Raw genomic sequence first — 72,089 nt, forward strand, 5'->3', positions numbered from 1 at the left:
CTAACAGAATGAAATTTAACAGAGAATGAAATTTAACATGCACTGGGTTTTTTTTTTTTACCTGGAGAAAAAAGAATAAAAGGAATAGGATGGGAATTAGTTGACTTGGTAATATTATGTAAGCGGAAAAGATTTGGGAATTGTAACTGATCACACAGGGAGTTTAATCTGAGTTCACTATATATCATGGTGGCTAAAAAAAAAAGCAAATTAAATTTTAGATTGGATCAGCAGTTGTTGTTGTTTTTCCAAATCACAGGAAATGGTAGATCCATTTTATTTTGCATCATTCCAAGTCTAGCTACTACATTTTTTTTATTAGAAAATTTTACTAGTTTATAATGTACAATGCAATGGAAATACAATAACCAACTAGTGGAAAAGATGGAGAAGGGAAAGTGGATATAAGGGAGAGATATAAGGGATATAACGGAGAGAGAAAAAAGGGGGGAGGCATTGATTCCGACTTCCTTTGGTGCAATACAGAGTATCAACTTCAAACCTCAACTTTTTACTTTTACAAAATAATATAAACTAGCCATTTCAGTAACATCAAATCTATCTAATTGGTAGTCAAAATTTCATTTTTTTCCATCTCAAGCCACTTCACTTAAAAAAAAAAAGGATTTCAAGAAACCAAGTCACATTCAAAGAATTCCAAAAAGCATGATTAGAGGAACAAAGACTAAGTTCCATGGAAAAGGGATGGGAGGAAATGGGAATATTTAAGTTTCAGATAAGGAGAATAGGGGGAGATAGGATGATGATGATGATGATGATGATGATGATGATGATGATGATGATGATGATGATGACAATAATAATAATAATAATGATGATGATGATGATGATGATGATGATGATGATGATGATGATGATGATGATGATGATAGGTACCTTGGAGGTCATCTAGTCCAACCCCACTGGTCAGGCAGGAAACCCGATACCATTTCAGACAAATGGCTGTCCAGTCTCTTTGGGCGAAAGGGCTTTTAAGGCTATTAAGAGGATTCTCAGATCCTGAATAAATGTAAGTAAATCATGGCATCTGAGACAAAGTGGTTCAGGTACCTGATTTGGAATAGAATAGAATAGAATAGAATAGAATAGAATAGAATAGAATAGAATAGAATAGAATAGAATAGAATAGAATAGAATAGAATAGAATAGAATAGAATAGAATAGAATAGAATAGAATAGAATAGAATAGAATAGAATAGAATAGGAAGGGACCATGGAGATCTTCTAGTCCAGCCCCCTGCTCAGGCAGGAGACCCTGTACCATTTCAGACAAGTGGCTGTCCAGTCTCTTCTTAACAACCTTCTTAAAAGAGCCTTGGTGGAGCAGTGGGCTGATGCCTCCTTAAGTAACACCAGCTGCCTGCAATTATTGCAGGTTCGCATCCCACCAGGCTCAAGGTTGACTCAGCCTTCCATCCTTCCGAGGTAGGTAAAATGAGGACCCAGATTGTTGGGGGCAATAAGCTGACTTTGTAATAATGCCGCTTGGCGGGGGGGCGAAAGCCCTAATAAGCAAGCATATACATAGAATGAAGGCTATTGCTAAGCACATTTGATTTGTGCTTAGATTGTAAGCCGCCCTGAGTCTTTGGAGAAGGGCGGGACATAAATGGGATTAAAAAATAAATTTAAAAAAACCTCCAGTGATGGAGCACCCACGATTTCTGGAGGCAAAGCTGTTCCACTGGTTAATTGTCCTCACTGTTAGGAAGTTTCTCCTTAATTCCAGGTTGCTTCTCTCTTTGGTTAGTTTCCAACCATTGCTTCTTGTCCTGCCCTCTGGTGCTTTGGAAAATAATTTGAGCTCCTCTTCTTGGCGGCAGCCCCTCAGATACTGGAATACTGCTATCATGTCCCCCCTATTTGATTTAGGCAAACTGAAGCTCAAGCACAGAAGCTCATTCCATGCCTTTAATTCTCCTATTATTTCAGCTCTCCTACCTTACAAGGTTACCATTACAGCGATTTAATGCATGATAGTTTTTGCCCCTGGAAGATATACAGGATATAAATTAAATGAATGACTATCTGCTTATAATTATTGTATGTAACTGTCAGAGAGTTGCCTTCTAAAATGTTGCATGGTTATGTTTTCTGAATGGCTGGGTGCATTGTTGTCTCATTTTCCCAGGCTCTCTCTTTACTTTCATCTCTATATAATGTTTTCTTTTTGTTTATAAGCCAGCCAGAGTCAATAAAGAGTCAGACAACTTCTGAATCTGGGTTAATAAAACAAATGACTGTAATCTAAACAAAACAAAACAAAAATATATGTGTTCCAGCACTGTTCTGCTACTTACATTAAAGGTAAAGGTAAAGGTTCCCCCGCACATGCGTGCTAGTCGTTTCCAACTCTAGGGGCCGGTGCTCATCTCCATTTCAAAGCCGAAGAGCCAGCGCTTGTCCGAGGACGTATCCGTGGTCATGTGGCCGGCATGACTAGATGCCAAAGGCGCACGGAACGCTGTTACCTTCCCACCGTAGTGGTCCCTATTTTTCTACTTGCATTTTTACGTGCTTTCGAACTGCTAGGTTGGCAGAAGCTGGGACGAGTAACAGGCGCTCACTCCGTTACGTGGCACTCAGGATTTGACCCGCCAAACTGCCGACCTTCTGATCGACAAGCTCAGCATCCTAATCCACTGAGCCACTGCGTCACTGCTACTTACATTACTATGGTGCAAATGCACAACTTTTTTTTTTTTACTTTTCAGTAAAGTGTGCATAACCTAAAGCTTGTGCCTAGTTCCAGTGATTTGCCAGAAAATGAAAGTGTCAGCAAACTGGCACACATATTAAAAAAAAACAAAAAAACCCACAGGTGTTCAAAATGTTATTTCACCAGGCTGTTTTGCCTATTGAATTTGCAAGTGGAATTGACCTAGGAAAATTGGCCTATTCATAAAATGATTGCAACTGCCTTATTCCTGTGGAATAAGAAAATTAAAAACATCAGCTGGATAAAGGCATCATTAGGAACCACCCACTATTATAAAATTGACAAGATGTTTTGGGGACAATTATTTGGGTTCAGTGAAAGCAACAAGCGGCACAAGGAAGTCACAGCCTTTGTGCTGTAGTATACATTTAGGGACGCGGTGGCTCAGTGGTTTAGGATGCTGAGCTTGTCGATCAGAAGGTCAGCAGTTTGGCAGGTTGAATCCCGAGTGCTGTGTAGCAGAGTGAACGCCTGTTACTCGTCCCAGCTTCTGCCAACCTAGCAGTTCGAAAGCACGTAAAAATGCAAGTAGGAAAATAGGGACCACTACAGTGGGAAGGTAACAACGTTCTGTGCACCTTTGGAATCTAGTCATGCCGGCCACATGACCACGGAGACATCCTCGGACAAGCGCTGGCTCTTCAACTTTGAAACGGAGATGAGCACTGGCCCCTAAAGTCGGAAACGACTAGCATGCATGTGTGGGGGAACCTTTACCTTTATACATTTAAAGTGGGGGAAAAATAACTTCAGAATTAGAGCAGGAACTTCCATTTTAAGTTTTAGGCAGCTGAATGTGTAGAAGGTTTATCACAAATGGATACTGGTACAAGTAAGCTAACATGTTGTTCCTTAAGAAACCAAAATAGCAGCTTTCTTTGCAATAAAGTGACCAAAAAAAGTTTGTCTTTCTTTGTGTTATATTGGTTGTAATCGACTCTGATAAACTATTTGGATGGGAAATGCAGGGGGTTAAAAAGTTGCCACCACACAAAGGCTTCAGGAACAAATATTCCAGATACCAGCTCAAATATTCAGCTTTGCAACCTGTAACACGTCTTGCCAGAACTGACAAGTAACAAGAAGGATTTTTTTTCCCCATGTGGAGATAAAATGTTCCTGCTTTAATCAAGATTAAGAGACAAGCAGTTTTACATCTATCCAATTGATAACGGCTTATGGCAGAAAGGATTAAGAATGTATAAGGTTGCAGTAGGTCCAAAGTGAACTTATCTTATCCAGTGACACAGGGGTCCACCTGCTTAAAGGTCGAAATGCAACACATGCCCATCAGATGTCATCCTGCAAATGTTGTAATTGTATAATTGCATCTAATGCTTGACACACACATTCACTGACACTGATTCTGCAGTGAGAGCATGGGACAGTATTTATTCATTATTCAAATTTAAGAGACTGCCCAAAGCACTACAAGCCTATTGTCTATCATTGGAATGAATGCTTGGATGGTCTTGAGCAGGGGTCTTCAAACTTGGCCCTGTTATGATTTGTGGACTTCAACTCCCAGAATTCCTCAGCCAGCCTCCATTTTGTTTGTGAGATTTAAGACAGGGGTCTTCAAACTTGGCCCTGTTATGACTTGTGGACTTCAACTCCCAGAATTCCTCAGCCAGCATGCCTCAAACAGGAACAGGAAACAACTCCAAACAAAAGGCTCCAGAGGGTATAAAAACCCACTCCCTACATGTGCTCTCTCTTTTTTTTTCTTCCAGAACCATCTTCCTGTCTGGCTCTCCTCTTCAATAAACTGCAGTCACCATGTTGTTTATTCCCGGCTTGGGCTGAACCAGGATGAAGACATTTCCTTCAACACTACCAAAATATAATAAAGTAACATTCAAAATTTAGTTCAAAAACTAAATCCTCTTTTTTTTTCTTGATGTCATTAAGCATGGTAAGAAATATAATATCAATTCATGGGAAAGCTTTTTAATATCCTATATGTAGTACTGAGTCTTATTTTTCCCAAAATGTGTTTTAGTTCCTTCTTCCCAGATGACATGGCTTCTGATCCATAGTCTTTGTTCACTAAAGATCCCACAGTAACACAACGGAAACTGTATTTTCTCTGTACATAAAAGCATGTGAAGTGATTAGCTTCATTACTAGTGCTTCATTACCCTCAGCAATTTCCATTATATATTCTTAGTCTATCATTTGTATGGAAGCTGATAGAATTCTTGTTCCTTAATCATAATGTATTTCTTTTCCTTTTTTTTTTACAAACCCTCTTCTCTTTTCCTTTGTTCATTTAGCTGTAAAGCTCCACGCTGCTAGCTATCAAGAAGCGATTATAGAAATTTCAATTAAAAAGCCATTCTGCAGGCCTCCTCAAAAAAAAAAACCCACCACCTTCTACAAGTGCAGATCAATAATTTAATAGTCCTAAACAAGCATCTGTAGTTTGGCTTTATGCAACGAGTGTTTGATTATTTTTACACGATTGTTTCCCGGTTGATTTCGCTGGAGATATCTGTGTTAAAACATGACGTGTTTACCTTCCAAAAAAAAAAAGGAAGCAAAACCGTTGAATTTTTATATCATGGTGCACTAACTGTCCTCCTAACACTTTGTGAGATAGCATGTCTTTCAAAAAAAATAATAACCTCTTTTCTAAAGGATACTGTATATCATACATGTCAAACACAAGGCCCGGGGGCCGGATCCAGCCCGCGAAGTGGTTTCATGTGGCCCATGAAGCCATCCTGGAAACAGTGAGGGAACGGCCCCCACTGCCTTGGCCCTGGCCCAGAGACCCTCCTTCTGCCAGAGACCCTCAGATCTGTCCCACTCCTGCCCAGGCCCCCATAGGCACCCTTCATGCGAACGATGTAGAGCTGGCCATGCTCACCCAGTAGGCCATACGCACTCTAGCCACGCCCACCCAGCAGGCCACGCCCACCCTGGCCATACCCACCCGGCCCCTTGAGGGCAACCGCAATGCTGATGCGGCCCTCAATGAAATTGAGTTTGACACCCCTGCTGTATATCCTGGATTAAACTTACATCGTTTAAACCTTTATAATAACAACACAAAACAATTCAACACTGAGGTCCTTCACACTCAAACCAATCTGTTCCTCCTATAGAGCAAGGATCCAGCAAGGGTTTATTTAAAGTCAGTGAATGCTTGGTCTGATATTTTGTCCTTTCTGTGTGCAGTACAGCCCCTTTCAAAAAGTCTGCAATTTTGATGAATATTTGCTTAATAGATAACAAGCCACACTCGTCATCTACATGTTTCCATGCCTAGATGATGCTCCCCCTGAATGTCCTGTAGAATCCCTTGTATCAACACGTCTCAATTACTACTATTTTCATAAATACCCCTTATACGACAAATAGACTCAGCTTGGCATATTCTGCAAATCCGTTTTCTTTTTCATTAAGCGAACCGAGGCAGCAAACTTTCATCTGCTTCGTTGATTCCCCCAGCTGGAGATAAGAATTAATTTCACTGAAACATTGATAGGAACTTGATGTCAGTCTTCACTGAAATTCATTGTGCCACATGCAAATGAGTGTGATAATGACGCGTCCATCACTAATCTATTTTCAGATTGATAATGTAATTGATTTGTTTGCCAATGGAAAGAATATCCTCTACAAGCATGGAAGCATGTCTAATTCTTTTTAACAATGACCAAAGGCTGGTGATCAAATGCCCGCCCATGTGCATGAAGTCTCTTATGAGTACTTACTAATGCTAAGGCTTACTCACTGTCTTAGATTATTTCCTATTGGAGCATGGCAGCATATCATAGAAACTATTGCCCTGAAGGAATACATGATATGTATCCAACATCTCAGAATTTGTTTATTTGTTTGTGATAATGAGACGCAACTGGAGTTATTTTAAACAGGCTGTTTTTTAAAAAAATAATCATACATCAGTTTCAATTAAGGGTTTTGAAATTGCTGTTTATACTGAATATTTGAACTTGTTCACATTCTCTCTCTTTCCTTCTCTTTATATGTATATAAAAAGGTAAAGGTTCCCCCGCACATGCGTGCTAGTCGTTTCCAACTCTAGGGGCCAGTGCTCATCTCCGTTTCAAAGCCGAAGAGCCAGCGCTTGTCCAAGGACGTCTCCGTGGTCATGTGGCCAGCATGACTAGATGCCAAAGGCGCACGGAACGCTGTTACCTTCCCACCGGAGTGGTCCCTATTTTTCTACTTGCATTTTTACGTGCTTTCGAACTGCTAGGTTGGCAGAAGCTGGGACGAGTAACAGGCACTCACTCTGCTATGCGGCCTCAGGATTCGACCCACCAAACTGCCGACTTTCTGATTGACAAGCTCTTATATGTATATACAGTAACTCAAACTTAGAATGTAGTTTATCATCCTCAAACATTTCTATAGAATTCTTGAAAGCTAAACATATACCATCAACAGTTTTACTATCTGTGGTTCACTCTCCAACCCTTGTTTCAAGAATTTTTCATCATCATCATCATCACCATCATCATCATTATAGAGCTGGAAGGGACCTTGGAGGACATCTAGTCCAACCCCCTGCTCAGGCAGGAAGCCCTATACCATTTCAGACAAATGGCTGTCCAGTCTCTTCTTAAAAATCTCCAGTGATGGAGCACCCACAGCTTCTGGAGGCAGATTGTTCCACTGGTTAATTGTTCTAATTGTCAGAAAATTTCTCCTTAGTTCTAGGCTGGTTTTTCCTACATTTGCATCACTTAATCTAATCCAACACTGGAGAAATTTTTGGAAAACCACATCCAATCAGTCTCATTAATATTGGCTCGACAGGCTTGAGATATAACTTCCCACAAATTTAGAATCAAAATTTATTGTAGTCGAAATTTCATCCATTTCTGAGGAAATTTCAAGGCATCTGGGATGATCTCACCACAACCATACCAGAAGCAGTTAGATGGTTAGCTTCCCTGGGTATTGAATTCTAACATCTGTCCCAATGAAGGAGAATATTTGTAGCTCAGAGTTGACATGAGGGATCTTTGGTGCTGTCTGAATTTGCTTGTTTTCTTGCAGACGTTTCATGACCCAACTAGATAACATCATCAGTGCTAGTTAGGAGTGTGGTTTGCTGTCGCTTTATATCCTGGTGTCTTGCCTGTCTGTGGCTGGGGGGGGTGGTCTTAGGGATTCTTTGGTTGGGCTGTTTACTAATGGCTCTTTGGAAGTTTCTCAATTGGGGTATTGCTTACTTGATTATTAGTCTGATGTTGACCTTGAAGCTAATCTATGCTGATCTGGGTGCCAATTACCGGTGGAGAAATGCTGGAGTCTTTTTTTCTCTTTGGGGCTGGTTGAATGTCTCTTTTGCATAGTCTATAAATGTTGTTAATGTCTACATGTCTATTGGTGGCTGATTTGTCAGAGTGCCAGGCTTCCAGAAATTCCCTGGCATTTTGGATTTGGCCTGATCTAGGATGGTCACAAAAGGGACGCAGTGGCTCAGTGGGTTAAGACGCTGAGCTTGTCGATCAGAAGGTTGGCAGTTTGGCAGATCAAATCCCGAGTGCCGCGTAGCAGAGTGAGCGCCTGTTACTCGTCCCAGCTTCTGCCAACCTAGCAGTTCGAAAGCACGTAAAAATGCAAGTAGAAAAATAGGGACCACTTAGGTGGGAAGGTAACAGCGTTCCGTGCGCCTTTGGCATCTAGTCATGCCAGCCACATGACCACGGAGACGTCCTCGGACAAGCACTGGCTCTTCAGCTTTGAAACGGAGATGAGCACCGGCCCCTAGAGTTGGAAACGACTAGCATGCATGTGCGGGGTGTTAGGCATATGGTGTTAGCCTACAATGTTGGGTTGAAAATATATTAACCATAATGCTATGGCTTTAAGTTGTTAATTGGCCAATGGGTGTGTAAGTGTTCTCATGGCCATAAGAGGAAGCTAGGAACGTAGCTTCTCTCTCTCTCTGAATTCACTGCTCTCTACTATTACTGTTTTTGCTCTGCTGTTGGTTTACTACTGTTGTAAACTTGAACTGTGTATTGACCTCTGGACCGGTAAGAAGACTTTGTAGTTTGGATTGCTACTTGGACTGTTGCTATTGTTTATGACCTGGACCGTTTATTTTTGACTGTGCATTTTTGTTCTTACACCACCTTAAAGTAAAATACTTTTTGCTTTTAGAACTCAGTGTATTTCTGTGTGTGACTTTTACTGCTCTCAGTGCCCTTCCTTGTCTGTGCAACTCTTTGGTAGCACAAGGAGACCTCTGCACAATAAATTCCTTAACACTGGTTATGGGCCCAGGCCTGTACTGAGAGTAAGTACACACAGTATTCCTAGCTGAGTTTGTATTTGGTGTAAAATGGCACAAGAACAGTTGTCAGGCATCTCCTGGATAACCCGGTTGGATGGGACAAACTATGTTTCCTGGTCCACAAAATGCTGCTTGCTTTTGCGCAAGGAAGGACTATGGGCTGTTGTAAATAACCCACCAGATACTACTGCTTGGGATCCAGATGATGAAGAGGATGCAAAGAAGTTAGACGACTTTAAACGAAGCAACGAGAAAGCTCTTTGCATTATTGGACTAACACTGAATGACCAGCAGCTTGTCCATATTCGTGGTGAGGAGTCTGCTGCTAGGTGTTGGGATGTTTTGCGAAGGCTTTATGTTCGTGACAGTGTGGGTGCACATATACACCTTACACGTAAGCTGTTTAGGGCTCGTCTGCAGAAGAATGGAGATATGCTGACCCATTTAAATTACATGAAGGCAACTTTTCAAGAGCTTCATGAAAAGGAGCTGATTTTTTCAGAGTTGCATCAGATCTACATTATTCTGTCATCTTTGGATGAGAGTTATGATGGATATGTTTCTTCTTTGGAAGTCCTGACCAGAGAGGAACTGACATTGACTAACATTACTGGGAGACTGCTGGAAGAGTCCAGAAGAAGGCGTGACAGAGACCAGCTGAGAGAGACACAGCCACGAGAGGAGCAGCCATTTACCACTGCTTACAATGTCAAGAAATGTTATTCTTGTGGGGCTACAGGGCATATAGCCAAATTCTGTAGAAAGGGTAAAAAACAGAATGTGAATAGCAGTGGGAAGGCTAAGAAGGGCATTGGTTTGGCTATTTCTGGTGAACCAACATCCAGAAACAATGAATTGTGGGTTGTTGATAGTGGGGCTTCACAATGCATTACTAAAGTGAAAAAGAGGTTTGTTAATATGAAAAACAGCAACCAATATGTTTCACTGGCCAATGGTTGGAGGATGAAGGCCTCTGGTGAAGGTAATTCCTATTGTCCATGCATTAATGAACAGTTACCTATGTTATATATACCTAAGCTAAGATTCAACCTGTTATCTGTAAGGGAATTGGTTAAAGTTGGGTTTGTGGTAACATTCAGAGGGGAGCAATGCACTATTGAGAGGAATGGAACCTGTGTAACTGCTAATTTGAAAAATGGTTTATTCGTTCTCACAAGTAACCAGGTTAGTACAGTTAAAGCTAACTCAATATGTGAGAACAAGAAGCCACATGATGAATGTATACATTTATTGCATAGGCAGTTAGGGCATGTGAACTTTAACTCACTACGTAAAACAGTGGAATTAGTAGAGGGAGTTAAACTGAAGCCATGTAGTAAGTATTTGAATTGCAATGCCTGTAATCAGGAAAAGAGTAAGGCAACTCCGGCAAACAGGATAAACAGCTTCAAAACAACTGTACCTTTGGAAGTTGTGTTTGCTGATTTAATTGGACCCATGAAACAAAGTTTAGGAGGGTCATGTTATATTTTAAGTATATTGGACCACTACTCTAGATATGGTTTTTGTTATCTGCTTAAGTCAAAGGCAGATACTTTCCAACAATTTGCAAACTGGCTGAAGTTCGTGGAGAGAAAAACAAAGAGAAAGGTTCAGTGCATAATTACTGATAATGGTACTGAATTTACAAATAAGTATTTTGTTGATATGCTACAATCAGCTGGCATTGAGCATAAACGTTCAGCCCCTTATAGGCCACAACATAATGCTTTTGTTGAGAGACGTGGGCAAACGTTACAAGCCATGATTAGAACTATGTTAAGAGATTCTGGCTTAACAGATAGACTGTGGGGGGAGGCAGCAAAATGTGCAAACCATGTTCTGAATTTAGTTGTTAATACTTCTACTGGTAAAATACCATATACAATATGGCATGGTAGAAGGCCAAACCTTGATTACCTGCACACGTTTGGCACCCCAGCTTGGGTCCACATTCCTGCACAACTCAGGAGTAAAGGCCAACATAGGGCTAGGCAATTATACTTCGTAGGTTACGAAGCTAATCACAGATCCTATCGTTTCTGGGAACGAGGCACAACTAATGTATATAACAGTGCTAGTGCAAAATTCCTTGAGCACGTTGGTTGGGATAGGTTAGAGCAAGAAGCTGTTAATACTGATCCTCTAGTGTTTGAGGACTCCTCTGATAACGTAACTAGTAATGATAATTCATCTCCTGTAAATATAAAAGATGAAGAGGAGATAGGGGAGATAATAAATGAATCAGAGGAAGGAAAGGAGACAGAAATTCAAAGCCCTGTAATTCCTTGGCGTTCAACGCGCATCAGACATCCACCTGATCGCTATGAAGCAAGTATAGTATGTCAAGTTAGTGTAGTACCTTCTAACTATGATGAGATCAGGATGTATCCTGAAAAGGAACAGGCATCATGGAAAGCTGCAATGAACAGGGAGTTGAAGTCTTAGACAGAAACACATAAGCTTGTCTACAATGGAGGCTGAATTTTCATGTCTATCAGTGTTATGTACAGAACTGCTAGTGTACAAACAATTATTGTTAGATATGGGTTTAAATGTAAATGATCCATTTATTGTGTATGAGGACAATCAAGCTGCAATAAAGATGGCTAATAATGCTGCAGTAAGAACAAGATCTAAACATACTGATCTTCGTTATTTAAATGTCAGACAATGTGTCAAAGATAAATTAATACAGCTAGAGTATTGTTCATCTGATGTAAATATTGCTGACCATTTTACGAAGGTACAAAGTGCTGTGAAACACAATGCTAATTGTGAAAGAATGTGCATAAGATTGTAAGAGTTATATATTATTCTACCCAAAGGGGAGAATGTTAGGCATATGGTGTTAGCCTACAATGTTGGGTTGAAAATATATTAACCATAATGCTATGGCTTTAAGTTGTTAATTGGCCAATGGGTGTGTAAGTGTTCTCATGGCCATAAGAGGAAGCTAGGAACGTAGCTTCTCTCTCTCTCTGAATTCACTGCTCTCTACTATTACTGTTTTTGCTCTGCTGTTGGTTTACTACTGTTGTAAACTTGAACTGTGTATTGACCTCTGGACCGGTAAGAAGACTTTGTAGTTTGGATTGCTACTTGGACTGTTGCTATTGTTTATGACCTGGACTGTTTATTTTTGACTGTGCATTTTTGTTCTTACACCACCTTAAAGTAAAATACTTTTTGCTTTTAGAACTCAGTGTATTTCTGTGTGTGACTTTTACTGCTCTCAGTGCCCTTCCTTGTCTGTGCAACTCTTTGGTAGCACAAGGAGACCTCTGCACAATAAATTCCTTAACACGGGGGAACCTTTACCTTTACCTAGGATGGTCACATGTTCCCAATTGAAACGATGGTTAAATCTCTCTATATGTTATGAAATGAAAGAACTTTCGTCATGCCTTTTGACTGCCAGTTGGTGCTCATGGATGCCTTCTGCTGGTCTTCTGCCTGTTGCTCCTGGATAAGGGTTGTTGCAGTACTTACATGATATGTTGTAGATGACTCCTGGTTTGTTTTTTCTTCTGGGGTTGCTGGGTCTTTGGGTTTGCTTAGAATGTTTTGAAGGGCTTTAGTTGGCTTGTGTGGTTGTGCTCGTTCCATGTGGTTGTATTGCAATGTTAGGGCTGCATATTGTTTGATTATGGTTTTATCTTAATTTAATATATTGTCTTCTCTATTGTATCGTCCATATATTTACTGATGTTTTATTTAAATTCAATTTGTACACCAGTGATTGTGTAGTCTCTGTAGATGCCATACAATCAATCAATCAATCAATCAATCAATCAATCAATGTACTCTCACTAGTATGGATCGAGAGACCAGGAAAGAAAACAACCATACATGAATCACCCAAATAATATATCTGTCTGTCTGTGCCAGATCTAGAAGATCTCTCCCATATTCTTCATAGTTTGAGAAGAGTCTTATTGGATTAGCTGTATTAATAGATTATGAACTGCAGAGAAATAGCCCAAAGAGAATAAAAGCAAGCTACAAATCAGACACAAACACTTGGTATTTCAGTGAAATAGGTATTTCTCAATCATAGCCATTTTAAGCTGTATGGATTCAACCTACAGAATTCTCCAGTCATCTTGCTGGCTGGGAATTCAATTCTGGGAGTTGAAGTCTACTCATCTTAAAGTTGCTAAATTTAAGAGTCGTGGAACTAAACAATCAAGAAATTATCACTTTCTGTGGGCCAAAGCACCAGAATGCTTAATCTGCTTTTAAAACATTTACTAAGTGTCAGTATATTTAAAGAAAACTGTTCATGACCACGTGGAATCTATCTAGAGGGCTTTCCAGAAAGCACTTCTGTTTTTATTTGGAAGATTAATTGCCCTTTTACCGATACATTGCAACTGATAGTATTTATGATCTGTATTTCACAGTGAGAAACCCCAGGAGTTGCAAGGGGAGAAAAAGAAGATGGATGTTGCACAAGAACAGAAAGCTTGACTGAGGCATTTTTTCTCGCTGTCTTTCAAAATACATGCAGTATTCTTGCATTTGACAATTCTTTTTTTAGCATTTTTTTTCTTGCTGCCTGATCCTCGAAGCACTTGTGGTGGCTCAAAACCTTTTTTTCCAATTTAGGCACCTGTGTCAAGGGAATAGCCTAAATCTTCAGCATATACCCATTCAAATTGAAAGCTGTTCAAATATACATTAGATGACAATCTTGCTGTTAGAGCCAGGTTTTTTTTTATCTTAATGGTTCATAGCTATGATCCCCAAAGAGGAGTACAAATACTCTACAGATGGCTAGATGATATATATCTTATCTATTACCTTGCGACAATCGAATGCACTTCAGTAATTTAAAGGAAGTCTTGTGGAATCACTGAAAGCTAATAGACATTGCTTCCTTCTTGGCGATTTATTTGTTTAGACTATTTTAAATTACTTTGGATCATAAAAGATAACCCTGCACCCTACATACAGTGACCTCCTTGAGTGAGTCTTGAGTGAACCCCCCACTGTAAAATTTAACGTCTTTACTACACCATCTGCCTGTTCCTTCAATAGTTAACTGATTTTCTAATAATCCCTTTTAGCTTTATTTCTTCAGATTCATTTATTCTCTTGTATACAGTATCTACCAATGACATCTGCTCAGAGGGAAAAATGTGATTTTAAAAACTGCTAAAGACTTCAGACAGACAGTAAAGAAAAAATATGATTTCTTTTTTTCAAAAAAAATGACTACACAGTGATAATAACAACAACAACAACAACAAAACTTGGGAGTGAAGCAATGGAAACAACAAACATGAATGCGACAAGAATTGCATTGCTATTTGTGGTAGATTTCTTTTCCCCACTAAGGTCCAAATAATCAAAGTGCATGTAATGCCCACTTCAATTAATTGAGGGATTCCAGAAAGTCATACAAGGTCACATGAAACAGTGAAAGTGCTTTTGCTAAATCACAACCTTTAGCATCTTACCAATGAGCAAAGAATATGTTTCCTGTACATATGTCTTTTGGTGGCCCAGCCACCAAAACAAAAAAACAAAAAACAAGAATTACTGGTTACTAATTGCTCTTCATCCAGTTCTTCAGCTTCTGATATTGTTGAAGAGAACTTACTTGGAAGTTTAGGAACTGGGTTTTGTCACATACTGTATATGATTCTCATCCAGCAAGTTTAGACTTATGACCATGCTACTTTCCTAACTCTGAAGATCAGAACCAGCTTTGCATTCCTGATTTCACCCTCAAATATCTTAACTCTTGTTTCCCAATGGCCTACAACACTTACAAGGTGTATTAAGAGTAGGGCCACCTTGGAAGCAAATGTCTAGGAAGTTTAAACCCATGATCCAGTTACTTTCCTAATTCTGAAGGTTAGAACCAACTTTGCATTCCTGGTCCCACCCTCGCATCTTAACTCTGGTTTCCCAGTGGCCTACAAGACTTGCAAAGTGTATTACGAGTGGGGACACTTAGGAAGCAAAGTGACACTCATAAAATAGCCACTATGGAAGAGGGACTTGTTTATTTGCAAAGCAATTACCACAGCATGCTCAGCTAGCCATTTAAACTTATTTGACAGAAGGATGGTGGGATTCAATGATCTTGTCTGCAAAGAGCCATCTTATTAGAGTATATTACTATACTCTATGCAGGGGAATACACTTACAAAAAAGGCCAAGGAGGAATTATCCACAATTATCCACAATCCTCTCACACTGCATTATGGTGTGGTATGCTGGCTTGACAGCCACGGATAGAAAGACACTACAGAGGGTGGTGAGCACAGCACAAAACATTGTGGGCTGTTCCCTGATACCACTAGAAGACATTGCTAGGGCCTGTTGCCTTAGAAGAGTGAGGAAAATCCTCAGGGATGACTCACACTCTGGTCAGCACCTCTTCATTCTCCTACCATCAGGTAGGAGATATAGAAGCATAGCCAGCCGCACCATCAGGCTGAAGAAGAGTTTCTACCCATCGGCTGTCAGACTCCTGAATGGAAAATAACTCCATATCAACATAGTACGATAGACTTGCAGGGCCGGCACATTGTGCAATAAGTTCACATGGTGCAATAAGATTGTGTGTTTGTTAGTAGGATTCATTGTGTTGTGGGGGTGCACAAAGGGAGTCTCAGCTAATCTCATTGTACACATGTTGTAATCTGGCAATAAAGGTTGATTTGATTATGGGGCCCATTTGGGAGTCAATAATATTCTTGTAAATCATTATCATATCAGAGGAAGGCACATGAATTTACAATGTCCTAATGAACTTTAACTAAAATAACTCCAAAGGACTTGAAGGGAGAACAAGAAGCAATGGAAGGAAACTAATTGGAAATAAGGAGAAATGTCCTGACCATTAAAACAATTAGTCAGTGGAACGGTTTGCCTCCAGAAGTTGTGGGTGCTCCATCACTGGAGATTTTAAGAAGAGATTGGACAGCCATTTGTCCAAAATAGTATAGGGTCTCCTAACTTGAGCATAGGGTTGGACCAGAAGATCCCTTCCAACTCTGTTAGTCTCTTAAAATAGTGTTAACAGGTAAATCGAACATCAAATGAGGTAGGGAGAATTTAAAATAACAATGGTAACAACAACAACAACAAAATCTTGCTTACAAGATTTGTTGTGTTGGTTTGTTGATTTGTTTAATGATCCATTTGTTTCTTTTTCTTCACTGCCCGTGGTGTTCCCAGGAGTCTTCTCCAACACCAAAGTTCAAAAGCCAGTTGGGTAGCAAACCAAATTGAATAAATAATTAAAGAAAGGCATCAATTGTCTTTTCTACCAGCTTCTTCAAATCCAGTTTTCACTTCCATAGAATGCCACAGGAATCTCAGGTTGGAATCGCCTTCTGACTTCAGAGATCCGTGTGTGTGTGTGTGTGTGTGTGTGTGTGTGTGTTATTATTGGTCGACTTCACAATTCTGTAAAACCGTAATACTGCTTCTCAATTATCCTAACAGCTCTTTGAAAATGATTGTTAAGTTCTTTATTTATTTTATTTATTTATTTTATTAGATTTATATACCGCCCCTCTCCAAGGACTCGGGGCGTTGTACAGGGCAATTAAAATGCTAACAACACACAAGGTATAAAAATTAAAATAAGATTAAATCAATAGCCCTAAGTAATAAATACGTTCTAAAATTTAAAATTTTTAAAATTTAAACTCTAAAATCCAATCCCTCAGTCCAGGCCAGCCTGTTCAAACAACCAAGTCTTCAGGTCGCGGTGAAACGAGCGAAGGTCAGGAGCCATCTGGAGCTCAACTGGGAGCCGCCAGTCGACATTCCCTGACCGACGGCACCCTGAGGAGGCCCTCTCTGTGGGAGCGCACAGGGCAATGGGAAGTTAACGCCGGCAAGAGGTGCTCCCGTAAATAACCCGGACCCATGCCATTTAGGGGTTTATAGGTCATCACCAGCACTTTGAATCTCACTCGGAAGACAACTGGAAGCCAACGCAGCTCGCGGAGCAGAGGTGTTACATGGGAGTATCGGGAGACCCCCATCACAACTTGCGCGGCTGCATTCTGCACCAGCTGGAGCCTCCGAGTGGTATTCAAGGGCAGCCCCATGTAGAGAGCGTTGCAGTAGTCTATCCGAGAGGTCACGAGCGCATGAGTGACTGTGCGTAGGGCGTCCCGGTCCAAATAGGGCCACAACTGGCACACCAGGCGAACCTGGGCAAAAGCCCCCCTAGTCACAGCTCCTATATGATCTTCAAAATTGAGCTGTGAATCAAGGAGGACACCCAGGTTGCGAGCCCTATCTACGGGGGGTAACACCTCACCCCCTATAGATAAAGATGCAATAGAATGGACAACCCGAGATGCCGATACGCACAGCCACTCGGTCTTGTAGGGATTTAGATGAAGCCTGTTCTTCCCCATCCAGACCCTCACCGCCTCCAGGCAACGGGACATCACGGAGAGGACATCACTGAGTTGATCTGGGGTGGAAATAAAAAGCTGGGTATCATCAGCGTTTCCTGAGGTGATGGCATGGTTGACTTTGGCTTCTCTTCTAGGTGTCATGAACGTCCTTCATGGGATGAAATCAGGAACCAACAAGCAGGAATGAGTGACAAAGGCTTTATACAGCAGAAAGAAAAAGTCAGCGCTGGGAGTGAACTGCTCCCAGCGCTTTACATAGCCGCCTGGGGACAGGACCCTGCCCCCATCCCACAAACCAGCATCCAGCAATATCTCTTAATAAGCCCTCCCCCTCCCCTGAAGCTCCCCCCCAGCAAGAATAAATGTTTAATCTGAATGAATGTTTTACACTTTGACCGGGGAATTCACTCAATATTTTTCTATATTATTATTCCATAATCAGACACCTTTGAATTGACTTACATCTAAAGACTTGTAGGAGATTGCAAAACAGGAATAAGAGGTCCTTGGTGCTCTCTGAGCTTGATTGTTTTCTTGCAGATGTTTCATTACCCAAATTAGATAACATCATCAGTGTTGCACTGATGTTACCTAGTTTGGGTAATCAAACATCTGCAAGAAATCAGCACCAAGGACCCCTCATTTAAACTCTGAGCTGCAAATATTCTCTTTTATTGGTAAAACAAGAATATTACTTAAAACATAGTTTACTCCTCACTTCCTGGTATTCAGGGTGCTGCTTACAAGCCCTACATGCTTACAGCTCAAAGCATTGTTAGAGATCCCACACACCCACTTTATGGTTTGTTTCTGTTCCTCCCCTCTGGGAGGATGTTTTGAAGTACTTGTAGCAGGACTGCCAGATTCTGTAATAGCTTTGTTCCCTATGCTATCCATCTGGTAAACTTGCAAGATTCATTTTTCTCGCCATGCACATGTATACATAACCCAAACTAGATTGTGTTGTTTCACTTTGTCATATAATATATGTGGGTATATGCATAAATTTGTATTTATTTATTTATGTCATATTTATGTAGTGCATATGGGAGATGGTGACCCTTTGAGATCTGTATGCAATGAAATTTCATTTTAATGTATGCTGATTAGTGTACATTCAAAGTAACAATAAAATTATTATTCTATTCTATTCTATTCTGTTCTGTTCTGTTCTGTTCTGTTATGTTCTATTCTACTCTACTCTACTCTATTCTACTCTACTCTACGCTATTCTATTCTATTCCTCTAAATTTCTTATGCTCAGCTGAAAAAAAGAATATTTTATATAAATTATAAAATGGGCAAACAGGTCATGTCTACAACAACTTGCTACAGCCAACTTGCCACGGGACAACTCACCACGGGACAAGAGATACACTGATATTGAACAAATAGTAGAATAGAATCATTGAAGAAAGGAAGCCAAAGACAAAATGAAATCTGAATGACAAAAACTAAAATAATCTTTTAACTATTTTAAATATTTAAATTGAATTGTTGAATTGTCCTGCACCACATTGCCCTGTGGTAAGTTGCCCATGGTGAATTGGCCATGGCAAGTTGGCCATGGTGAATTGGCAATGGTGAGGTGGTCATGATGAGTTGGCCATGGTGAGCTGGCCATGGTGAGTTGGCCATAGTGAGTTGGCCATGATGAGAAGGCCATGGTGAGTTGCCCATGGTGAACTGGCCATGGCAAGTTGGCCATGGTGAATTGGCAATGGTGAGGTGGTCATGGTGAGTTGGCCATGGTGAGCTGGCCATGGTGAGTTGGCCATGGTGAACTGGCCATGGCAAGTTGGCCATGGTGAATTGGCAATGGTGAGGTGGTCATGGTGAGTTGGCCATGGTGAGTTGGCCTTTGGCAAGTTGGCCATGGTGAGTTGTCCCTCTTGACTTCCCTCTTGATAAATACACACCAATTGCTAAGCATCCAATTTTTTTCCTTGCATATTTAGCTTATAGTATAAAATACAAAAAATAGAAAAGCAAGTAGTAGGAAACAAGGGCAAGGTGAAGAGAAAAAGAGAAGTGTGGAAGGGGGGGTTAGAGAAAAAAAGGCGTTGACTTCCAACTTTCTGTGTTGCAATAAAATAAGGCATTAGCATCGAACCTCAACTTTTTACTTTTCTTTTTTATGTAAATATTTGATTAATTTTCTATTTTTACAATCAAGTGCTTAATAGACAACATGGTGATTGAGTCTATTAGTAATTCCATGGTACATGTAAGCTTCTTCAAACTAAATCCAATATTACACCCTCCAATACATCCTGCCTTCTTCTGGTAATAGACACTTTTCCAAACTAAGCAAATACAGTTCTGTATGCCGTTGTGCCCACAGTAAAAAAAATGACAATAAAGGTTATCCTATTATTGTTAATAAATATACAGTTGAATATCAGCATTTGTTACAATTTTCTACTAGTATCAATAATATCAGTTTAGAATATCTTTTCTAACCAAAACATATCTTAATTGCATTTGCACTCAATATCCATTTATTCAGTCTATATCCTATTTTTGCTTTTTTCAGTTTTAATTTCCCATCCATGTTCAAAATATCCCAATCATTTATAATTTCAAAACAAGTTATATTTTGGTAACCAAAAGCTTCCCTTATTCAAACTTCTTAGCATATTCCTATTTCCCTTTTCATATCAAGATATGATATTCTGATAACAAATCTTATCTATCTAGTTATAATAATACTTCTATTTCTAGCAATCTATTCTTAACCATATTCAAACATCTAGTTAATAATATAACATCCCCTCTAGTAGGTCAAAGCTTCTGTTTCCTTCAGTCTTACTATGGCTTTCTTCCTTTGCCAACTAACTTTCCAAGTCAGTGCATTTGGATCACCAAATAATTCTTTCTCTATTTTTTAATTTTCTATACTAGTATAAACTAGCCATTTTTATAACAACAAATCCATCTAATCAGTAAAACGCAAAATCAAAGTATCATTTTTTCCCACTTCAAGCACAAAGTCCAGAAGCGGTTTCCAGATAGAAACAAAAGAAGTTATATCCTAGAACAGTCCCTTTAGCCAATTCTGCTAATCCCATCAACTTTCATAGCCATTCAACCATTGTTAAGGAATTTGTTGTGCAGAGGTCTCCTTGTGCTACCAAAGAGTTGCACAGACAAGGAAGGGTACTGAGAGCAGCAAGAGTCACACAAGAATACACTGAGTTGTAAAAGCAAAAAGTAGTTTACTTTTGAGGTGGTGTAAAAAACAAAAATGCACAGTCAAAAATAAACAGTCCAGGTCATACACAATAGCAACAGTCCAAGGAGTAATCCAAACTACAAAGTCTTCTTACCGGTCCAGAGGTCAATTCACAGTTCAGGTTTACAACAGTAGTAAACCAACAGCAGAGCAAAAACAGTAATAGTAGAGATCAGTGAATTCAGAGAGAGAGAGAAGCTATGTTACTAGCTTCCTCTTATGGCCATGAGAACACTTATACACCCATTGGCCAATTAACTTCTTAAAGTCATAACATTATGGTTAATATATTTTCAACCCAACATTGTAGGCTAACACCATATGCCTAACAACCATGGTGGGAATTGAAACGTCCTTCCATTTTTATGCCAAATTTTGATTGCAAGGCCCTGGGGATGCTGCAATGGTCATAAGGGTGAAAAATGGCCATAAGTCACTTTTTTTTACTGCCGTTTTAACTTTGAATGGTTGCTAAACTAATGGTTATAAATTAAGGACTGCCTGCACTAGTGTAGCATAAAGAACATGGCTATAAATTAATTTGAACCATGCTGCAATGTCGCCTCACAAGGATGTGCAAAGTCTGGACTCCGAGTTCCCTTCTCCGTTTCTTCTATCTCATTCAAAGGTTTAGAAGTAGTCAAGATTTTCCTCACAGATGGGTGATTCTGTTGACAGTCACATGTCTCCAGCGGGCATATGGGTAAATTGCTGTCAATATGGCTGCCCTTTAAAAGGAGAGATCTGTTTATTGCTTCTATTATTTCATCTTGAGAGCCAGGCCGTTTATTAATCAGTAGCTTCAGAATAACCTGGGTCACAAAAGGGTGAAGAACCATTAATCCATGTCAAGAGTCTATTGTAGCTTGCAGCTAATCTCCAAGAACACAGGTACAGGATGCTCTTCGGACCACTGCTAGAGTTTGACCAAAGTCAAAGTTCCTGCTTCCAACTGAATGGGCAAATCTTTAAAAAAAAAATTAAAGGAGGATATGAAAGGATCTTAAATATGAGTTTCTTCTAAGATCACCCCCTACTGTTAATTATACATACTCCTTTGTCCTCACCAAGGCTTTTTGCTGAATCGATCTGACACTCTGACTTTGCTTCAAGCTTTCTGCAGTACTTAATTTTTAAAGATGCTCTTGCTGTTAGCCATTTGTTATATTTTGCTTCCCTACCAACAGCAACAAAAAAAAGTCATGTAGGTACCACAACTGAAACTGGATCCTACAGTATTTGCACCTCTTTCACTAAGCATATCCCAATATCTCAGGGGTTGCCACAAAAAAAAGGGAGTCAAGCTATTCTCCAAAGCTCCTGAAGGCAGGACCAGAAGCAACGGATGGAAATTAATCAAGGATAGAAGCAACCTAGAACTAAGGAGTAACTTCCTGACAGTTAGAACAACTAACCAGTGGAACAACCTGCCTCCAGAAGTGGTGAATGCTCCAACACTGGAAGTTTTTAAGAAGAGACTGGACAGCCATTTGTATTTGTACAGTATTTGCACCTCTTTCACTAAGCATATCCCAATATCTCAGGGGTTGCCACAAAAAAAAGGGAGTCAAGCTATTCTCCAAAGCTCCTGAAGGCAGGACCAGAAGCAACGGATGGAAATTAATCAAGGATAGAAGCAACCTAGAACTAAGGAGTAACTTCCTGACAGTTAGAACAATGAAGCAGTGGAACAACCTGCCTCCAGAAGTGGTGAATGCTCCAACACTGGAAGTTTTTAAGAAGAGACTGGCCAGCCATTTGTCTGAAATGGTATAGGGTTTCCTGCCTTAGCAGGGGGTTGGACTAGATGACCTCCAAGGTCCCTTCCAACATTATTATTATTATTAGATGATCTACTGTCTTCCTATTCATGTTGAAGAATGCCCCCAAAGCAACTGATTGGTCTATGTGTTACACAGAATGCTAGATGAGCTATATCCTTGGCTTGATCCATCAAGGGACTGGAGAGTAAAACATATGAAGAACAGTTGTAAGAATTGGGTATGTCTAGATCACAGGTCTGCAACCCGCGGCTCAGGAGCCGCATGTGGCTCTTTCAGCCGTCTCCTGCGGCTCCCAGTCCTCTGCCATGTGCAGTCCAAAAAAAAAAAAAGTGGGACTAAAAAAGTTCAACCAATCAATTCAAATATGCAGGGTAGGTGCATATCTCGCCTTGGCTCCACTCTTCAGTCAAACCCTGTTCTGCGCATGCGCGCATGTACGCGCATGTGCACACATTTTTTGTGGCTCCCAGTTTTTCCTTTTGTGAGGGAACCGGTTCCGAGTGGCTCTTTCACTGTTTCAGGTTGCTGACCCCTGGTCTAGATTAATGAAAAGAGAGATTAGGGGTGACATGAGAGCAGTCTTCCAAAATTTTAGGGGCTGCCACAAAGAAGATGGGGTCAATCTATTCTCCAAAGTACCTGAAGGCAGGACAAGAAGCAACAGATGGAGATTAATCAAGGAGAGAAGCAACCTAGAACTAAGGAGAAATTTCCAGACAGTGAGAACAATTAGTGGAACAACCTGCCTCCAGAAGTGGTGAATGCTCCAACACTGGAAGTTTTTAAGAAGAGACTGGCCAGCCATTTGTCTGAAATGGTATAGGGCAGGGGTCTTCAAACTTGGCCCTTTTACGACTTGTGGACTTCAACTCCCAGAATTCTTCAGCCAGTGTGCCTGGCTGAGGAATTCTGGGAGTTGAAGTCCACAAGTCGTAAAAGGGCCAAGTTTGAAGACCCCTGGTATAGGGTTTCCTGCCTGAGCAGGGGGTTGGACTAGAAGACCTCCAAGGTCCCTTCCAGTTCAATTCTAATTCTAATCTATACAAAAATGTCCTTGAATGTTTGTCAAATAGTGTGCAATTGAAAAGGACTGTCCATTATGCTTTCTTTTAGACCTTCTCTGCATCATGTTATTTATAAGAAAACAAGTAAGATGTTTTTTTTAAAAAAAAAAAACTGTTTATTTGGTTAGGTGCCACTGAATCCAGTTCACCTCTTGGTGACTAGAGAGATAAATCTTTGCCATCTTTCTAGGATATGCTTTCTATTTAAGAATTTCATCAGCTCCATCCAAATAAAACTTTACTGTACTTTTTCTGTTTGTTGGTCCATCCGTTCTTCTTCCTTATCTTTGTTTGATCATTCAAGCCTCATGGATTTTTTCCACAGCAGCAAACCACCACAATGTCCTTTTGTACCTGTTTGTGTTGTGTACGGTCACTAACTTTTTTCCTTTGAAATTTTCCCCGCTTCAGTTTTCTCTCTGGGTTTTTTTTTTAATCTCTGCCCCAGCTCCTCAAGTTCACTTTTAAATAATTCAACTATGCTAAATCCGCCCGTTGCATTGATCATGTATTCTGAATGTCTGCATATTCTTTATGTTCTCCGGGTCAAATCTTGCTGGCACACCTAGTTACTTTAATTTTCGAATATTAAGCCATACATTTGACATTAATAATTCATGGTCTGTTGCACCGCTGCCATTGGAGCGTCCTTTTGGTTGTCAAGCCTACGCAACTCTGATGCTGTCCACTCAATAATATCCACTTGCAGAATCTTTGTTTTATATTGCTGAAAGCTAGTGCTGGAAATAAACATGCAAACAAACAAACCAAAACCCCCAGTGAATTCTCTTTGGAAAACTCTATTAATCTATCTCCGGCATTGTTGAGTTTTCCAATCAAAAACTTCCCACGAAATAGATGTTCCTCAATTTTTTTTAAAAAAAAGAAAATAGAATGAGACAAATAAAACATATTTATTGGCCAAAGTTACTCAGCCAGCTTACTAGCCAAAGTTACCCAGATGGCTTTTATAGTCCCATAAGGTGAGACTATAATCCACAGGCTCCTGGTGATTGGTCTGAAGTCACCCAGCCCACTTTCCTGACTAAGGCAGGACTAGAACTCACATTATTCGGGTGCTTGGTCTAAAGTCACCCAGGCATCTTTCAAGGCTAAGGTGGGACTAGAACTCACCATCTCCTGGTTTGTAGGCTGGCACATTCACCACTACATCATACTTATCTTTAACGTGAAAAGTTTTTAACTTTTCTACAAGTTGGAAGAACTGTTAAACTCTAATGAGTATGCAAATTATGAGCATGTAGAAGTTTTAGCCTTTTCTTCTTGCGCTTCATTCACCACCTCTAATGCATCCTTTTCGATTGCACACTGTTTGACAAACATTCAAGGACATTTTTGTATAGATTAGAATTCGAATTAGAATTAGAATTCGAATTAGAATTCGAATTCGAATTCGAATTCGAATTCGAATTAGAATTAGAATTAGAATTAGAATTAGAATTAGAATTAGAATTAGAATTAGAATTAGAATTAGAATTAGAATTAGAATTAGAATTAGAATTAGAATTAGAATTAGAATTAGAATTAGAATTAGAATTAGAATTGAACTGGAAGAGACCTTGGAGGTCATCTAGTCCAACCCCCTGCTCAGGTAGAAAACCCTAAACCATTTCAGACAAATGGCTGTCCAGTGTCTTTTAAAAACTTCCAGTGTTGGAGCATTCACCACTTCTGGAGGCAGGTTGTTCCACTGGTTAATTGTTCTAACTGTCATGAAGTTTCTCCTTAGTTCTAGGCTGCTTCTCTCTTTGGTTCGCTTCCATCCATTTGGACAATAGCTTGACTCCCTCTTCTTTGTGGCAGCCCCTGAGATATTGGAACACAGTTATCATGTCACCCCTCGTCCTTCTCTTCATTAAACTAGACATACCCAATTCTAGCAAATGTTCTTTATATGTTTTAGCCTCCAGTCCCCTGATCATCTTTGTTGCTCTTCTCTGCACTCTGTCAAGAGTCTCAACATCTTTTTTACATTGTGGTGACCAAAACTGGATGCAGTATTCCAAGTGTGGCCTTCCCAAGACATTGTAAAGTGGTATTAACACTTCACATGATCTTGATTCTGTCCCTTTGTTAATGCAGTCTAGCACTGTGTTGGCTTTGTTGGCAGCTGCAGCACACTGCTGGTGCATATTTAAGTGATTGTCCACTAGGACTCCAAGATCCCTCTCACAGTTGCTACTATTGAGCAAGGTACCACCCATATTATTCCTGTGCGTTTTGTTTTTCTTGCTTAAATGTAGAACCTTACTTTTTTCACCATTGAATATTATTTTATTCATTTTATTATTAAACATTTATTTATTTATTTATTTATTTATTTATTTATTTATTTATTTATTTATTTATTTATTTTAATTCCATTTATATCCCGCCCTTCTCCGAAGACTCAGGGCGGCTTACAAGCTTAGCAGTAGCCTTCATTCTATGTATATGCCTGCTTATTAGGGCTTTCACACACACCCAGCGGCATTATTACAAAGTCAGCTTAATTGCCCCCAACAATCTGGGTCCTCATTTTACCTACCTCGGAAGGATGGAAGGCTGAGTCAACCTTGAGCCTGGTGGGATGCGAACCTGCACTAATTGCAGGCAGCTGGTGTTACTTAAGGAGGCATTAGCCCACTGCTCCACCAAGGCATATGTTTTATGTTTTCCCCAGAGAAGCTAATTGTTTAAATGCACTGACTTGATTGAGGATACAGTATTTATTAAGAATCCTTTTGAAAATGCCAGAATGTTCAGCCTGCTTTATACTAATTTACATTTTCCTAGATCTTATGTAGTAGAGCTCACCGCCCATTACAACAAAAGAACTGAATTATGATGCAGTCAGTTAGAAACTAACTTCCCCTATTTACTGTATCTATCAGGCTGGAATATCTGCTTTCAGCAACATTTGCTGTCATCAAATGTTAAGCCTTATAGATCCAACACTGAACTGTGAAGTGGGAACTCATGAGTCCTAAAGAACAATCCAATATATGAAGGGTATTTAGATATTGAAGGTGGAAAGAAGGAGTTATTCTACCTTTCATTTTCCTCCATCCAAAGATATTTGATATTCTGTCTCCATCTTTATTTACACAGTATGTATGCAGAGAGGGATGCAGTGGCTCAGTGGGTTAGGATGCTGAGCTTGTCGATCAGAAGGTCGGCAGTTTGGCGGGTCGAATCCCGAGTGCCGTGTAACAGAGTTGAGCGCCTGTTACGCGTCCCAGCTTCTGCCAACCTAGCAGTTCGGAAGCACGTAAAAATGCAAGTAGAAAAATAGGGACCACTACGGTGGAAAGGTAACAGCGTTCCGTGCGCCTTTGGCGTCTAGTCATCCTGGCCACAGAGACATCCTCAGACAAGCGCTGGCTCTTCGGCTTTGAAACGGAGATGAGCACCGGCCCCTAGAGTCGGAAACGACTAGCACGCATGTGCGGGGGAACCTTTAGCTTTACCTAAGAAAGAGAGAGAAAGAGAGAAAAAGAGAGAGAGAGGATTAATATATTAGATATCGAAACAAAATGGCTTGTAAATATTGCTTTTGAAATTATTTGTCTGTCCTTTGTTAAAAAACAAAATCCAGGGCCTCTAAATCCAAACTGAAAGCAATTCAGTTCAGAACACATCAAGGCTTAGATTGTAATTAAAGAACCACACGTGATTGGAGTATGTGGCGTGTACTCAAAAGCAGGACTTTTAGGCTTAATGTGCTGTGCAAATACAGCTGTTCTGAACACTGTGGAAAAAAACCCAAACACTATGGCTTTTATTTGATTTTATTTGACAATGATTCGGCTTGGGACGAAATGGCAATCAGTTTTGACCCTAGGGGGAAATTTCAGAGGAGGCTCAAAAAAAAAATGACAGCTCAGATCCTCAATTATAAAGAGTTAGTTATTCTCTTCTCTATTGTTGCTACACAATCTGAGAATAAATACGCACCTCGACTCTCTGCTCCACATGAAAGATTGTGGAATGGCTTTAAAAAAAAAAGGAAAGGACGAGAACAAAAGATAAACCACCAAAAGATAAACCACCAAGATAAACCACCAAGAGAACTCTAAGTGAGGTGACAGCTAAGGTCATCAACAGCTATTTAGTCCAAGTGAAGAGAAATCTGAAGGAGGTTTTCAGATCATTCAAAGAGATTCGGCCTTCATGAGCTCACTATAAATAAGAGTTGCTCATTCTTTATGGAGTTTCCTAGATTTTTTTTTTATGTACTTACATAGATTTAAAGACCCTTCCTGTAATCTGTGAGTTCACTATAAATAAGAGGTTGTCACTTCCGTGATCTTGTGCAAGCTGTCCTGGATAGTTTCCAGTGGTTTCTATGTGCAGTCTTGGTCACTTCAAAGGAAGCTGTCAGGTTGTCGTGGGAAACTCAACAAATTTGGAGATGACACCAAGCAGGCAGGAATAGCCAACCCTCCAGAAGACAAGCTTAAGACACAGAAGGATCTTGACAGACTTGAACACTGGGCGCTATCTAACAAAATGAAATTCGATGGTGAAAAAAGTAAGGTTCTACATTTAGGCAAGAAAAACGAAATGGACAGGTACAGTATAGGTCAGGGGTCAGCAACCTGAAACAGTGAAAGAGCCCCTCGGAACCGGTTCCCTCAGAAAAGGAAAAACTGGGAGCCGCAAAAAATGTGTGCGCATGCACGTACATGCACGCATGTGCAGAACAGGCTTTGACTGAAGAGTGGAGACAAGGCAAGATATGCACCTACCCTGCATATTTGAATTGATTGGTTGAACTTTTTTAGTCCCTTTTTTTTTTGGACTGCACATGGCAGAGGACTGGGAGCCACAGGAGACGGCTGAAAGAGCCGCATGCGGCTCTGGAGCCGCGGCTTGCAGACCTGTGGTATAGGTGGTACCTTGCTCAATAGTAGCAACTGTGAGAGAGATCTTGGAGTCCTACTTGACAATCACTTAAATAGGAACCAGCCATGTGCTGCAGCTGCCAAAAAAGCCAACACAGTGCTAAACTGCATTAACAGAGGGACAGAATCAAGATCATGTGAAGTGTTAATACTACTTTACAATGCCTTGGTAATACTGCATCCAGTTTTGGTCCCCACAGTGTAAAAAAAGATGTTGCGACTCTAGATATAGCAGTTGTTTGTTACATGTGCAAACAAGGCTGATGTACTTTTAGCTATTCAGTAAAACAAAGCTCTTTTTTCCCCCCTATGTGTGATGTAGTCCTTTGATAACAAAACTGGATGGACTTCCAAGGAGGCTATGGCAAAATGAAGATGGCTCTGTGAAGCAGAACAACTGATCACAGCAAAGATCAAAGAACTGGTGAGTAGACTGGTTCCTGGGAACCCCTGTAGATAAGAAGAGGGCAAGTGTTCACACACATGGGCTCCTGATGGCTGCTCCTCTCACGAACAAGTGGACTCAGTCACCACGATGTAAGAAAAGATGTTGAGACTCCAGAAAGAGTGCAGAGAAGAGCAACAAAGATGATTAGGGGACTGGAGACTAAAACATATAGGGAACGGTTGCTGGAATTGGGTATGTCTAGTTTAATGAAGAGAAGGATGAGGGGGGGACGTGATAGCAGTGTTCCAATATCTCAGGGGCTGCCCCAGAGAAGAGGGAGTCAAGCTGTTCTCCAAGGCGCCTGAAGGCAGGACAAGAAGCAACGGATGGAAACTAGTCAAGGAGAGAAGTAACCTAGAACTAAGGAGAAACTTCCTGACAGAACAATTAACCAGTGGAACAACCTGCCTCCAGGAGCTGTGAATGCTCGAACACTGGAAGTTTTTAAGAAGAGACTGGACAGCCATTTGTCTGAAATGGTATCGGGTTTCCTACCTGAGCAGGGGGTTGGACTAGACGACCTCCAAGGTCCCTTCCAACTTCTTCTTCTTCATCATCATCATCATCATTATCATCATCATCATCATCATCATCATCATCATCATCATCAATTATCATCATCATCATCATCAAAATCACTGATATTATGTTTTCCATGGGTCCCATTTTAATCCTAAATTTTCTTAAGTTTAAAGGTATGCTCTTTATACATTCAAAGGCCAATAATTCTCTTTCCTACAATTATATTACCCTTGGAAGTTTATACATGAAGAAGTACAAATCAGGAACTTTTCAATGAGGAGAGCAAACTGAAGGTGGATGGCCTTCCAAGTTCTGATTGATACCATCCAGGTTCTTGTAGCTCAACATAGGAGACATGGGGTGTATGACAAGCCACTATTGATTGAGAAATAGTGGCTACCCTCCTTAATCCAACAGATTTATGAACGTCTTGACTATCGTGATGCCTCACTCCTTTAGGGCTGTTCAACAGGTGACTTGCAAGGTTTTTGAAGTTCATGAGCCACAAAGAACCAACCAACTTTTTGTAGCATTCAACCTAAATTCTTCCCTGTTATCCATTCCACAGACTTTTCAATCTGCCTGTTATTTCCCTGGAGCTAATAAGTGGATGAAATCCTCAGGGATCCAGTTTAGTTAATTAACTACTTATTGTAAGCATTTAGTCTGATTCTCCGAGAAGGTCTCATTTTGTTTATCTTTAATTCTCATCTATAGGGAGCAACAGGTTCCCTACTGCTAAGCTTAGCAATTTGAAGGAAAGTAACTGAAAATAAGCTGGGGGGGGGGGGGAGAGAACCTAATCAGGAAAAAAGGCTGTGTGTGTGTGTTTGTGTTTGTTTGTGTGTGTGTGTGTGTGTGTGTGTGTGTGTGTGTGTTGTTTTGTTTCTCATTGGGTTTACAAAACTGAAATGCTTGGCTTCTCTTGGGATAAAGGCATCAGGACATTTGTGTGTGAACAAAACATTCAGACACCTTCAGGGGGGAAAAAATTTTCCACCTCGATTAGGTGCTCAGAGATGGGTTGAAAATCCTGCTGCACAAAATGAATGATGGACAGACTGCGTAAAGGAACCAGTTGCTGGAAAAATGTCTTTTCTTTTCCCTCTGCTGCCCCATAATTAGATTGTGGGGAGAGATAGATTAGAGAGAGGAAGAGGGCGGTCAAAAGAAAATATGTAGCTACAGAACAACAACTAAGCCATAATTTATACTGCTGTCAATGTGTCTTTACTCATTCTGGCTCTAAAGCAGCAGTTAGACGAATGCTCCGACTTATCTTCTGTTGAGCCACCGTCCTTCCAGTTTGTTCTTATTTTACAGCAAAATTAATTTCCCAAGGAAGGGAATTTGGGCGAGTCCGATTTAATTTATAACATCTCTTTTGGCGAGTTTTCTTGAAGCCAAAAAGCAAATGGTCTACTTAGCAACCGTTATATGACTTAATGTAAGGTAAGCGATTACCTGTTCAGATTGTTGTTGTTAGCTGCGAAGTCGTGTCCGACCCATCGCGACCCTATGGACAACATTCCTCCAGGCCTTCCTGTCCTCTACCATCTTCTGGAGTCCATTTAAGCTCACACCTACTGCTTCAGTGACTCCATCCAGCCACCTCATTCTCTGTCGTCCCCTTCTTCTATTGCCCTCGATCTTTCCCAGCATTAGGCTCTTCTCCAGTGAGTCCTTCCTTCTCATTAGGTGGCCAAAGTATTTGAGTTTTAGCTTCAGGATCTGGCCTTCTAAAGAGCAGTCAGGATTGATCTCCTCTAGGACTGACCAGTTTGATCGCCTTGCAGTCCAAGGGACTCGCAGGAGTCTTCTCCAGCACCATAGTTCAAAGGCCTCAATTCTTTGGCGCTCAGCCTTTCTTATGGTCCAACTTTCACTGCCATACATTGCAACTGGGAAGACCATAGCCTTGACTATACGCACTTTTGTTGACAGGGTGATGTCTCTGCTTTTTAGTGTGCTGTCTAGATTTGCCATGGCTTTCCTCCCAAGGAGCAAGCGTCTTTTAATTTCTTCGCTACAGTCCCCATCTGCAGTGATCTTGGAGCCCAGGAAAATAAAATCTGTCACTACCTCCATTTCTTCCCCATCTATTTGCCAGGAATTGAGAGGGCCAGATGCCATGATCTTGGTTTTCTTAATGTTAAGTTTCAACCCAAGTTTTGCACTCTCCTTCTTCACCTGCAACAAGAGGCTCTTTAGTTCTTCTTCACTTTCTGCCATTAGAGTGGTATCATCTGCGTATCTTAGGTTGTTGATATTTCTTCCGGCAATCTTAATTCCAACTTTTGATTCATCTAGCCCTGACTTTCTCATGATGTGCTCTGCATATAAGTTAAATAGGCAGGGCGACAGTATACAGCCTTGCCGGACTCCTTTCCCAATTTTGAACCAATCAGTGGTTCCGTGTCCAGTTCTCACTGTTGCTTCTTGACCCGCATATAGGTTTCTCAAGAGACAAATAAGATGGTCTGGTACTCCCATCTCTTTAAGAACTTGCCACAGTTTGTTATGATCCACACAATCAAAGGCTTTAGCATAGTCAATGAAGCAGAAGTAGATGCAAAGAAATAGAAGAAAACAATAGAATAGGGAGGACCAGAGATCTTTTCAAGAAAATTGGAGAGATTGCAATTGTCCTTGTTGGGACGGATCGCAGCAGTGAAAATGAACGTCCTGCCTAAATTTCTATTTTTATTTCAAATGATACCGATTCTTAAGAAACAGAGGCAGAAGAGATTAAGAAGAGATGGCAAAATTACACAGAAGAACTATACAAGAATGAGCTTAACGTCCCTGATAATCACAATGAGGTGGTCACTGACCTTGAGCCAGACTCCAAGGCCAAACTTGCCTGTTATTCCAGTTATCTTTTGGCTCTTTTAGAAGGCCAGATCCTGAAGCTGAAACTCAAATACTTTGGCCACCTAATGAGAAGGAAGGACTCACTAGAGAAGAACCTAATGCTGGGAAAGATTGAGGGCAAGAGAAGAAGGGGATGACAGAGAATGAGGTGGCTGGATGGAGTCACTGAAGCAGTAGGTGTGAGCTTAAATGGACTCCAGAAGATGGTAGAGGACAGGAAGGCCTGGAGGAATGTTGTCCTTGGGGTCGCAATGGGTCGAACACAACTTCGCAACTAACAACAAAGTCTTTAATTTGAATATAGAGCCATCTTCAGACTTAGTTCAGAAATAATAATAATAATAAGTAAGTTGGAAGGGACCTTGGAGGTCATCTAGTCCAACCCCCTGCTCAGGCAGGAAACCCTATACCATTTCAGGCAAATGGCTGTCCAGTCTCCTCTTAAAAACTTCCAGTGTTGGAGCATTCACCACTTCTGGAGGCAGGTTGTTCCACTGGTTAATTGTTCTAACTATCAGGATGTTTCTCCTTAGTTCTAGGTTGCTTCTCTCCTTGACTAGTTTCCATCCGTTGCTTCTTGTCCTGCTTTCAGGTGCTTTGGAGAATAGCTTGACTCCCTCTTCTTTGTGGCAGCCCCTGAGATATTGGAACACTGCTATCATGTCACCCTTCACCCTTCTCTTTGTTAAACTACACATACCCAATTCCAGCAACCGTTCCTTATATGTTTTAGCCTCCAGTCCTTCGCTGTACCCTTTCTAGAGTCTCAACATCTTTTTTACATCGTGGTGACCAAAACTGGATGCAGTATTCCAGGTGTGGCCTTACCAAGGCATTGTAAAGTGGTATTAGTACTTCACGTGATTCTATCCCTCTGTTAATGCAGCCTAGCACTGTGTTGGCTTTTTTGGCAGCTGCAGCACACTGCTGGCTCATATTGAAGTGATTGTCTACTAGGACTCCGAGATCCTTCTCACAGTTGCTACTATTGAGCAAGGTACCACCTATACTATACCTGTGCATTTGATTTTTCCTGCCTAAATGTAGAACCTTACTTTTTTCACCATTGAATTTCATTTTGTTAGATAGCACCCAGTGTTTAAGTCTGTCCAGATCCTCCTGTATTTTAAGCCTATCTTCTGGAGTGTTGGCTATTCCTGCCAGCTTAGTGTCGTCTGCAAATTTGATGAGTTCCCCATCTATCCCCTCATCCAAATCATTGATGAAGATGTTGAAGAGCACTGGGCCCAGAACAGAGCCCTGGGGCACCCCACTACACACTTCCCTCCATGTAGATGCAGTTCCATTGAGGACCACTTTTTCTATTGAAAAGGGAAGGGAAGGAAGTGGCGGTAACCCCTGACTAACTTTTATGGACTCAGAAGCTAAGGAGTAAGGCCCAGTTAGAAGTTGTATGGATGATTGGGTCAAGCATAAGAAATCAGGAACCTTTATAGTTCAACTGATTACAAGTTTGTACCTCTAAACAAGAATCTGAACTGCTAATAGTTAAGGCAAATTGCCAGTAGATAAAAGTCAACAGAATTCAAGGATGAATGGATTTAGATCTGTTGTGGGCATGAAGGGATTCCCAACTGATTATGTGCTTGACCCCACCCCCACCCCCAAATCAGGCTCAGCCTGGTCGTCTCCTACAGATTATTTGGAAATACAGCATATCTCAAGAAAACCACAGCAATGTTTCTCCGATATCATCATGAGCTCATGTTAGAATTAGAATTTAAACCAAAATAATATTTAAAGACATGTTGTAGGGTCTACATGCTAATCTCTCCTTCCTTCCAGACTCATACTTCTCCTTAAGATTTTAAATCAGTTTGGTTTTACAACTATATTCCTATTCAGCATTGCCACAAATAAACGTCTCTTGGAGAAGATATTGACTAGAGATAAATCTTGCAAAGAGTCATTCTGGAGACACAAGGATGCTTCATCAAATCATGCAAAAGCATTTTTTTTTAAAAAAACAAAGTTTCTCACACATAATTTTCACATGCACATAACAAAACCACAAAGCCCTGTTTGACAAAGGTCCTGTTTGACTAATGCAGCACTTCAAGCCACTTTGGAAAATACAACAACACCTTTTAAGATACAAGGACTACCAAGACTAATAAATTATCCTAAGATTGACACAGGCAGCTTACATCCAAGGGATGGAGTAAAAGATTGAAATCCTTAGAGCTTTACAAATAAGCATTAAAGGACTCTTATAGCCTGGAACTTTATATCCATTTTATACTAGTTTTACTCTCGATTTCTCTCAGGGAATTTAGAAAGGCTACTTTGAGCAAAGGCAGGAGGATGGTATCTGAGAGATGCGTTGCCTACTTGAAAGAAATATAGTTCCCCTGAAGAGATAGAAACACTATAAAATCCGTTTATTTATAGTTGTAAATACCCTGTCTGAAATGCAGCTTTTAGCCTAAAGACAAGAGTCCCATTATGACCACAGTAGCAGAAATGTTGTTTTGCTCGGAGCAATGAGTGGTGCCATGCCTAATGCATGATTCCCACAGCTATCCTGGAAAGGAAATCTAAGGAGAATAGGAAGTCCTATATTGTCATTATTTGTGATGTATCTACCGTAGCAACCACAGGCCATGTTCTTCTGTACTGCCAGTTCCACTGGGACATGCTGGTAATGACCTACAAAGCCCTACGTGGCATGGGTCCGGAATACCTTGGGGAGCACCTGCGGCCGGCATCAACTTCCCTCCGCCCAGTACGCTCCCACAGAGAGGGCCTCCTCAGGGTGCCACCGGTCAAAGAATGCCGACTGGTGGCCCCCAGGAGGAGGGCGTTCTCTGTGGGCGCGCCGGATTTATGGAACCATCTTCCGGTTGAGCTCCGGATGGCGCCCGACCTCCGCTCCTTCCGGCGCGATCTAAAGACCTATCTCTTCGAACAAGCTGGCCTGGCCTGATGGGATGGGGTTGATGGTAGAAGACAGGAAGGCCTGGAGGAATGTTGTCCATAGGGTCGCGATGGGTCGGACACGACTTCGCAGCTAACAACAACAACAAAAGAGTTGTGGGCATTTTGTTTAATCTCTTTTAATTTTTGTATTTTGTCTTTTAACATGTACTGCCCTGTTCACCGCCCTGAGTCCTTCGGGAGAAGGGCGGTATACAAATAAAATTAATAATAATAATAATAATAATAATAATAATAATAATAATAATAATAATAATAATAATTCACCAGCAGTTTATTATCAGTCCTTCATTTAAATTTCCAAGGCACTCGGTAGCTTTCATTTGCCTTGTTAAATCATCAAGATTAATAATAATAATAATAATAATAATAATAATAATAATAATAATAATAATAATAATAATAATAATAATAATAATTGGAAGGGACCTTGGAGGTCATCTAGTCCAGTCCCCTGCTCAGTCAGGAAACCCTGTGCCATTTCAGACAAATTGCTGTTCTTAAAGACTTCCAGTGCTGGAGCATTCACAGCTCCTGGAGGCAGGTTGTTCCACTGATTATTTTCCACTTTATTTCTTTAAAGGTAACAAAATTTTGTGATATTATTTTGTGAGTAAGCTTCACTCACAAACGATTGCTAGTGTCCACATTAGAGGATAGTTTGCATCACTCATTTAGCGATGGTACAACAATGGTTGGAAACTAATCAAAGAGAGAAGCAACTTGGAATTGAGGAGAAACTTCCTAACAGTGAGTGCAATTAACCAGCTTGCCTCCAGAAATCATGGGTGCTCCATCTGTCAACACTGCAAACATTGAATATTCCCGCAACTGATGAAAATGCAGCCATTTTCTCTTTTCCTTTAACATGTTTTTTCTTGTATTTGGAAACCAGGTGCAGAAGTGTGTGTGTGTGTGTGTGTGTGTGTGTGTGTGTGTGTGTGTGTGTGTGTGCTGGGGGTTGGGATGAAAGGTTGAGCTCAGCTAGCCATAATAATAACTCTGCTTTGTGGGAACTCAAGGACGAGCTGATAACGTTTTGGTTGGCTGAGAAGCTGGGGAGAAGGCCCGCATTTTAGGCTAATCGGAGAATGTGATTTATGACAGTTTATTATGGGTGGAAATTGCACTTTGTTACTTTGTATCTGGGGGAAGGGAATTTAGTTTTTGGGTTCAACTGTGTAGTACCGATACTTTGTTTCCTGAATAAAATGTTCTTTGAGGAAGAATTTTGCCTTGAAATTCTTTTAAGGGGTTTCATCTGTCGGAACCATGACACCATCACTGGAGGTTTTTAAGGAGAGGCTAGACAGTCAGTTGTCTCAGATGGTATAGGTCCTCCTGCTTGAACAGGAGGATGGACTAGAAGGCCTCCAAGGTCCCTTCCAGCTCCATTCTATTCTATTCTATTCTATTCTATTCTATTCTGTTCTGTTCTGTTCTGTTCTGTTCTGTTCTGTTCCGTTCCATTCCATATTCTATTCCATATTCTATTCCATATTCTATTCTGTTCTGTTCTGTTCTGTTCTGTTCTGTTCCGTTCCATATTCTATTCTATTCTGTTCTGTTCTGTTCTGTTCCGTTCCATTCCATATTCTATTCCATATTCTATTCTGTTCTGTTCTGTTCTGTTCTGTTCCGTTCTGTTCTGTTCTGTTCCATTCCGTTCCATTCCGTTCCATTCCATATTCTATTCTATTCTATTCTATTCTATTCTATTCTATTCTATTCTATTCTATTCCTATTCCTATTCCTATTCCTATTCCTATTCCTATTCCATTCCATTCCATTCCATATTCTATTCTATTCTATTCTATTCTATTCTATTCTATTCTATTCTATTCTATTCTATTCTATTCTATTCCTATTCCCTATTCCATTCCATTCCATATTCTAGTCTAGTCTAGTCTAGTCTAGTCTAGTCTAGTCTAGTCTAGTCTATTTCATTCCATTCCATATTCTATTCTATTCTATTCCATTCCATTCCATTCCATTCCATATTCTATTCTTGTTGATTTCGTCTGTCTGTCTAACTCACAATTACTCTGTTCTTCCTTTTAATAGATTATTCTACTGTAACTAGAAATTTTTGTTCTTACTTCTATGTAAGATGATTTCTCTGGAGATTACAGTGAGTGTCAATGATGGCACACACAAGCTAATTCCTTGCTAGAATCTTAACAATAAGATTCATGGTTTGAGTCAGGCCTCCTGAACAATTTGAGGGAACGTATGTCAGTAGGTTTTGATCCTGTAGGTGAGAAATAAGCAACTGTCAAAAATTGCCCTAAAATGTTTTTTAAAAAATATCCATACAGCTGCAAGATATTACTGAAAAAGTACAGAAGACAACTTACATTTTCTTTTTTCAATTAAAAAGAATTCCGGTCCTGGAAATCTAACCAAAGCTGGTGACGTAATGTCCTCTTCAGCATAAGTTCATTTGTAACATTTATGTTTGTGGAATAAACAGCACTTTTTATAGACTCAAAGAGTGAATTTACAAGAGCTTATGAGTTTTCTGATAAATGAGTTAGGTTTGTGGATCCACATAACTTGATAATGTGTTATTTATTGAGTGAGGTATGTGGATGTTTCAATGTTCAACATTTAATGTGTTTGCATACAGCTACCATAAAGCTGTCATGCTTAAAGTCTAACAGGTGGCCTATTGATGGGTCAGAGAGAGAACATTGAATAAAGCTTTGTTCATCCAATTTATCAATGACATTATTTGTAAATTGCAATCTAAGAAACAAAGAGTTTTCCCTTCTTATGATCATCCATATAACAATAATGAAAGCGCAAATGCCTCAGGACAATAACTGAGAAGCCTTCATAATGCATGAGGACAATTCTGTCACATTAAACCTTAAAGTAATGTACTGGAATCTAAGAAATGGTGTCAGAATCTACTGCACGGTGCCTTCTATGATATATGAAAGAAAGAGAATATAATTCGTAGGAGGAGGGAGGGAGTAGCTATGTTCCAATATCTCAGGGGCTGCCCCAAAGAAGAGGAAGTCAAGCTATTCTCCAAAGCACCTGAAGGCAGGACAAGAAGCCACGGATGGAAACTAACCAAGGAGAGAAGCAACCTGGAACTAAGGAGAAATTTCCTGACAGTTAGAAGAATTAATCAGTGGAACAACCTGCCTTCAGAAGCTGGGAATGCTCCAACAATGGACGTTTTTAAGAAGAGACTGGACAACAGGGGATTCAGCAGGGGATTCGACTAGTAGATCTCATAGATGCCTTCCAACTCTGTTATTCTATTCTATTCTAAAATGTCTATCAGGCCCACAATTGTCGTTCTTCAGTATATTTTGTGTTTCCATTAAAGATTACAAAATCCCTGAACTGTGGAAACCACACAGTAATTACCCATCTTTACAAAGAAGTTAATTGTAAACACATTAATAATTAGTGGCCCATCTCAAAGTTGGTCTACTATATGCAAATTGCTAGCAGGCTAAATTGGAGCTCGAATTCAGTATCCAAAATAGATTATAATGTGTTGACAACCATTTATGAACATCTAAATAATCATCCTGCAATTAAACCACCAGTGCCATGGGTCATATCTATTATTAATGATGATGTTAAGTCATTTATCACTTTGAGCTTTATAATCACTCAGAGATATAGAATAGACCTGACTGTATATTTCATCAGATTACAAGGTCATAAAAAGGGAAAGGGATTTGAGAACAAAAACAACAATGACCCAGAACACACTAGGAAAGTATGTGACTGATCTGAGCAAAATGTTAGTTTGTAATTAACTGGAGCAGAAGTGCTGGAACAAGAATAGTTGAGGGTGAAGGTGCATTCTCTGAAATTGTGGGTTGGTTCCCAAACATTATCAGGCTAGTAACACCTTCAGCAGAGTTAGGGGATCCCCTAAACTCTGCTGAAGATGTTACCTGTTCTGTCCCAGCCTACGCCCGTCCTTGTTGCATCACAAGAACAACCCCTTTTTTATCAGTAGGCTGGAAAAACCAATCCTTTTTATTTCATATACAGTCCTGATAATTAGTTCCTCAAAACAAAAACAACAGAATACTTTTCCAACGAATAATTGGTTCAAAAAGCAAACCAGAGCAGGAGTTAAACAAGAATGTCACCGGTAAAACAGACAGACCATGGTTCCCTTGAAGTTCTTTACAAACGGTTGCCTTCAGCAACCAGCACCACCTACACCTTCCCTTTTTATTAAGCAGCCCCAAGGTGTGTCTTCTCAATACCTTCTCCTCCTCCCTTGGAGCCACCCCATTGCCTCCCTCTGTCCTGCTCTTGTTCCCTGTCAGCATTTGCGAGCATCTATGGTGTCTTCCAGCTGTGAGTCCTCAGAGTCTGACTCAGCTTGCCAGCACAGTTGGGTCTCAGCCTCAGCATGAATGAAAGGGCCAGGCTCTTCATCAGATTGTAAGTCCTGGAGCTCCTCAGAGCCTTCCTCCGACTCTGATGGCTCTCCAAACACCTCCTCCTCCTCAGATTCCCCGAACACAGCTGTTGGGAGAAGAGGCTGGCATGGGATCACAACATTACCTAGCTTAGTAATGTTCAGAAACCAACCCACAAGCTCAGAGAATGAGCCTTCATCCTCATCCTACACCTGAGCTATAGATATTCACCACTATTGCAAACAAGAATAGTTGTTCCAAAGGCAGTTGGAAGAAGTGTGATGAAGAGGCTAGAGGTTTACATAAAGTGTCATAACACAAGGTGGTTGTGTTGGTGGGGTGATCTTAAACAATTGCCGTGTTGGAAGTAAGCACAAACAGAAAGAGAGAGAGAGTAGGAAATATTTTGAAGAAATATTAAAAAGGCAGAATATTATATTTCCCCAAAGGATCTTAAAGGTAAAAAAAGCAAGCCTAGGTTTTCTTAATAGCCCCAAACAGAAATGGAGCAGGCCAGCTCTGTAGAAATGCAGATTTAATAATCCCATTCAGAAAGACTGTGTCCCCATTCATGAGCAAATACTACCAGGTAGAAGCCCATTCGATGCAAAATATTTTGAAATCCCTTGCAGCAATACTGATAGCTAACAATAGCAGAGTGATAGAATTAGAACCAGCAACCCCTCACCCAAAAATCCAACACAGGACATAGCCATCAGCCCCAGCCCCAGAGAAGCAGGACAGGACCTTTAGGAACATAATAGGATTAACCCGCCACCATCAGAATACCAAAAGGACATGCTCAAAAGCTCAGGTCAAAGTTCATGCCACAGGAATAGGAACAACTCCAAACACAGAAGCCCAAGAAGATATAAAAACCCATCACTCCCAGCTCCATGTGGTCAGCCACCCCAGAAACATGCTGCTATCACTGAAGTCTCTGGCAACTAAATAAACAAGAAACATCTTTCTAAAGCAGTCTCCATTTTGCTTATTCCCGGCTTGGACTGGACCCTGATGAAGATTTTTCTTTCAACACCCCAGTCAAGAAAATGCCAAAGAAGCAAACAGCAAACAGCCCAATCAAAGAATCTCTAAGACCACTCTCACCAACACTGACAGGCAAGATCCCCAGAATATAAACCAGCAGCAAACTGCACTGCCTTCTAGCACTGATGATGTTCCCTAGTTTGGGTAATGAAATGTCTGCAAGAAAGCAAGCAAGCTCAGAGAGCACCAAGGATGTCACAGTCATCTTCCTCCTCCTCCTCCTCCTCCTCCTCCTCCTCCTCCTCCTCCTCCTCCTCTCTGCACACCCCTTCCCTTCTAGCACGGATGATGTTACCTAGTTAGAGTAATGAGACATCTGCAAAAAAACAAGCAAGCTCAGTGAGCACCAAGGACCCCTCATGTCAACCCCGAGCTACAAGTATTTTCCTTTATTACAGCCAGAAAAATGCAGCCATGAAGTTTTGACCAGCAAGATCAAGTTTATGCATGTTACACTCACAGACAAATAACCTCATTAGCTACCCTCTTTGTTTCTGGAACCCAGACCATGAAAAAAAGTTTGCAGTGCTTTAAGAAGTTCTTCCTGAAGCTGAAACTCAAATACTTTGGCCACCTAATGAGAAGGAAGGACTCACTGGAGAAGAGCCTAATGCTGGGAAAGGTTGAGGGCAAGAGAAGAAGGGGACGACAGAGAAGGAGGTGGCTGGATGGAGTCCCTGAAGCAGTAGGCGTGAGCTTAAGATGGTAGAGGACAGGAAGGCCTGAAAGAACGTTGTCCATGGGGTCGCAAGGGGTCGGACACGACTTCGCAGCTAACAACAACAACAAAAGAAGTTCTGCTGGTGTTTGCACCAACTGTTCTGAACCAGCCTGCTACCGGCCTTGCAATAAGGCAAACCCCTGTTCAAACAGTAGAGACTGGAGAGCGTCTGAGGCTGCAAAGCGTCTGCCAAGATTTATTACACAAACAAGAAACAAAAACACTGGAACTTGAATCCTCAAACGGAAGGGTTGCTTTCAGCAACCAGCCCTTCCCCAAACACTCCTTTTATTTAGAGTTCAGGGCGTGGCCTCCCTGTGCCTCCTCCCGAGGAGTCCCACAGCCTTTCTCTGTTTGTTCCTGCTCGACTGCCTCCTGCGTCGGGCGTCCTTGAACAGGGCCAGCTGTGGGACATCATCCTCCGCACTATCGGGCTCACGCAGCTGAGAAGAGGGCCCCGGCTGGGGGCTCTGCGAAGCCTCCAAGCCATCATCAACCAGTTCGTCTTCCACATTCTCCTCCTCCCCCTCATCTGAGTCATCCGAGACATCTGAGCCGGCTGCCGGACCCACAGGCTGGCCCTGAGTCACAACACCAACTGTGTCCTTCTGGCAAATTGGGGATCAAAGCAGGGACCTGCTTGTTTTGTTTTCCTGAGTTTTGCTTTTTTTATTGTTATGTGGCTTCGCAATTAAGTTATTCAAATGCTGTTTTAAATGTACAAATATTTTTTTTAAAAAAAAAACTAATGAAACACAAATGGCGTGTCACAGGCAGCTGAGAGTCACTAGAACGCAGCAGGATATTAGTGAAACAAATAAGTAAAGTCATGAGTGTCTGAAGGTAACAAAACTGGAATTGTAGTGGTTCTCAAGAATTGTGCGTTCATTTTCCACTGAAGGAACTTGATCAGTGAAAAAGAAGAGCAGAGGTATTATTCTGTCTCTTTTGCAAATCCCTTGAGAGTCCTCAGAATCTACAGTGTTGTGGCGGAGAATATTCTGGAACAAGTCCTTGAGGATTGGAGCTACAGAGAACTCCAAAATCGCATTTCTGGGGGTAGACTTTGTATGCAGCCTAGGAGTCCGTCTATTAGTTATGCATTCAGTTCTAGCTCTCTTTATAAGCTTTCCTCCATGGATTTTTCTCCAAATAAAATCAGACGGAGCATCTGACCTCAGAGATCTGTAATGATGGCAGAAAATTCCCCACTCAAATACCAACTATTAAGAATACTTTTTTTTTTACCTTATGCATACAGTAAATTAACATGTTGGTTATTTCTGACATTTATAAAATTATGCTTGCCACGCATTTTGGAGACAGTAATATTCAATAGTATTTCTTTTTTAAAAAAAAAATTCTCAAGTGGAAGCTGTTTTATATATCTAGTTACCTGATAGCGATATGAGCAACATAAAAAAATCAAATAAATTTTGTGTGTGTGTGTGTGTTTTTGTGTGTGTGTCATTTATATGATACCTGATCTCTGTGGGGCCAGGCCGATCACAAAAACCATAACAATGATTAAATTCAAACTTCCAAAGAGTATTACAAAAAGTCAGCAACCTAAAAACAAAAAAAAACACGAAACACAAAATTCCTAACAAGCACGGATATAAATATTAGCCTTAAGCACCAGGGGGGCCAAGTGACCTCCACTTACAATTATTTTCCCCCCATAGATTGGCTTTATCCATTTCAGGTGGGAAAAGTTTCTCATTCATGTTCTGTGTAGGATTTTTAAAATTATTATTGCATCTTAATAGCGGTACATTTCACCTATAAAACTTTTACTTGGAAATGAAATTCTTTCTTTTCTTTCTTTTTCTTTCTTTCTTTCTCTCTCTCTTTCCATCTTTCTTTCTTTCTCTTTCTTTTTTTCTTTCTCCCTCTCTCATTCTTTCTCTCTTTCATTTTATTTTTATTTATTCTTCAGTGGAATTTAAAGTCCAGCATATCTTGGGATATTCTGATTATTATGTTTGATAATTAAAAAATCATATTTTTAACCGAAATCTCTTGTCCTTAGATAAATACAATGATAGATAGCCCTAGATGCCTAAAATATGGGGTATGGCTCACAAGCATTGGTGGGATTCAAATATGTGAACAACCAGTTCTCTGTGTGGATGCCACTTCCGGAAGTCCATTCTGGGCCTGGGCAACAAAAAAATTAGCTACCGGTTCTGCCGAAGTTGTGTGAACTAGCTGAATCCCACCACCGCTCACAAGTTCTTCAAAAATTGGAACCCGAAATTAGAGGCAAACAATTCAGATTTTTTTTTGTTCTTCCTACTTCATTCAATACACAAAGTACCAAGGCTTTTCAATCTTTAAGGAATAATGCATTATTTTTGCCCAGAAATTTGTAAAATAAAATCTGAAAACTAAGGTCATGCGGGAATAAATTTATCATGAAACGGAAACCTCTCAAAGACTACAAGAGGGTGTTTTAAACATAGCTGCGGTATTACCCTTCTAACCAAATTAAATTGACTTGCGTTTAAATTAAATGGTGCGGCCGGGTGAATGCGCCTACATGTAAGAAAATAGTGTGAGTGGTTTTCTTTTCCTCAATTAAGTGAACACGTTCTAGTACAATGCCTTCAATTTTCAGACAAATGAAGCTATTTAGGTGGAAATATATCCCTAATGCAGCCAGGGATGTAAAACAGCAAGGTGAGGGTGCGCGGCAATTGCTTGTCATTTCTAATCTAAAAGATGAATAAGGAAACAGACTTTCATGGATTTGTAATGCTCTTGTTACTTGCTCAGACGTTGAAAAGTGGATTGGCTCAGCTCAAACCAGGAATGGCTTAGATCCTGCCATTGCAGACGCTTAAAATATGTCCAAGGCCCGGAGGCAGTAGCAACAGATGCTGATAAGACTATAAAGAAAAGGCAGAAATAAGCATTCCCCAATTCTCCCCCTCGCCAGCTTTCATGTCTATCAACTCCAAAATTTCGGATGCCGTGAAATTTAGGGAGCATCTTGGTGGGTCTTTGCAGAGCAATCTGCAAGGGATGTTCAAACGGTTTCTGCTCCTGTTACTCTATTGCTGGGTGGCAGCAGATGGTTTTTCAACGATCTGTTCATCTCTCTTTCCATCTTCAACGTCGAGAACTTCCTATGCTGCATTTCATTATTCCCATCGTTGCTTATTTGTGCTTACGAGATGCCTTGAATGCATGAATGGAATGGAGTAATGACATTTTTTAAAAGAGAGAGAGAGAGAGACATTTTAAAAATGTATTCCAGACAGACAAGAAAGACAACCAAAGAGAGCTATCTGCAGAAACATCTGTCAACAGCTGAGTAGCATATTTCGGTGGGTAGCCAAACGGCTACACAGCCTTAAGTCAAAGTCAGATCTCTCCTATTCCTGATGCTATTGTCATCAGAGATGTGCACAGAAGCATCGCCGTGGCTGTGTTGAGGAATACAACAGCAGAAGATGAAAACAAGGGCATCCTTCACACCTAGGGCAGATTGCAGAAAGATTTAATATCATAAATCGTCTGCGTGATATAATTACCCTAATCAGCTTATCAGTCTGTTTCATTACTGCATAGACCTTCTGTGGTTATTACCGTTAAGTGCCCATGTGGTATGTAAGCATAAGCAGGTGGAAAAATCCATCTTTATGGTTAAATTAAAATACAGTAAATTTATTTTTAAAAAAACACTTTGAGAATTGCTTGCATCTGTAGCCTTGTAGGAATTACTATCTCTTTATTTATTCCTTCCCCCACCCCATATCAGTGGCTTATTAACTAGCATTAGAATAGAATAGAGCTGGAAGGGACCTTGGAGGTCTTCTAGTCCAGCCCCCTGCTCAAGCAGGAGGATCTACACCATCTCAGACAGGTGATTGTCCAGTCTCTTTTTAAAAACCTCCAGAAATGCAGTGCTCATGATTTCTGAAGGCAAAGCTCTTCCACTGGTTGATTGTCCTCACTGTCAGGAAGTTTCTCCTTAATTCCAGGTTGCCTCTCTCTTTGATCAGCTTCCAACCATGGTTTCTTGTCCTGCCTTCTGGTGTTTTGGAGAATAATTTGACCCCCTCTTCTTTGTGGCAGCCCCTCAAATACTGGAATACTGCTATCATGTCTCCCCTATTTTTTCTTTTCTTTAGACTAGCCATATCCAAATCCTGCAGCCGTTCTTCCTATGTTTTGGTCTCCAGGCCTTTGATCATTTTAGTTGCTCTTCTCTGAATTTTTTCCCAGACTCTTAACATCTTTTTTGTGATAGGGTGGCCCAAATTGGCTGCAGTATTCGAGGTGTGGTCTTACTAGGGCTTTATAAAGCAGTACTAGTACTTCACATGATCTTGATTCTATGCCTCTGTTTATACAACCCAGGATTGTGACAATAACAAATAAAAGCAATTTTTATAAGGACATGAGCAAGAGAAAAAATGGATTAGAGAAGTCAAGAACATATGGATTATTTTATTTCTATACTATGCATTGGGTTGGATTCCAAAAATGTGCGTTACCTTGGCCAAGCGACCAGGATGCCGTGTCTCTGAAATGGTGGAAAATAGTTGTGGCTTGGGTGGTAGATATTGGTGGTGGTTTGTTCTCCGAGCTTGTTGTTTAGTTTCTGAATGCTTCCTCACTAGGTGAGGTAACCTCTTCAGTGGAACTTGGATTAAAGTGTCTTGGCTTAAAGTTGTCTTCTGCTTTTATGGGTCTTGTGTCAAGCAATTTAGTCAAGTGATCAACTGGTCATGCCATGTGAGGGTCACCTGGTGGTGAGGTCCCCCAGGCTGGAGGTCATGTGAGTTGGCTAGTGGTCAGCGCATGTGTGGAAATGTACATTATCTTCTATGTTGAAAAAGTGAAATATTCCTTCTTTCAGTCCCTAACTCTTCCAGATGCACCTAATGCTCAGAAACCACCTTAGCTGTATGGAAACAGATAGCCTTGTAGCATTGAGATGAGCGCCCAGTTTAAGAAAACGCAAGCTAAAATCTCAAATATAATATTTTTTCAGTTGGATTTTTTTTCCTATTCCTGGGTATGCAGCCTCCACATAAATCTGCTGTTATCCCAGGATAGTTTTTATTAAGGAAAAGTATTTTTAATTTTTTAAGTCTCAGTTTAAAATATAAATGGAAAACACACAAACCACACCCATACAGTTGCAAGAAAAAGTACCGTATATACTTGAGTATAAGCCGACTCGAGTATAAGCCGAGACCCCCAATTTCACCCCCCAAAACTGGAAAAAGTTATTGACTCGAGTATAAGCCGATCCGCCGTTCTGCAAGCCTCCGCCGCCGGCGGAGGCTGGATCCGCGCTCTGCAAGCCTCTGCCGCCAGCAGAGGCTCGATCCGCCATTTTGCAAGCCTGAATACACAGGAATACCCTGTGTGGCCGCGGCTCTCGGGGAAGCCCTGGCTGTCCGCTTCCTCGCTCCACGCTGCCATTTGGGGCCCGCGTGTTCCCCGGGCAAATCGCGGCGCCCAGCAGGCGAGGAAACACGCCCGCTCCAGTCACCCCCCCTTCCCTCAGGAGACGCGAAGCAAGTGACCACCCGGAGCTTACCGAGGACTTGCGCGCGGCCGAGGCTTCGGTGCTTCCAGGATCGCGCGCACCTCTCCCAAGCCGCCGCCGTCCGGAGACCTGCCGAAGTTTGGGGAGGTGCGCGCGCACCTCCCCAAACCTCCCCAAACGTCGGCAGGTCTCCGGACCTCCGCGCCCTGCCTGCCTGCTTCTTTCCGCTGCGGAAAGAAGCAGGCAGGCAGGGCGTGGAGTTCCGGAGACCTGCCGACGTTTGGGGAGGTTTGGGGAGGTGCCCAAACCTCCCCAAACGTCGGCAGGTCTCCGGACCTCCGTGCCCTGCCTGCCTGCTTCTTTCCGCTGCGGATCCGCGCTCTGCAAGCCTCTGCCGCCAGCAGAGGCTCGATCCGCCATTTTGCAAGCCTGAATACACAGGAATACCCTGTGTGGCCGCGGCTCTCGGGGAAGCCCTGGCTGTCCGCTTCCTCGCTTCCTCGCTCCACGCTGCCATTCGGGGCCCGCGTGTTCCCCGGGCAAATCGCGGCGCCCAGCAGGCGAGGAAACACGCCCGCTCCAGTCACCCCCCCTTCCCTCAGGAGACGCGAAGCAAGTTTATAGTTTATAGTTTATAGTTTATTTGATTTATATACCGCCCTTCTCCTTGGTGGGACTCAGGGCGGTTCACAGGGCATACATAAGAAACACTATACAAAAATTAAAAAGAATTAAATCCATGCCCAATTAAAACAGAAGTACAGATTAAAAACAATTAAAAGCCCATAATCCCCCATCAGGCCAGACCAGCTAATTCGAACAGATGGGTCTTCAGGCCCCGACGGAAAGTTCGAAGGTCTGGTGCCACCCGGCACCAGACCACCCGGAGCTTACCGAGGACTTGCGCGCGGCCGAGGCTTCGGTGCTTCCAGGATCGCGCGCACCTCTCCCAAGCCGCCGCCGTCCGGAGACCTGCCGAAGTTTGGGGAGGTGCGCGCGCACCTCCCCAAACCTCCCCAAACGTCGGCAGGTCTCCGGACCTCCGCGCCCTGCCTGCCTGCTTCTTTCCGCTGCGGAAAGAAGCAGGCAGGCAGGGCGCGGAGTTCCGGAGACCTGCCGACGTTTGGGGAGGTTTGGGGAGGTGCCCAAACCTCCCCAAACGTCGGCAGGTCTCCGGACCTCCGTGCCCTGCCTGCCTGCTTCTTTCCGCTGCGGAAAGAAGCAGGCAGGCAGGGCGCGGAGGTCCGGAGACCTGCCGACGTTTGGGGAGGTTTGGGGAGGTGCGCGCGCACCTCCCCAAACCTCCCCAAACTTCGGCAGGTCTCCGGACGGCGGTGGCTTGGGAGAGGTGCGCGCGATCCCGGAAGCACCAAAGCCTCGGCCGCGCACAAGTCCTCGGTAAGTTTTTTTGTTGACTGGAGTATAAGCCGAAGTGGAATTTTTCAGCCCAAAAAGTGGGCTGAAAAATTCGGCTTATACTCAAGTATATACGGTATGTGAACCCTTTGGGATTATGTGGTTTTTTGCATGAATTGGCCATAAAATGCGCTCTAAACGTCATGTAAGTCACAACAATAGAAAAACACAGTCTGCTTAAAATAATACTACACAAACATTAGCTGTTGTCATGTTTTAATTGAAGATAAGATGGAAACATTCACAGTGCAGGGTGGAAAAAGTATGTGAACCTTTGGACTTAATAACTGGTTGACCCTCCTTTGGCAGCAATAACCTCAACCAAATGTTTCCTGTAGTTGCAGATCAGACCTGCACAACGATCTGGAGAAATTTTGGACCACTCCTCTGCACAAAACTGTTTCAGTGTAGCAATATTCTTGGGATGTCTGGTGTGAATCGCTCTCTTGAGGTTATGCCACAGCATTTCAATCGGGTTGAGGTCAGGACTCTGACTGGGCAACTCCAGAAGGCGTATTCTTTTCTGTTGAAGCCATTGTTTTGTTGAATTACTTGTATGCTTTGGGTCATTGTCCTGTTGCATCACCCATCCTCTGCGGAGCTTCAGTTGGCGGACAGATGGTCGTACGTTTTCCTGCAAAATGTCCTGATAAACTCTGGAATTCATTTTCCCATCAATGACAACAATCTGTCCAGGCCCTGAGGCAGCAAAGCAGCCCCAAACCATGATGCTCCCTCCGCCATGTTTTACAGTGGGGATGAGGTTTTGATGTTGGTGTGCTGTGCCTTTTTTTCTCCACATATAGTGTTGTATGTTTTTCCCAAACAACACCAATTTTGGTTTCATCTGTCCACAGTATATTTTGCCAGTAGTGCTGTGGAACATCCAGGTGCTCTTTTGCAAACTTCAAACGTGGATAGAATAGAATAGAATAGAATAGAATAGAATAGAATAGAATAGAATAGAATAGAATAGAATAGAATAGAATAGAATAGAATAGAATAGAATAGAATAGAATAGAATAGAATAGAATAGAATAGAATAGAATAGAATAGAATAGAATAGAATAGAAAATATGGAATGAAATGGAATAGGACCTTGGAGATCTTGTAGTCCAGTCCCATGCTCAAGAAGGAAACCCTATACCATTTCAGACAAATGGCTGTCCAGTCTCCTCTTAAAAACTTCCAGTGTTGGAGCATTCACAACTTCTGTAGGCAGGTTGTTCCACTGATTAGTTGTTCTCACTGTCAGGAAATTTCTCCTTAGTTCTAGGTTGCTTCTCTCCTTGATTAGTTTCCACCTGTTGCTTCTTGTCCTGCGTTCAGGTGCTTTGGAGAATAGCTTGACTCCCTCTTCTTTGGGGCAACCCATGAGATATTGAAAGACTTCTATATAATGAATAATTAGATGTTGATTAATTAGATGATAATTTGACAATAATTAGACAATGAATAATTAATGCTATCTAATGAATAAACTAATGAAAAGAAGGAGTAGGGGAGACATGGTAGCAGTGTTCCAATATTTGAGGGACTCCTACAAAGACGAAGGGGGTCAAACTGCTTTCCAAAGCACCAGAAAGCAAGACAAGAAACAATGTGTGAAAACTATTCAAGGAGAGAACCAACCTAGGACTAAGGAGAAATTTCCTAACGATGAGAACAATTAATCAGTGGAATGACTTGCCTCCAGATGTTGTGGGTGCTGCAACACTGGAGGTTTTGAAGAAAAGATTGGACAACCATTTGTCTGAAATGGTATAGGGTCCCCTTCTTGAGCAGGGGGTTGGACTGAAAAACTTCCAAGATCCCTTCCAACTCTGTTATCTTGTTATTGTGTTTTGAAGTCAAATGCTGGCCTAGGGTCTCCTGCTTGAGCAGTGGGTTGGTCTAGGAGACCTTGAAGGTCACTTCCAACTCTATTAATCAATGTTTTATGTTAGTGAGAAGAGGGACGTGGTGGCTCAGTGGGTTAGCTTGTCGATCAGAAGGTCGGCAGTTTGGTGGGTCGAATCCCGAGTGCCGCGTAACAGAGTGAGCGCCTATTACTTGTCCCAGCTTCTGCCAACCTAGCAGTTTGAAAGCACATAAAAGTAGAAAAATAGGGACCACTACGGTGGGAAGGTAACAGTGTTCTGTGCGCCTTTGGCGTCTAGTCATGCCGGCCACATAACCATGGAGACGTCCTCGGACAAGCGCTGGTTCTTCGGCTTTGAAAGGGAGATGAGCACCGGCCCCTAGAGTTGGAAATGACTAGCACGCATGTGCGGGGGAACCTTTACCTTTACCTTTACCTATGTTAGTGAGAGTTCTGACAAAACGTGATCCACTGGAGAAGGAAATGGCAACCCACTCCAGTATCTTTGCCATGAAAACCCTATGGACAGTACTAAAAGGCAAAACGATATGACGCTGGAAGATGAGCCCCTCAGGTCGGAAGGCGTCCAGTATGCTACTGGGGAAGAGCAGAGGGCTAGTACTAGTAGCGCCAGAAAGAATGAAGCGACTGGGCCAAAGCCGAAAGGACGCTCAGCTGTGGATATGTCTGGTGGTGAAAGGAAAGTCCGATGCTGTAAAGATTTTTTCTCCATAGGAACCTGGAATGTAAGATCCATGAATCAAGGAAAGCTGGACGTGGTCAAACAAGAGATGACAAGACTGAACATCGACATCTTAGGTATCAGCGAACTAAAATGGACAGGAATGGGTGAATTTAATTCAGATGACCATCAGGTATACTACTGCGGGCAAGAATCCCTCAGAAGAAATGGAGTAGCCTTCATAGTCAATAAAAGAGTAGGAAAAGCAATACTGGGATACAATCCTCAAAATGACAGAATGATCTCAGTTCGAATCCAAGGCAAACCATTCAATATCACAGTAGTCCAAGTCTATGCCCCAACCACCGGTGCTGAAGAGGATGAAATTGACCGGTTCTATGAAGCCCTACAGCACCTTATAGAACTAACACCAAAAAATGATGTCCTTATCATCATGGGGGATTGGAATGCTAAAGTAGGAAGCCAAAAGATAACCGGAATAACAGGCAAGTTTGGCCTTGGAGTGCAAAATGAAGCAGGGCACAGGCTGATAGAATTCTGTCAAGAGAATACGATGGTCATAGCAAACACTCTTTTCCAACAACCCAAGAGACGGCTCTACACATGGACATCACCAGACGGTCAACACAGAAATCAGATTGACTATATGCTCTGCAGCCAAAGATGGAGAAGCTCTATACAGTCAGTAAAAACAAGACCAGGAGCTGACTGTGGCTCAGACCATGAGCTTCTTGTTGCAAAGTTTAGGCTTAAACTGAAGAAAGTAGGGAAAAGCACCAGGCCAGTCAGGTATGAATTAAATCATATCCCCGTTGAATATACAGTAGAGGTGACAAATAGATTTAAGGAATTAGATCTGATAGACAGGGTGCCTGAAGAACTATGGACAGAGGTTCGCAACATTGTACAAGAGGTAGCAACCAAAACCATCCCAAAGAAAAAGAAATGCAAGAAAGCAAAATGGCTGTCTGAGGAAGCTTTGCAAATAGCTGAGGAAAGGAGGGAAGCAAAAGGCAAGGGAGAAAAAGAAAGATACGCCCAATTGAATGCAGAATTCCAGAGAATAGCTAGAAGAGATAAGAATGCCTTCTTAAATGAACAGTGCAAAGAAATAGAAGAAAACAATAGAATAGGGAGGACCAGAGATCTTTTCAAGAAAATTGGAGAGATGAAGGGAACGTTTAATGCAAAAATGGGCATGATAAAGGACCAAAATGGCAGGGACCTAACAGAGGCAGAAGAGATTAAGAAGAGATGGCAAAATTACACAGAAGAACTATACAAGAATGAGCTTAACGTCCCTGATAATCACAATGAGGTGGTCACTGACCTCGAGCCAGACATCCTAGAATGTGAAGTGAAGTGGGCCTTAGAAAAGCTGAGCAACAACAAAGCTAGTGGAGGTGACAGTATTCCAGCTGAGCTATTCAAAATCTTAAAAGACGATGCAGTAAAAGTGCTACACTCAATTTGCCAGCAAATTTGGAAAACTCAACAGTGGCCACAGGATTGGAAAAGATCAGTTTACATTCCAATTCCAAAGAAAGGCAGTGCCAAAGAATGTTCAAACTATCGCACCATTTCACTCATTTCTCATGCTAGTAAAGTTATGCTTAAAATCCTACAAGCTAGACTCCAGCAGTATGTGGATCGAGAACTACCAGAAGTACAGGCAGGATTTCGAAGAGGCAGAGGAACTAGAGATCAAATAGCCAACATACGCTGGATCATGGAGAAAGCTAGAGAGTTCCAGAAAAACATCTACTTCTGCTTCATTGACTATGCTAAAGCCTTTGATTGTGTGGATCATAACAAACTGTGGCAAGTTCTTAAAGAGATGGGAGTACCAGAACATCTTATTTGTCTCTTGAGAAACCTATATGCGGGCCAAGAAGCAACAGTGAGAACTGGACACGGAACCACTGATTGGTTCCAAATTGGGAAAGGTGTCCGGCAAGGCTGTATACTGTCGCCCTGCCTATTTAACTTATATGCAGAGCACATCATGAGAAAGGCAGGGCTAGAGGAGTCAAAAGTTGGAATTAAGATTGCTGGAAGAAATATCAACAATCTAAGATATGCAGATGATACCACTCTAATGGCAGAAAGTGAAGAGGAACTGAAGAGTCTGTTGTTGCGAGTGAAGAAGGAGAGTGCAAAAGTTGGGTTGAAACTAAACATTAAGAAAACCAAGATCATGGCATCCGGCCCTCTCAATTCCTGGCAAATAGATGGGGAAGAAATGGAGGTAGTGACAGATTTTATTTTCCTGGGCTCCAAGATCACTGCAGATGGGGACTGTAGTCAAGAAATTAAAAGACGCTTGCTCCTCGGGAGGAAAGCCATGGCAAATCTAGACAGCACACTAAAAAGCAGAGACATCACCCTGTCAACAAAAGTGCGTATAGTCAAGGCTATGGTCTTCCCAGTTGCAATGTATGGCAGTGAAAGTTGGACCATAAGAAAGGCTGAGCGCAAAAGAATTGAGGCCTTTGAACTCTGGTGCTGGAGAAGACTCCTGCGAGTCCCTTGGACTGCAAGGCGATCAAACCGGTCAGTCCTAGAGGAGATCAACCCTGACTGCTCTTTAGAAGGCCAGATCCTGAAGCTAAAACTCAAATACTTTGGCCACCTAATGAGGAGGAAGGACTCACTGGAGAAGAGCCTAATGCTGGGAAAGATTGAGGGCAATAGAAGAAGGGGACGACAGAGAATGAGGTGGCTGGATGGAGTCACTGAAGCAGTAGGCGTGAGCTTAAATGGACTCCAGAAGATGGTAGAGGACAGGAAAGCCTGGAGGAACATTGTCCATAGGGTCGCGATGGGTCGGACACGACTTCGCAACTAACAACAACAACAACAACATGTTAGTGAGAAGTTAGCTCTCTGGTAAAAATGCAACAGCTAAACACTTTATGAAAGGAAGTATGTTTCCCATAACAAGATTTCAGCAGTGAGGAAAACAGACAACACAATGGCCATCTTTTAAGAGCTGCTGATAAATTTAAAAGCTCTCTTGGAAGCCCAGAAGGCATATCATTGAAAACATAATCCCATTCTACTATTCTTGCCCTCTCACGATCAAGAGAGTGAAAAGACTGCCATCTGCTGTATAACTAGAACATTAATCTGAACAACTTAAATCTTACCTACTTACTTTGTAGAACTTAATTGTTCCTCATAAAAGTATGGTCAAACTCTGGATGTTGAGTTTTTCCCCCTCTCTCATGCGCCCTATGTGTTGCTTCATTTTTGCTGATTTAAAGTCACAAAAAGAAGTAATAACCACAGTTTAAAATTGTTCGCTACATTGTTCCTTCCCTCGGAAGAATAAATCTACCAGCCCGCACTTTGTATTAATTATCCATAATTACTTGGCAGATTGTTATTTCAATTAATTAAATTAATGACTGGAGATATTCATCTTGGGTTTTGCAATCTCAGTAACATTGAACAGTGGCCTTTTCCTAGACGTGTCAGCTTTCTACAAATACCAAAAGAAATAGGGCTTCATCTCCACGGGAGATAAATTTTAATTGCCCTTGGATTTTATCAGGGAAGCACATGGATCTGCTTTGTATGGTCCTATAAAGACTAGGCTTTCAAGTTCTTCTAACTTTCGGCATGACTATATATTAAGGTAAAGGATGGATCTCAAACATCTCATTTCTGTGCTGGCTAACTTTCGTTTACGTTTTATTGTAAGTGTCCGTGTGTGGCACTGGTAACGTAGGGTGGGGATGAATATGCTTTGAATATGATGCTTCTTTGTGTTTTGCTGGAGTGACTAGCAAATGATCTCAGAAATGATCAGCATAGAACCAATCCTAAACTTCATACAAATATACTTCATACAAAAACAGCAAATAAAGTGGTTTGCTCAGCGAAAGAGCTTGTCTTTGGATTCCATGCCGTACAAGACATATACGGTATGTATATGTCTGCAGACAAAGAAGACAAGGCAGGCTCAGAAGAAGATGGAGAGACATCAAAGACACAATACAACAGCATCAAGTATTTATTTATTTATTTATTAAATTTTTATACCGCCCTTCTCGCGAAGGACTCAGGGCGGTGTACAGGGCAATAAATATCAAAATGTAAATACAAAAGTTAAAAAAGAGATTAAAAAGAATTAAATAATTATGCCCAATAATACAATACTAAAAATGTGTTAAAACTTATTTAAATCCAACCCCAAACCCATCAGACCAGTAATAATGGTTGAGGGTGTCAGGAGAGCAAGAATCAGAACTTTCTGTTCTCTTGACACCCAAAGGAGGAGGAGGAAGAGGAGGAGGAGGAGGAGGAGGAGGAGGAGGAGGGGGAGGATGGACTTGTCTTAAGAAACAAACTTCATCAGCTAAAGTTGCCTAAGTTAGCTTGTTGGTTTTTAATTGTTGACTCTTGGTGACTGCACATCCAAGTCCTGGAAGTTTTCTTGGCCACAATTTCAGAAGTGGTTTGTTCTCAGTTCCAAAGGGCAGAAAGAGAGAGAGAGAGAGAGATGGGAAAACTAGCTCAAAGTTACTTAATTTTTTTTTAAAAAAACAACATGTTTCAATCCAGAGGGAATCCTACATAATGCCAATTTCCCACCTTGTCAGCCTGAGATTCCCACATCCAGTTGAAAGATTCCCTGGAGATTCGCCTTAAAGGAAGAAACAATGTTGACCGCGGTAAAAATTTTATATGTGCAAAAATGGAAAGACGTGTCAATTCCTACAACGGAAGAATGGATGGGAAAAGTGGTGGAGCAGGCAAGAGAGAGCAAAAATCACTGTTTTAATTAAAGAAAAGAATATATGTAGTTTGGGTTCTACTTGAAAACCATTTCTAGATTTTGTGCTCAAAAAAGAGAGAGGAAAAAATAAGATTTGGGCTTGGGCTTTTGTTGATTAGATTTGTTCGCTCTTATAAAAAGCTGAAGGTGTAACCTTATTTTGTACTTTACCCCCCAAAAAATGGCAGTCGCTGCTTTTTATTCCTCCTCTATTCCTTGCTTGTCTTCCCACTTCTTCCCCCCAATTTCCCTGCTATCTTTAGTATCATTTACATTTAGTATTATGATAAATTTCAATAAAGATTAACTTCCAAAAAAAGGGGGGGGAAACTGAACAAGCCCTTGGTCCAAAAAGCATTTATGAATATAAACTGATTAAGGGGAACACATAGGAAAAAAGTATAAATCTTCATGCAGGAAGATAAATAAAAATCAGTCAGTATTACTGCAATAAAGGTAAAGGTTTCCCCCACATGTGTGCTAGTCGTTTCCGACTCTAGGGGCTGGTGCTCATCTCCGTTTCAAAGCCAAAGAGCCAGCGCTTGTCCGAGGACGTCTCCATGGTCATGTGGCCAGCATGACTAGATGCCAAAGGCGCATGGAACGCTGTTACCTTTTCCCACTGTAGTGGTCCCTATTTTTCTACTTGCATTTTTACGTGCTTTCGAACTGCTAGGTTGGCAGAAGCTGGGATATGTAACAGGTGCTCACTCTGTTACGCGGCACTCGGGATTCGACCCGCCAAACTGCCAACCTTCTGATCGACAAGCTCAGCGTCCTAACCCACTGAGCCACCGCATCCCTTATTACTGCAATACATTGGGATAAATGACATTATTGGAATACAAAGGTTGGCCCAAAGTATGTCTACTAGAACTCGGGATGTCCTGCTTCTTCCCTGGTACCTTTAATCATTACCTTAAATGTACCCTAAATACCCATTTAATCTTTAATCATTACCTTAAAGTAGCTTTTTGAGTCTAAATTACAGCTTCTGGATGAAGTACAAAATGCTGCTTATTAACTTTAAGGAGCTCTTTGGCTTGGGGCCAGGATAAAAAAAAAGAATGCCTTCTCCTATATAATTTGCTGTTCTTCCACTAAATGCTCGCTAAGATTCTCTGAAAAGATTTGTCCGTACTGGTAGGTATTAATTTTGCAATAGCACAGGTTCAATTCTCACTATGGCAACACCAGTGATCCGGAAAGTTCTTTTCTTTCTTGGAGACCTGCTACCATCTTTACACTTTATTTAAAGTAAGGTGTCATGGACTTATTTCTGAAAGGGGAAAGCAAAAATAAAAAGTACGAAAGCTTTGTGCCACTTTCATTCAGCAGTATTAGTCTCCAACTGGACATTTGGGAAGGAAGAAGACTGAGAAATAAAATAGGGAAATGACACATTTCAGAAATCAAATCATATGAGAAGCATAGGAGCTTTCTTATTTAGGTAACTCCTTTTACTGGCTCTATTGTGTAGTGGGTTCTGGAACGCAGGAAAGACGTCAGGCAGAGGAGTACAGCATGCAGCTCTTTATTGGTGCTAGAACAGTACTAGGGAATAGGGGTTACCTGTCCCCTTTTATACCTGGCCAGGTGTGTTCCCAGCCAATCAATTTAAACCTGGTTTTCCCGCCGAAAACTGACCCATACCACAGCAGTTTGGTACAGCGCCACCTGGTGGTATCGGGGGAGCTGCCGCTTGATATTGTTATTTAAACCCATACATAACAGGCTCAACTTTCTTTAAAAGAAGTTCTGTTTACTGTTGACAATGCAGGCTGTTTTGCAAAGCTATCAAGCCTCAATCTTGATCTCTTAAAATTATTTTTCCATGAAAAATATAAATTTCACGCATGATGAACTTGCAAGGTTTACGGAAAATCAACTCCCATCAAAGTAAAAAAAAAACAGGAAAGGAAGCATTTATAGACTGCACAACAGTTCACAACTTTTGCTTGTTTGTAGAGAATAAAGCAACTTGTTTTTAAATCATGTCTCTGGAGCCAAGTGGATAAAATGAAGCTAGAATTGCATTCTTAAGCTGAAATGTTATTACGCCAAACCCTGTGTAGGAAAGCCGGTGGTAGTTCTGTTCTTCTTTTTAGTTTTCTACAATTACAAAATCTTATCAAGTTGCAGCTTCTGGAAATACTGCACTTGGGGAACCTTATTCAGCACAGAAGGTGCGTTAAACAATTTATTTCAGAAATCTATAAGGGCAGCATATCCAATCAAGATACATCAAATACTGTAGAGAAAATGGAAAGGTGACATTCAGATCTTATGTGATATTCAAATTTCCCTTGCTATTGTGTGCAAAAAGATGGAAAATGCTATTAGGGATCTTCTCTGAATTTGGAAGAAGAAAAATCAGAGAAAGACCCAACGGTGTCAGAACTTCTTAGTGAACTACAAGTAAAAATCCGGTTTAAAAAAAAATGTTCTGTATGTTATTTGCCTGGAAGGCTTTTCAACTTGTCTGAATGATTACAAAACACATTATTATGATTATGGCTGATCTCTTTATGGTATCCTATAATATACAATCAAAATATTAAAATGAGGGGGATAATCTATACTCCAAAATGCCTGAGGGAAAGACCAGAAGTAACAGATGGAAATATATCAAAGAGAGATCAAACCTAGAACTAAGGAGAAATTTCCTGGCAGTGGGAACAATTAATCAATAGAATGGGATGGGATGGGATGGGATGGGATGGGATGGGATGGGATGGGAAGGAATGGAATCAGTGGAGGGATTCAGCCAGTTCGCACCACTTCGGCAGAACCGGGAGCTAATTTTTTTGTTGCCCAGGCCAAGAATGGACTTCCAGAAGTGGCATCCACACAGAGAACCAGTTGGTCACATATTTGAATCCCACCACTGAATGGAATGGAATGGAGTGGAGCACCGTGAAGCAGAGCAGAGCAGAGCAGAGTGGAATGGAACAGAATGGAACAGAATGGAACAGAACAGAACAGAACAAAAAAGAACAGAAAAGTTGGAAGGAGCCTTGGAGATCTTCTATTCAACCTCCTGCTCAAGCAGGAGACCGTATATTATTTCAGACAAATGGCTGCCCAGTCTCTTCTTAAAAACCTCCAGTGTTAGAGCACCTACAACTTCTGGAGGCAGGTTGTTCCATTGGTTAATTGTTCTCACTGTCAGGAAATTTCTCCTTAGTTCTAGGTTGCGTCTCTCCTTGATTAGTTTCCATCCATTGCTTCTTGTCCTGCCTTCAGGTGCTTTGGAGAATAGCTTGACTCCCTCTTCTTTGTGGCAACTCCCGAGATATTGGAACACTGGTGTCATGTCACCCTCATCCTTCTTTTCATTAGTGGAAAAGCTTGCCGTCAGAAATTGTGGGTGCTCCATCACTGGAGGTTTTTAACAAGAGTCTGGGCAACCGTTTGTCTGGAATGGTAAAGGGTTGGGCAATGGGTTGGGCTAGATGACCTCCAAGATTCCTTTCAACCTTTTATTCTGTATGTGAGCTGGATTATAAAATTCCCACAGAACTGATTGAACAACTGTACATCCCAACTCTACATCAATGTGTCCAGATTAAACTGGAGGGAAGCAGTGACTGGTATTCCTAATTGTTACCCTACAGCAAGGATCTTCAAACTTGGCTCCTTTATGACTTGTCAACTTCAACTCCCAGAATTCCTCAACCAGCATGCCTGGCTGAGGAATTCTGGGAGTTGAAGTCCACAAGTCATAAAAGGGCCAGGTTTGAAGACTCCTGCCCTAGAGCCTGTATTGTTCAACATAAATGACTACTTTGAGGATATAAGATTTAATCTTTTAAGATCTTATAAGATTATAAGACATAATTAACAGCACAAATGGAGGTGGGGATGTCCACCTTGGAGGATACCATCAGGATGCAGGAACAAAGGACAGAAACCAGAATAATTTATCTCAACAAAGTCATATGCAAAGTCCCACATTTGGGTACAAAATGTTAAAAGCACATCAGTATAGGATTGGGATGGGATAAAACTATTCTGAGCAGATGTACATGTGAAATGGGTCAGAAAGTCTTGGTGGGTCACCAAGAAAAGATGAATCATCTGCTTGATGTGGCTGTGAAAATCGTGAAATAGAACTCAAAGCTGCATCAGCTAAAAGACCATATCAAGAACAATTGTTGTTTTCCTCAATGCCACATCCAATTCTGCACACCGCATTTTAGGAAAGACAGTTTCAAACTGGAGCACATCCAGAGGGGAAGACGCCAGGCCAAAGACTGGGCAAAATACTAATTAAAATTGATTGCCTGTAAAACAAGCCACTTGAAATTAATTGATCCGCATATGCATGTTGCAAGCCTTTTGATTTGAACACAAGAGAGCTACAGTCTCTCCTTGCAGAGCATAAACAGGAGGAAGAGAAAGAAGAATTGGAAACAGGAGTTGCTAACCTGGAAAAGAGAAGAGAGAGAGAGGAACAAAAGTGAATAAACATAAGGAAGAGGAAAGAGATGCGTAAAAAGGAAAAGAATCAGAGAAGAGCTTTGGGTCGGTAGAAAAAAATGAGTTAGTGGTAATTACAAACATTCCTTCTGGGGCAGCCATTCTTACTCACAACCATTCTCTGCTACTCTCCAGACTCTGCAACAAATGGTTGGGAGGCTTTGGTGCCACTTGCTCAGTGTAAAGCTTTTACAAATAAGATGCACAAAATCAGCCAGATTAACATTGGTTGTTTTTGACACAATTCTGTCTTTTTTTGCCTTTCCCCCAGCTAAGGGCAGGCTATGGAACATCACTCAGAAGTCAAACCATAAAAACACAAATGCCAATATAAAATACGAAAAACACCGCCATGAACAGTAAGTAAACATAGAGCAGAGGCTCCACAGACTCGGAATAATGTTGCCCCAAAGCATCGCTAATCAGTGGACTGCATAAAGAACTTGAAAAAAACCAAATATATAAATATGTAGTGACACTGGAAAATAGAGCAATCAAGCTATAAGCAGAAATGGATACGGGAGCATAACACCACTCCTAGATAAATGCCAGAATGGATAAATAAGCATTTAATATTTAGGTTGACGTGGTCTGGTTTTTGAAAAAGCCTTTCAAATGGGGTAGGTCACCTTTTTTTCTACCCTCAAAGGAAATTAAATCCATGCACAGTTTCTACAGATCTACCCACTGCGGGAGATTGAGACCTTGACCTTCTAATGGTGTCAACCAGTGAGTTAGAAGATATAGATAAAGGAGACTTTGGAGCTACATTACTACAATAGCAAAATTCCCAATGTACACCCAACAGACAGGCCAGCCCTGAAGACCAAGGAGAAATCGTTGGAAAGAAAGGACTCCTGCCTTCAAAATACAGGTCCAAGTAAGATTTAAATTTGGGTTTTTTTGTCCCTGAATGGTTATCCGGTGTTCTAATTAATTCTGAAAGAGTAAAGAAGTTGGGCTCATGAATAAACATTCAGAGAATGGCATTGCACTAATCTGTTTGTATATCCCTTCTAACTCCTGCTATGTTGTCTCATTTTACACAGATTATGCAAAAGTCCCAGCTCCCTTGAGAAGTCCACAATGCTGGGGAAATGAAAGGAAAGAGAGTAGGAGGATATCTACGGTGTTTCCCTGAAAATAAGACCCAGTCTTTTATATATATATATATATATATATATATATATATATATATATATATATACACTGCTCAAAGGAACACTTAAACAACACAATAGATGTCTCATCTTGTGTTCCTTTTATTTTTTTGATGTATATATATATATATATATATATATATATATATATATATATATATATATATATATATATATATATATATATATATATATATATATATATATATATATATATATATATATATATATATATATATATATATATATATATATATATATATATATATATATATGTATATTAGGGATGCGGTGGCTCAGTGGGTTAGAACGCTGAGCCTGTTGATCAGAAGGTCGGCAGTTTGGCGGGTCGAATCCCGAGTGGGGGGTGAGGTGTTACACCCTGTTGATAGGGTTCACAACTTGGGCGTCCTCCTGGATTCACGGCTGAGTTTGGAAGATCATATAGGAGCCGTGACCAGGGGGGCTTTTGCCCAGGTTCGCCTGGTGCACCAGTTGCGGCCCTATTTGGACCGAGATGCCCTACGCACAGTCACCATGCACTTGTGACCTCCCGGCTAGACTACTGCAATGCTCTTTACATGGGGCTGCCCTTGAGGACCACACGGAGGCTTCAGCTGGTGCAGAATGCAGCCGCGTGAGTTGTGATGGGAGTTTCCCGATACTCCCATGTAACACCTTTTCTCTGTGAGCTACATTGGCTTCCAGTTGCCCTCCGGGTGAGATTCAAGGTGCTGGTGATGACCTATAAAGCCCTAAATGGCATGGGCCCAGATTATCTGAGGGAGAACCTGCTGCCAGCGTCAATTTCCCATCATCCTGTGCGCTCCCACAGGGAGGGCCTCCTCAGGGTACCACCGGTCAAGGATTGTTGGCTGGCGATCCCCAGGGCGAGGGCATTCTCTGTGGGCGCGCCTGCCCTATGGAACCAATTGCCAACGGAACTCCAGATTGCCCCTGACCTTTGTTCATTTCACCGGGACCTAAAAACCTAGCTCTTTGAGCTATCAGGCCTGGACTGAGGGGTTTTAATGATTTTAAATTGGGATTTTAATTCTTGGGGCCATATTTAATTTTATTTTATTTTAACTTAATTTTATACTGTACTGTTTTTAAATTTTGCCCTGTAAACCGCCCTGAGTCCTTCGGGAATAGGGCGGTATACAAATTGAATAAATAAATAAATAAATGACCTAGAGGTAAGCAATTCAGACAAAAATAAACTTTTTCAACATTAGCATCTATTTTTGTCAGGGGAATGACTTACGATTTATTTACAAAAATACAGAACAGCTACACTAACGGCGCTCTAAATGTACACACAACAACAAATACACACAAGATTGGAAGTGCCTTTACATGCTTTTCCTCCAACGTTATATATACAATCACCTCTTAGCAATGCCCCTCTGGATTCTGCATAGGACAAATGGGAGAAACTTTGTACAAAAGAGTTAATTTGTACATTGCACAATTTGTACAATTTGACCTTGGGATTCAAAAGAGGGACATATCAGAGCATTTCAGCTTCCTGGAACACTCCACAGAAGATCTCAAAGTGACTGCTTTGGAAAAACAGGTGTTTAACAACCAAAAAGCAAAACACTGTGTAAGATGCTTACACCAAAAGGTTTCAAGAAACCTCAGAAGAGCTCAAGACACACTGTGGATATTTAATATGACAATTTAATATTTAACAGCAATTTCAATCTTACACCAGTCTACCCACTCCATGCATTCAAGGAAGTGAGCTACACCTCACAAAAGTTCATTCTTTTTATTAACGTATGTTGTTTTATTAAAAGGTTCCACCACATTCTGATTTTGGGGAGGGGGGCTCCAACATAGATAATAATATCTCCTCAGTCTGTGTATGAAAAAGCCTGAATGGGGCACAATAAATAAAAATGCCAGTAGGGATCAGATCAAATAAGGTATCTACCTATCGAGGAATATGATGCAGGCTAATAGATACCATCTCTTAGGTCTGCATCTAATAGCTGTGTTTTCAGCTATCGCTTTGCTGGACAGCTCCTAAGGCACTTGGCCGTTTATGCTTGTGATATAAGACAGAAAAGCTTTACGTAAGTGATTTGAAGGCGAAATAGAGAAGAGGAGAGAAAGTGGAATGGAATGGAATGGAATGGAATGGAATGGAGGAGAGGAGAGGAGAGGAGAGGAGAGGAGAGGAGAGGAGAGGAGAGGAGAGGAGAGGAGAGGAGAGGAGAGGAGAGGAGAGGAGAGGAGAGAAGAGAAGAGAAGAGAAGAGAAGAGAAGAGAAGAGAAGAGAAGAGAAGAGAAGAGAAGAGAAGAGAAGAGAAGAGAAGAGAAGAGAAGAGAATGGAATGGAATGGAATGGAAGAGAGGAGAGGAGAGGAGAGGAGAGGAGAGGAGAGGAGAGGAGAGGAGAGGAGAGGAGAGGAGAGGAGAGGAGAGGAGAGGAGAGGAGAGGAGAGGAGAGGAGAGGAGAGGAGAGGAGAGGAGAGGAGAGGAGCTTTATCGCAGGAGTAGACATGCACATAAAACCTGTCTGCTTTTCCATGGCTAACCTCTGCAGCTGCAGAAAGAGTCAATTTAAGGAGTTATAGACAGATGCTATCTGTTTTATGCCTCCAAATCTAAGTGATGCAAAAGTCAAATGACTACATTCTTAGAATCAGAGACTTGTTACTTCACTACTCACCGGAGTAAGGCAAGTCTCTAGATTCATAACATTATACATACATTATGTTTGTGAAACTTAGGAAAGTCCATCAGATATACAGTCTTTCACTCTTAGCTATTATAATACATGTTGTCTCCCTACAAACCGCTTCCTAATCTTCACATTTGGGCAAAGCAATTAGTCTTCATTCAAAATCCATAAATCATCATATTTCAATATGGCATGTAAGACCACACAACGTTTAGGCAATACTGAGCATCTAGTTTTCAAGCCACCTTCATTATCATATTTTTTCATTATGTAAAAAGCTTCCTTTGATGAAATAATTTGATCAAGTAGATTAAACCTATGCCTTTTAGTCGAGACAGCGAATCTTGGACTGCAAGGATGAATCCATCAATCAAAAGTAATCTCAAATTCCAGACTGGGGTGAGTTTTAAAGTCTTGCCTCAGCCTTCCCTAAATTTGGTGTCCTCCAAAGCACAAATTTTCTACCTGAAAAGTTATACGTGGGTGTCAAATTTAAGTTGGTTGACCTACTGGTTACAAATTCTGTTGCCTTCAAGCTTATGCTATCATTTTGCACTTAACAGAATAACAGACTTAGACGGGACCTTGGAGGTCTTCTAGTCCAACCTCCTGCTGAAGCAGGAAAACCTATACCATTTCAAAAAAAATGGTTATGCAATATCTTCTTAAAAATCTCCAGTGTTGGAGCATTCACAACTTCTAGAGGCAAGTGATTCCACGGGTTAATTGTTCTCACTGTCAGGAAATTTCTCCTTAGTTCTTGGTTGCTTCTCTCCTTGATTAATTTCCATCCATTGCTTCTTATCCTGCCTCAAGTGTTTTGAAGAATAGATTGACCCCTTTTCCTTCTGGCAGCCCTTTACTTATCTTACTTACTTGCTTTCCAAACAAGCTTTGAATTCATAAAAGATGGAATCAATAAAATGTTGTATTTTGGAGGAAGACTCTCAAGATATTTTAGTTTCACATCAATCCATTTTTGGATGGTACCCAAATGACTCACTTCACATCTGGAAACTGAATCATATCCTTTTGCCATTGGAAGGATTTCCACTGACTGTTATAACCACCCACGGTTTTAAATATTTTTGAGAGATGGTCTTGGATCCCCAAGGCTTAGGAGCCTGTCCAGGATTGCTTCTTACAAATCTAAACCAAAAGATACTTGGTGAAAGGATTAAATGTCAGAAGACAGAAATAAAGGGGATGTGGGTTTTTCTTTTTTTCATCTCCAGAAGGAAATCAATGCAAAATGTGGGAGAGTAAAAACATGCAAAGATGTCCTTTGTGAAATCTTGGAAATATTTTTCAACTTATGATTTTTATTAGGTTTTTTTTAGAAAAAAAATCAACGTGTGTGTGTGTGTGTGTGTGTGTGTGTGTGTGTGTGTGTGTGTGTGTGTCCCTTCATGGATTACTGCCTTGTCACAGCGAAAGGGCTTGCATAACTCAATGAAGCTATGAGCTATGCCATTCAGGGCCACCCAAGACAGACAGGTCATAGCAGAGAGTTCTGACAAAACGTGATCCACTGGAGAAGGAAATGGCAACCCACTCTAGTATCTTTGCCATGAAAACCTCATGGACAGTACCAAAAGGAAAAAAGATATGGCGCTGGAAGATGAGCCCCTCAGGTTGGAAGGTGTCCAATATGCTACTGGGGAAGAGCAGAGGGCTAGTACTAGTAGTGCCAGAAAGAATGAAGCAACTGGGCCAAAGCCGAAAGGACGCTCAGCTGTGGATGTATCCAGTGGTGAAAGGAAAGTCCGATGCTGTAAAGAGTTTTTTCTCCATAGGAACCTGGAATGTAAGATCCATGAATCAAGGAAAGCTGGACGTGGTCAAACAAGAGATGACAAGACTGAACATCGACATCGTAGGAATCAGCAAACTAAAATGGACAGGAATGGGTGAATTTAATTCAGATGACCATCAGGTATACTACTGTGGGCAAGAATCCCTCAGAAGAAATGGAGTAGCCTTCATAGTCAATAAAAGAGTAGGAAAAGCAATACAACGCCCAAAATGACAGAATGATCTCAGTTCGAATCCAAGGCAAAGCATTCAATATCACAGTAGTCCAAGTCTATGCCCCAACCACTGGTGCTGAAGAGGATGAAATTGACAGGTTCTATGAAGCCCTACAGCACCTTATAGAACTAACACCAAAATATATAAAACCTGTCCAAGCAGAGTAGATGTAGGGTGTCACTGCTCAGCTAAAAAACTAAGCAAGACAACCTTAAAAAAGAATAAATGTTCCTGCCACCAGTCAACATTTGCGGGTGTCACTGCTCAGCTAAAAAACTAAGCAAGACAACCTTAAAAAAGAATAAATGTTCCTGCCACCAGTCAACATTTGCAAGGAAAAAAAATGTGGTAGCAGGGAACATTCCCAGTGAAAATAACATTTGATAAATCACTGACATAAGAGCCGGCTACTACTGTCACATGTCCTATTGGACTGTTATCTAGTTGTCTTGGATTGTATCTTTTCCACCGTCCAAGCTTTTTGCATGAATTACATGTTGCCTTGCTGTTTGAACTTGACAAGACAATGACATGGCATATACAACAATATTTAGAGGTCGCACAAGGCTGGCAGAAACATTTAAGGAGTATAATCATCCCAAAACGTTTATGAAATGAAAGAGGAGAGACACGCTTGGACAAAGCAAACAATTGCCAAGAAAGCAGGCACATTAAGGTTTCCTGCAGACTTCAAAGAACTAGTGCTTGACCTGAGGTCATGATTAAGAATCAACAGCTATTCTTTAAATAGGAGGGAGTGTATATCCCGGGCCTAGAAAATAATCAAGATGATAACATCTTTTTTTAGTTAAGCTCATATCCTGGGGAATTCATGTGCTACAGTGGCTTTCTCATTATCCCAGCTGCTGAAGTCTTGAGTTTCTTTCTAACTACTTTGACATATGTACAAGGGTGCAAACTTGGATTGGAAGTTCGCCCACCTGCATTAGCACTGTTGTTTTCTGCAACACCAGGTTCTCCTAGCTGTACGCTACTTAAAGTTTTAGCCTCCTCTCCTACTTTGTTTCACAGTACGGGAATAAGGCAGATGGGTGAACTTCCCTGTTACAGCAGGGTTGGCAATATTCACTATAAGGTGCGGCAAGCATCAATTCCAGTATCCAGAAGAGATCAGCCTTCTGGTGATGGGGAACACTTTCCTAAATGTCAAGGTATTGATTTAACAGTTAACCAGCTTATGTAATGTAAGATTTAAGATGTAATGATGGGAATGACTCAGCAGGGTCTGTGTCACTTTAAGAGCCAGCAGGGTCTGTGTCACTTTAAGAGCCCTTGTATAAAGGGAAGGCTCCGCTGATGTGTTCTCTGTCTTCCATTTGTTGCTGTAACTGTGGTTTGTTGGATCCTGCTGAATTAGCACATGTATGTACATTGTTCCTGGTGTATGATATTGTAGATAGTGTAAGATTTACTATAGACCACTGTTTACTGTGTTTACTCCTGGGTTCTCCCGTGCAACAAGACTGCACGTGCTGACACTAAAGACTTAACTTAATTACATTAATATTAACTGGGTACAGAATACTTTCATGAAATTGGGAAATCAAACTATACTCAGGCTCATCTTTTATAGACACCGATTCTTCTGTTTTACTACTTGTTTGGATGTCTTACCAAGAGGCAGGCTATTGGAAATAGCACACTTCTGCCACCTACTCAAATTAAGACTTTTGTTCTATTGTTCAAGTAGGATACTCTCTCTCTCTCTCTCTCTCTCTCTCTCTCTCTCTCTCTCTCTCTCCCCCCTATAAGCTTGTTTTAGAACAAAGGCATAACTTCCTAAAGCTCCATGGACTGAAGGTCAATTCAAGGTCATGTTATACATCTTTGCATGCTCTAGTTCAACTGCATACATTTTATTACTATTTTGGAGAGGTAATTAGAGAATGAGACTATACAGATTAAAAGCATTGAAATGACTGCTACGGATGCCCTTATAGTTGAACTCTCTTGATTAGTCCTCGTGTTTAAAAGATGCCGTTTCCATGTTCTGAGGTCTCCATTCAGAACATTTTTACTCAAAGCACCAGATTTAAAAATGAAGCTAAAAACTTAAGAATCAATTTATGAATGTGATAAAAATGGGATGCTGAAATTTCCTGTGCTATCCTAGCCATGGAAACTTCCTGGTCTTCCTGATCTTTTTGCTACAGATCAAAATCCCATTTGTCAAATATGCTGATGGTTTAACTTGCTTTAGTTCAGTTGCAAGCCTCTTGAAAACAGTGAAGCCAACCCCTGGTTGTCTATGAGAACCAACAAAATATTTTAAAAATCCAAATATTAGAGGAGAAACAATCCATATGAATATACATTAATGAGGTGGAATCAAGCTCTTATTTTCATTCCGAAAAGATGCTGATTAATTTTATTGGTTCCTTGACTAAACAAGGTCCATCTATTCAAAAATACATCGGCAGGATTATAGTTCTACAAGTAATCATGACTTAAATGAGACCTTTCAGGAAAAGGTCATCTTTTTAGCCAGCCATTCCACTCAGGTTTGGCCAATATGGAACTGCTTGGGGGATTAATTATTGAGGAAAACGTTTCATATGGAGATCAGTGGTTCAAAATGAGTATTAAAAAATCATACTGAAAATAAAGGCTAGGTGGCTGGATAATGCTTCTAAGTTGTTGTTGTTAGTTGCGAAGTCATGTCCAACCCATTGAGACCCCATGGACAACATTCCTCCAGGCCATCTTGTCCTCTACCATCTTCTGGAGTCCATTTAGGCTAAGGCCTACTGCTTCAGTGACTCCATCCAGCCACCTCATTCTGTGTCATCCCCTTCTTCTCTTGCCCCCCATCTTTCCCAGCATGAGGCTCTTCTCCAGTGAGTCCTTCCTTCTCATTAGGTGGCCAAAGGATTTGAGTTTCAGCTTCAGGATCTGGCCTTCTAAAGAGTGGTCAGGGTTGATCTCCTCTAGGACTGACCGGTTTGATCGCCTTGCAGTCCAAGGGACTCGCAGGAGTCTTCTCCGGCACCGTAGTTCAAAGGCCTCAATTCTTTGGCGCTCAGCCTTTCTTATGGTCCAACTTTCACTGCCATACATTGCAACTGGGAAGACCATAGCCTTGACTATACGCACTTTTGTTGGCAGGGTGATGTCTCTGCTTTTTAGTGTGCTGTCTAGATTTGCCGTGGCTTTCCTCCCCAGGAGCAAGCATCTTTTAATTTCTTGGCTGCGGTCCCCATCTGCGGTGATCAATGCTTCTAAGAGAGCCCTCCCAAAAGAACAAGCAATCAGCACGTTATAATTCAGCAGGAGACTATATCAACAACACTGCTACAATTACTTTGATTTCAGAAGAGGAAGGGGAAAGCAAAGGTTTCACCAATGGGAAATTGCCTGACTAATAATTTCAGAAGGACCATGGAAGAAGTATCTTTGTAGTGTTCCTTCTCATGCAGCAGCTAAACTGGAAATGAATCAGTTTGGGTGGAAAGACTTTCCTGCAACTGCTTTGGTATCATGGACACAAGAGAGATGACGCTAATCCTGGCTCACATTGCACTTATATGTAGAAAGGGCTTTAGTAGGCAAAGGTTAAGTATTAGGCACTCTGGGGGAAACCAATCACGTAATGATAGCATTCTTGGAATTAAGGGATTCGGAGTATAATCAAATGTATACCTTGGACTTTTTCAAAAAATCTTAGAGCAATGCTGAGGATTCCGTAGCATTTATTGATATCATTAGGAAAACATAACAATGATGTTGATATTGAACTGTATATGTGTTAACAACAATAAAAATTGTATTTGCCTAATGTGGGAAAGTAAGGGACGTGGTGGCTCAGTGGGTTAAGATGCTGAGCTTCTCGATCAGAAGGTCGGCAGTTTGGCGGGTCAAATCCCGAGTGCCACGTAACAGAGTGAGCGCCTGTTACTCGTCCCAGCTTCTGCCAACCTAGCAGTTCAAAAGCACGTAAAAATGCAAGTAGAAAAATAGGGACCACTCCGGTGGGAAGGTAACAGCGTTCCGTGCGCCTTTGGCGTCTAGTCATGCTGGCCACATGACCACGGAGACGTCCTCGGACAAGCGCTGGCTCTTCGGCTTTGAAACGGAGATGAGCACTGGCCCCTAGAGTCAGAAATGACTAGCACGCATGTGCGGGGGAACCTTTACTTTTACCTAATGTGGGAAAATGTGTACTACCGGAAGAAGAGAGGAAGCATTGGATGGTGTAATATTGGGCCTAGATTGAAGAAGTTAATATGGACCACTGAATTACTAATGGACATTGCTTATTAAGTACTTATGATTGTAAAACTAGAAAAATAATAAAATATTTATTAAAAAAAGATGTTACCTAGCCTGGTAATGAAACGTTTGGAAACCAACCCACAAGCTCAGAGAACAAACCTTCACCCTTATATTTCACTGTATTTTGCACTGACTAGACCAGGGGTCTTCAAACCTGGCCCTTTTATGACTTGTGGACTTCAACTCCCAGAATTCCTGAGCCAGCATGCTGGGAGTTGAAGTCCACAAGTCATAAAAGGGCCAGGTTTGAAGACCCCTGGACTAGACAGACCATATCCTAGGCACAGTGCCCCATTCCAGGTGCCCTGTTTTAAGAAGTAAACTTTGAGAGAAGAAAAAACGAAGAAATGATGAGGCAAGTTAAAACAAAAAACTCCTTGGAGAAGACACAAAGGGAATAGAATTTGTTTAGCATCCAGGAAAGATGTTTGGGCATAAAAGGTCACGATTTGCTTCCAAGCTATCCAGAATGCCAGAACCAAAGAGCAGCCTTAAATTAAAAACAGCCATAGGAAAAGAAAAGAGTCTGTTCTTAGAGTTAGGGTTATTGTTATTAAGAAAGCTAAACTGCTTGGACAGCTAAAAGGCCTTAAAGGTTCCCACACACATGCGTGCTAGTTGTTTCCGACTCTAGGGGCCAGTGCTCATCTCCGTTTCAAAGCCGAAGAGCCAGCACTTGTCCGAGGACGTCTCCGTGGTCATGTGGCCGGCATGACTAGACGCCAAAGGCGCATGGAACGCTGTTACCTTCCCACCGTAGTAGTCCCTATTTTTCTAGTTGCATTTTTTACGTGCTTTCGAACTGCTAGGTTGGCAGAAGCTGGGACGAGTAACAGGCGCTCACTCTGTTACACGGCACTCGGGATTCAACAATCTTCTGATCGACAAGCTCAGTGTCCTAACCCACTGAGCCACTGCATCCCTTTGAAAGGCCTTAGGGAGTAGGAATAAGGCAGGTTTGACAGCTAGGCTAGGTGAAAAGTGTAAAGGGAAAGGAAGAACGTCAATGAAAATGTAAGAGAAAATAACTATCCCCTCCCTGCTGCATAGACTATACTGCCAAGCATCTGTAAGAGGAGATAACAGCAATATAAAATCCAAATCCATATAAGAAGTATCAATTTAGTTTACAAGAACTCTTAGCGGTGGCAACAAGACTTTAAATTTATTCCCTGAGTAAATGGAGAAGAAACGGTGAATCTGATCAAATGCACCCAATTTTGCCAAAGGCAGGTTCCTGATGAGTGTTAGGAAAAATTTTCACAGCCTAAGCAATTTTGTAGCGGAATCAATTACTAAGGGAAATGAGGATTTTTTTAAATATACATACATATATATTTTTCGGACATGCTCAAGCAGAGGATAGACAGATTCTATCCCACGTTAATGGGACGCGGTGGCTCAGTGGGTTAGGGTGCTGAGCTTGTCGATCAGAAGGTCGGCAGTTTGGTGGGTCGAATCCCAAGTGCCACGTAACAGAGTGAGCGCCTGTTACTCGTCCCAGCTTCTGCCAACCTAGCAGTTCGAAAGCATGTAAAAATGCAAGTAGGAAAATAGGGACCACTACGGTGGAAAGGTAACAGCGTTCCGTGCGCCTTTGGTGTCTAGTCATGCCGGCCACATGACCACAGAGACGTCCTTGGACAAGTGCTGGCTCTTCGGCTTTGAAACGGAGATGAGCACTGGCCCCTAGAGTCGGAAACAACTAGCACGCATGTGCGGGGGAACCTTTACCTTTACCTTTACTATCCTACATTAACCAAGGATC

The sequence above is a fragment of the Vipera berus genome (genome assembly GCF_964194415.1).
Source record: "Vipera berus genome assembly, chromosome: 4".
NCBI lineage: Eukaryota > Metazoa > Chordata > Lepidosauria > Squamata > Viperidae > Vipera > Vipera berus.